Source organism: Balaenoptera borealis (genome assembly GCF_965194805.1).
Source record: "Balaenoptera borealis genome assembly, chromosome: 11".
Taxonomy (NCBI): Eukaryota; Metazoa; Chordata; class Mammalia; order Artiodactyla; family Balaenopteridae; genus Balaenoptera; species Balaenoptera borealis.
Genome location: NC_138868.1, coordinates 80220908 through 80292996, shown reverse-complemented (window position 1 = coordinate 80292996; position 72089 = coordinate 80220908). Strand labels below are relative to the sequence as shown.

Sequence of the window (72089 nt, the reverse complement as noted above, 5' to 3'; positions counted from 1 at the left end):
ATTTCTCTAGGAGGTGGGTCAAAAAGGATCTTGCTGTGATGTATGTCTTAGAATGTTCTGCCTATGTTTTCCTCTAAGAGTTTGATAGTGTCTGGCCTTACATTTAGGTCTTTAATCCATTTTGAGTTTATTTTTGGTGTATGGTGTTAAGGAGTGTTCTAATTTCATTCTTTTACATGCAGCTGTCCAGTTTTCCCAGCACCGCTTCTTGAAGAGGCTGTCTTTTCTCCATTGTATATTCTTGCCTCCTATATCAAAGATAAGTTGACCATAGGTGCGTGGGTTTATCTCTGGGCTTTCTATCCTGCTCCATTGATCTATATTTCTGTTTTTGTGCCAGTACCATACTGTCTTGATTACTGTAGCTTTGTAGTGCAGTCTGAAGTCAGGGAGCCTGATTCTTCTAGCTCCGTTTTTCTTTCTCAAGATTGCTTTGGCTATTCGGGGTATTTTGTGTTTCCATACAAATTGTGAAATTTTTTGTTCTTGTTCTGTGAAAAATGCCATTGGTAGTTTGATAGGGATTGCATTGAATCTGTAGATTGCTTTGGGTTGTATAGTCATTTTCACAATGTTGTTTCTTCCAATCTGTGAACATGGTATTTCTCTCCATCTGTTTGTATAATCTTTAATTTCTTTCATCAGTTTCTTATAGTTTTCTGCATACAGGTCTTTTGTCTCCTTAGGTAGGTTTATTCCTAGGTATTTTCTTGTTTTTGTTGCAGTGGTAAATGGGAATGTTTCCTTAATTTCTCTTTCAGATTTTTCTTCCTTAGTGTATAGGGATGCAAGAGATTTCTGTGCATTAATTTTGTATCCTGCTACTTTACCAGATTCATTGATTAGCTCTAGTAGTTTTCTGGTAGCATCTTTAGGATTTTCTATGTATAGTATCATATCATCTGCAAACAGTGACAATTTTACTTCTTTTTTTCTGATATGGATTCCTTTTATTTCTTTTTCTTCTCTGATTGCTGTGGCTAACACTTCCAAAACTATGCTGAATAATAGTGGTGAGAGTGGACAACCTTGTCTTGTTCCTGATCTTAGAGGAAATGGTTTCAGTTTTTCACCATTGAGAATGATGTTGGCTGTGAGTTTGTCATATATGACCTTTATTATGTTGAGGTTAAGTTCCCTCTATGCCTACTTTCTGGAGGATTTTTGTCATAACTGGGTGTTGAATTTTGTTGAAAGCTTTTTCTGCATCTATTGAGATGATCATATGGTTTTTATTCTTTAGTTTGTTAACATGGTGTATCACATTAATTGATATGTGTGTATTGAAGAATCCTTGCATTCCTGGGATAAAACCCACTTGTTCATGGTGTATGATTCTTTTAATGTGTTGCTGGATTCTGTTTGCTAGTATTTTGTTGAGGATTTTTGCATCTATATTCTTCAGTGATATTGGCCTGTAGTTTTCTTTCTTTGTGACATCTTTTTCTGGTTTTGGTATCAGGGTGATGGTGGCCTCATAGAATGAGTTTGGGAGTGTTCCTCCCTCTGCTATATTTTGGAAGAGTTTGAGAAGGATAGGTGTTAGCTCTTCTCTAAATGTTTGATAGGATTCACCTGTGAAGCCATCTGGTCCTGGACTTTTGTTTGTTGGAAGATTTTTAATCACAGTTTCAATTTAAGTGCTTTTGATTGGTCTGTTTATATTTTCTATTTCTTCCTGATTCAGTCTCGGAAGGTTGTGCTCTTCTAAGAATTTGTCCATTTCTTCCAGTTTGTCCATTTTATTGGCATGGAGTTGCTTGTAGTAATCTCTCATGATCTTTTGTATTTCTGCAGTGTCAGTTGTTACTTCTCTGTTTTCATTTCTAATTCTGTTGATTGGAGTCTTCTCCCTTTTTTTCTTGATGAGTCTGGCTAATGGTTTATCAGTTTTGTTTATCTTTCAAACAACCAGCTTTTAGTCTTATTGGTCTTTGCTATTGTTTCCTTCACTTCTTTTTCATATTTTTCTGATCTGATCTTTATGATTTCTTGCTTTCTTTCTGCTAACTTTTGGGTTTTTTTGTTCTTCTTTCTCTAATTGCTTTAGGTGTAAAGTTAGGTTGTTTATTTGAGTTGTTTCCTGTTTCTTGAGGGAGGATTGTACTGCTATAACCTTCCCTCTTAGAACTGCTTTTGCTGCATCCCATAGGTTTTGGGTCATTGTGTTTTCATTGTCATTTGTGTCTAGGTTTTTTTTTTATTTCCTCAGTGATATCTTGGTTATTAAGTAATGTATTGATTAGCTTCCATGTGTTTGTATTTTTTACAGATTTTTTCCTGTAATTGATATCTAGTCTCATAGCATTGTGGTCAGAAAAGATACTTGATACAATTTCAGTTTTCTTAAATTTACCAAGGCTTGATTTGTGATCCAAGATATCTCTCAGTCCTACTTTTCAATCAGGGATATACTGATGTAAACAAATACAAATTTATATCCATCAAAATGGCAGAAATTAGAAATTCTGATAATATTAAGTGCTAGGAAATAGATGGAGAAAATAAACATTCATTTACAGCTGATATGAATGTTCATTGGTACAACCATTGTGAAGCAATATCTGCTAGTATTGTAAGAATGCCTAAGCACTAACCCCAGCAATTCCACTCCTGGGTATAAATTCTGACCATGGTCCATAGGAGACTTATAGGTGGATGACTATTAAAGAACTATTTGACAGCAGGGAGGTAGTAGCAACCTGGGTGGCCTTTGTTTAGTGGCTGACAAATAGGATGTGAGCTATCTATATCTATCTATCTATCTATCTATCTATCTATCTATCTATCTATCTATCTATCTGTATTATTGGAATACTATGCAGCAGTGAGAAGCAGTACACTAAAGTAACTTTAGAACAGCAAGGACTGACCTCAAAGATGAAGTGTTTATCGAACATGTAAGAAACAGAATGAAATATAAAGAACAGTGCCACTTAAAAAAATAATAAGATCCACATACAAAACAACAGTATAGATGGAGGGGCAAGATGGCGGAAGAGTAAGACGCGGAGATCACCTTCCTTCCCACAGATACAGTAGAAATACATCTACACGTGGAACTGCTCCTACAGAACACCCACTGAACGCTGGCAGAAGACGTCAGACCTCCCAAAAGGCAAGAAAATCCCCACGTACTTGGGTAGGGTAAAAGAAAAAAGAAATAACAGAGACAAAAGAATAGGGACGGGACCTGCGCCAGTGGGAGGGAGCCGTGAAGGAGGAAAGGTTTCCAGGTACTAGGAAGCCCCTTTGCGGGCAGAGACTGCGGGTGGCAGAGGGGGGAAGCTTCGGAGCCGCGGAGGAGAGCGCAGCCACAGGGGTGCGGAGGGCAAAGCGGAGAGACTCCCGCACAGAGGCTCGGCACCAACCAGCACTCACCAGCCTGAGAGGCTTGTCTGCTCACCCGCCGGGGCGGGCGGGGGCTGGGAGCTGAGGCTCGGGCTTTGGTGCTAGCCGGGAGGGAGTCCGGGAAAAAGTCTGCAGCTGCCAAAGAGGCAAGAGACTTTTTCTTGCCTCTTTGTTTTGCGGCGCGCAAGGAGAGGGGATTCAGAGCGCTGCCTAAACGAAATCCAGAGACGGGTGCGAGCCGCGGCTATCAGTGCAGATCCCACAGCAACAGGGGCGCAGAGGGAAAAACGGAGAGATTCCCGCACAGAGGCTCAGCGTCGAGCAGCGCTCACCAGCCCGAGAGGCTTGTCTGCTCACCCGCCGGGGCGGGCGGGGCTGGGAGCTGAGGCGCGCGCGGGCTTCGGTCTGATCGCAGGGAGAGGACTGGGGTTGGCAGCGTGAACACAGCCTGAAGGGGTTGGCGTGCCGCAGCGAGCCGGGAGGGAGCCGGAGAGGAGGTCTGCAGCCGCTGAAGAAGCAAGAGACTTTTTCTTGCCTCTTTGTTTCGCGGCGCGCAAGGAGAGGGGATTCAGAGCGCCGCCTAGACGAACTCCAGAGGCGGGCGCGAGCCGCGGCTAACAGCGCGGACCCCAGAGACTGGTAGGAAACGCTAAGGCTGCTGCTGCCGCCACCAAGAAGCCAGTGTGCGAGCACAAGTCACTCTCCACACTGCCCCTCCCGGGAGCCGGTGCAGCTCGCCACTGCCAGGCTCCCGTGATCCGGGGACAACTTCCCCGGGAGAACACACGGCACGCCTCAGGCTGCTGCAACGTCACGACGCCTCTGACGCCACAGGCTCGCCCCACCTCCTCCGTACCGCTCCCTCCCCCGGCCTGAGTGAGCCAGAGCCCCCGAAGCAGCTGCTCCTTTAACCCCGTTCTGTCTGGGCGGGGAAAGGACGCCCTCAGGCAGAGGCGAGTCCAAATCCAAAGCTGAAAGCTGGGAGCTGTACGAACAAAGAAGAGAAAGGGAAATCTCCCCCAGCAGCCTCAGAAGCAGTGGATTAAAGCTCCACAAACAACTTGATGTGCCTGCATCTGTTGAATACCTGAATAGACAACGAATCATCCCAAATTCAAAAGGTGGACTTTAGGAGCAGGATATATTAATTTCCCCTATTCCTTTTTTTGTGAGTGTATATGTGTATGCTTCTGGGTGAGATTTTGTCTGTATAGCTTTGCTTTCACCATCAGTCCTAGGGTTAGGTCCGTCCATTTTTTTTTTTTTTACTTCAAAAAATTTTTTTTTCCTAATATATGTTTTCTTAATAATTTTTTCCGTATTTTCTATTTTTAGAAATTAAAACATTTTTTAATAAGTTTTTTTATATTTTTTATTTTAAAAAATTAAAATTTTTTTTCTTAATAAATTTTCTTAAAAATTTTTTTCTTATTTTTTACTATAAAAAATTAATAAATCTATTTTTAAAAATTAAAAAAAAATTTTTTCTGAATACATTTACTCTTAATAATTTTTTTTCTTATTTTTTATTATAATAGCTTTATTTTATTTTATTTTATCCTCTTTTTTTCTTTCTATTTTTTTCTCCCTTATATTCTGAGCTGTGTGGATGAAAGGCTCTTGGTACTCCAGCCAGGCATCAGGGCTGTGCCTCTGAGGTGGGAGAGCCAACTTCAGGACACTGGTCCACAAGAGACCTACCAGCTCCACGTAATACCAAACGGCAAAAATCTCTCAGAGATCTCCACCTCAACATCAAGACCCAGCTTCACTCAACGACCAGCAAGCTACAGGGCTGGACACCCTATGCCAAACAACTAGCAAGACAGGAACACAGTCCCATCCATTAGCAGGGAGGCTGCCTAAAATCATAAGGCCACAGACACCCCAAAACACACCACCAGACGTGGACGTGCCCACCAGAAAGACAAGATTCAACCTCATCCACCAGAACACAGGCAATAGTCCCCTCCACCAGGAAGCCTACACAACCAACTGAACCAACCTTACCCACTGGGGACAGATACCAAAAACAACGGGAACTACGAACCTGCAGCCTGTGAAAAGGAGACCCCAAACACAGTAAGATAAGCAAAATGAGACGACAGAAAAACACACAGCAGATGAAGGAGCAGGGTCAAAACACACCAGACCTAACAAATGAAGAGGAAATAGGTAGTCTACCTGAAAAAGAATTCAGAATAATGATAGTAAGGATGGTCCAAAATCTTGGAAATAGAATAGACAAAATGCAAGAAACATTTAACAAGGACGTAGAAGAACTAAAGAGGAACCAAGCAACGATGAAAAACACAATAAATGAAATTAAAAATACTCTAGATGGGATCAATAGCAGAATAACTGAGGCAGAAGAAAGGATAAGTGACCTGGAAGATAAAATGGTGGAAATAACTACTGCAGAGCAGGATAAAGAAAAAAGAATGAAAAGAACTGAGGACAGTCTCAGAGACCTCTGGGACAACATTAAACGCACCAACATTCGAATTATAGGGGTCCCAGAAGAAGAAGAGAAAAAGAAAGGGACTGAGAAAATATTTGAAGAGATTATAGTTGAAAACTTCCCTAATATGGGAAAGGAAATAGTTAATCAAGTCTAGGAAGCACAGAGAGTCCCATACAGGATAAACCCAAGGAGAAACACGCCAAGACACATATTAATCAAACTGTCAAAAATTAAATATAAAGAAAACATATTAAAAGCAGCAAGGGAAAAACAACAAATAACACACAAGGGAATCCCCATAAGGTTAACATCTGATCTTTCAGCAGAAACTCTGCAAGCCAGAAGGGAGTGGCAGGATATACTTAAAGTGATGAAGGAGAAAAACCTACAACCAAGATTACTCTACCCAGCAAGGATCTCATTCAGATGTGATGGAGAAAGTAAAACCTTTACAGACAAGCAAAAGCTGAGAGAGTTCAGCACCACCAAACCAGCTTTACAACAAATGCTAAAGGAACTTCTCTAGGCAAGAAACACAAGAGAAGGAAAACACCTACAATAACAAACCCAAAACATTTAAGAAAATGGGAATAGGAACATACATATCGATAATTACCTTGAATGTAAATGGATTAAATGCTCCCACCAAAAGACACAGACTGGCTGAATGGATACAAAAACAAGACCCATATATATGCTGTCTACAAGAGACCCACTTCAGACCTAGAGACACATACAGACTGAAAGTGAGGGGATGGAAAAAGATATTCCATGCAAATGGAAATCAAAAGAAAGCTGGAGTAGCAATTCTCATATCAGACAAAATAGACTTTAAAATAAAGAATATTATAAGAGACAAAGAAGGACACTATATAATGATCAAGGGATCGATCCAAGAGGAAGGTATAACAATTGTAAATATTTATGCACCCAACATAGGAGCACCTCAATACATAAGGCAAATACTAACAGCCATAAAAGGGGAAATCGACAGCAACACAATCATAGTAGGGGACTTTAACACCCCACTTTCACCAATGGACAGATCATCCAAAATGAAAATAAATAAGGAAACACAAGCTTTAAATGATACATTAAACAAGGTGGACTTAATTGATATTTATAGGACATTCCACCCAAAAACAACAGAATACACATTTTTCTCAAGTGCGCATGGAACATTCTCCAGGATAGATCATATCTTGGGTCACAAATCAAGCCTTGGTAAATTTAAGAAAATTGAAATCGTATCAAGTATCTTTTCCGACCACAATGCTATGAGACTAGATATCAATTACAGGAAAAGATGTGTAAAAAATACAAACACATGGAGGCTACACAATACACTACTTAATAACGAAGTGAGCACTGAAGAAATCAAAGGGGAAATCAAAAAATACCTAGAAACAAATGACAATGGAGATACGACGACCCAAAACCTATGGGACGCAGCAAAAGCAGTGTTAAGAGGGAAGTTTATAGCAATACAAGCCTACCTCAAGAAACAGGAAACATCTCGAATAAACAACCTAACCTTGCACCTAAAGCAATTAGAGAAAGAAGAACAAAAAAACCCCAAAGCTAGCAGAAGGAAAGAAATCATAAAGATCAGGTCAGAAATAAATGAAAAAGAAATGAAGGAAACAATAGCAAAAATCAATAAAACTAAAAGCTGGTTCTTTGAGAAGATAAACAAAATTGATAAACCATTAGCCAGACTCATCAAGAGAAAAAGGGAGAAGACTCAAATCAATAGAATTAGAAATGAAAAAGGAGAAGTAACCACTGACACTGCAGAAATACAAAAGATCATGAGAGATTACTACAAGCAACTCTACGCCAATAAAATGGACAACCTGGAAGAAATGGACAGATTCTTAGAAATGCACAAACTGCCGAGACTGAACCAGGAAGAAATAGAAAATATGAACAGACCAATCACAAGCACTGAAATTGAAACTGTGATTAAAAACCTTCCAACAAACAAAAGCCCAGGACCAGATGGCTTCACAGGTGAATTCTATCAAACATTTAGGGAAGAGCTAACACCTATCCTTCTCAAACTCTTCCAAAATATTGCAGAGGGAGGAACACTCCCAAACTCATTCTACGAGGCCACCATCACCCTGATACCAAAACCAGACAAAGATGTCACAAAGAAAGAAAACTACAGGCCAATATCACTGATGAACACTGATGCAAAAATCCTCAACAAAATACTAGCAAACAGAATCCAACAGCACATTAAAAGGATCATACACCATGATCAAGTGGGATTTATCCCAGGAATGCAAGGATTCTTCAACATACGCAAATCAATCAATGTGATACATCATATTAACAAATTGAAGGAGAAAAACCATATGATCATCTCAATAGATGCAGAGAAAGCTTTCGACAAAATTCAACACCCATTTATGATAAAAGCCCTGCAGAAAGTAGGCATAGAGGGAACTTTCCTCAACATAATAAAGGCCATATATGACAAACCCACAGCCAACATTGTCCTCAATGGTGAAAAACTGAAACCATTTCCACTAAGATCAGGAACAAGACAAGGTTGCCCACTCTCACCACTCTTATTCAACATAGTTTTGGAAGTGTTAGCCACAGCAATCAGAGAAGAAAAAGAAATAAAAGGAATCCAAATCAGAAAAGAAGAAGTAAAGCTGTCACTGTTTGCAGATGACATGATACTATACATAGAGAATCCTAAAGATGCTACCAGAAAACTCCTAGAGCTAATCAATGAATTTGGTAAAGTAGCAGGATACAAAATTAATGCACAGAAATCTCTTGCATTTCTATACACTAATGACGAAAAATCTGAAAGTGAAATTAAGAAAACACTCCCGTTTACCATTGCAACAAAAAGAATAAAATATCTAGGAATAAACCTACCTAAGGAGACAAAAGACCTGTATGCAGAAAATTATAAGACACTGATGAAAGAAATTAAAGATGATACAAATAGATGGAAAGATATACCATGTTCCTGGATTGGAAGAATCAACATTGTGAAAATGACTCTACTACCCAAAGCAATCTACAGATTCAATGCAATCCCTATCAAACTACCACTGGCAGTTTTCACAGAACTAGAACAAAAAATTTCACAATTTGTATGGAAACACAAAAGACCCCGAATAGCCAAAGCAATCTTGAGAACGAAAAATGGAGCTGGGGGAATCAGGCTCCCTGACTTCAGACTATATTACAAAGCTACAATAATCAAGACAGTTTGGTACTGGCACAAAAACAGAAATATTGATCAATGGAACAGGATAGAAAGCCCAGAGATAAACCCACGCACATATGGTCACCTTATCTTTGATAAAGGAGGCAAGCATATACAGTGGAGAAAAGACAGCCTCTTCAATAAGTGGTGCTGGGAAAATTGGACAGATACATGTAAAAGTATGAAATTAGAACACTCCCTGACACCATGCACAAAAATAAACTCAAAATGGATTAAAGACCTAAGTGTAAGACCAGACACTATCAAACTCTTAGAGGAAAACATAGGCAGAACACTCTATGACATACATCACAGCAAGATTCTTTTTGACCCAGCTCCCAGAGAAATGGAAATAAGAACACAAATAAACAAATGGGACCTAATGAAACTTAAAAGCTTTTGCACAGCAAAGGAAACCATAAACAAGACCAAAAGACAACCATCAGAATGGGAGAAAATATTTGCAAATGAAGCAACTGACAAAGGATCAATCTCCAAGATTTACAAGCAGCTCATGCAGCTCAATAACAAAAAAACGAACAACGCAATCCAAAAATGGGCAGAAGACCTAAATAGACATTTCTCCAAAGAAGATATACGGATGGCCTACAGACACATGAAAGAATGCTCAACATCATTAATCATTAGAGAAATGCAAATCAAAACTACAATGAGATATCATCTCACACTGGTCAGAATGGCCATCATCAAAAAATCTACAAACAATAAATGCTGGAGAGGCTGTGGAGGAAAGGGAACTCTCTTGCACTGTTGGTGGGAATGTAAATTGATACAGCCACTATGGAGAACAGTATGGAGGTTCCTTAAAAAACTACAAATAGAACTACCATACGACCCAGCAATCCCACTACTGGGCATATACCCTGAGAAAACCATAGTTCAAAAAGAGTCATGTACCAAAATGTTCATTGCAGTTCTATTTACAATAGCCAGGACATGGAAGCAACCTAAATGTCCATCGACAGATGAATGGATAAAGAAGATGTGGCACATATATACAATGGAATATTACTCAGCCATAAAAAGAAATGAAATGGAGGTATTTGTAATGAGGTGGATGGAGTTAGAGTCTGTCATACAGAGTGAAGTAAGTCAGAAAGAGAAAAACAAATACAGTATGCTAACAGATATATACGGAATCTAAGGGGAAAAAAAGCCATGAAGAACCTAGTGGCAAGACGGGAATAAAGACACAGACCTACTAGAGAATGGACTTGAGGATATGGGGAGGGGGTGGGGTGAGATGTGACAGGGTGAGAGAGTGTCATGGACATATATACAGTACCAAATGTAAAATAGATAGCTAGTGGGAAGCAGCCGCATAGCACAGGGAGATCAGCGCGGTGCTTTGTGACCACCTAGAGGGGTGGGATGGGGAGGGTGGGAGGGAGGGAGATGCAAGAGGGAAGAGATATGGGAACATATTGTATATGTATAATTGATTAACTTTGTTATAAAGCAGAAGCTAACACACCATTGTAAGGCAATTATACTTCAATAAAGATGTTTTAAAAAAAAAAAAAAAAGAAAAAAAAAAACCAACAGTATATATTTTTCAACAATATATGCAGAGTTAAATGAACATTTGGAAGGAAAACTAGAAGGAAATATATTAAATACTTTGAGGCAGCGGAGGGTATTTGAGCTGTGGATGGTAAAGGGAAGAACGGTGAGAAAAATAATAAAAGGAGTCTATATAGACTAATGAGGATAATGTGTCATGAACTGAGGGCTATGTGTAACAAAATTTGAGTTAAAAAAAAAGAAAGAAAAAAGAAGGGAAATGGAAAAGGGAGGAGAAGGGAAGAGAAAGAAAGGGAAGGAAAGGAAACGGGAGAAAGGAAAAGGAAAGAAAACTTGAAAAATACTAAATATTCCAAAAATAGAACACAAATCATCTGTAATCTTACCACCCAATGATAAGCACTGTTAATATTTTGGGCTATTAACTTCTGGTATTTTTAATGCTTATGTTTTTCTTTATAAATATGAAAATACCTTGTGCCTACTTTTTTATAGCCTGAATTCTTCACATAGTAAATATCATGATATTAAGTAGTCCCTATGTATGTATTAACTGAAAAAGTACTTACTCATCACCTACTATGTAGATGCTCTATTTTAGGCATTTTGGATACCTCAGTAAACAAAACAATGAGAGCTGTTTTCGTGGGGTTCAAGGAAAACAGATACTAAGCAGTCAATATAATTTTTTAAAGTATATAGGAAGATGACACATGTCATGGGGGAATAAGAAAAAGTTCACAGGAAGAGGAGAATGAAGAGTGCTGGGGAGGGGGAGTCAACTGAGTCGCTGATTAATTAGAATAGTCAGGTTAGGATTTATTGGCAAGTTATCCTTTAAGAGAAGACTTAAAGAAGAGCAGGACCTAGCCATGTGAAAACCTGAGGAAGAGTGTTCAAGTAGAGGGGACAGTCAAGGCAAGGGCCCTAAGATAGAACATGCATGATGGAATCAAGGAAAAGCAAATAGTTGATGAGGCTCCAGCAGAGCAAGGGAAGCCAAGAGTAGGAATTGAGGTAAGAGATGGGCCAGATCAGAAAGGTCCTTGTAATCCATTGAAGGACTTTCATTTTCACTCTGGGTAAAATCAAAATTGGGACCTCCTGCAGCATTTTGAGCAAAGCAATGTATGCTCACTGCTGTGTTGAGCGTACATTGTAGAGTAGCCAGAATAGAAACAAGAAGGCCTATTGTCCTGGCAAGAAATGATGGTGGTTCAGACCAAGGTAGCAGTGGAACAGAAACATGAAAGAAATCATTTCCATACTTCCTTCTCTTCTCTGCACGGATATCAATTTTCTTGCAGGTTCTTCTGTACCTCATTCCTGTTGATGGTAGGTAGTCATCAAGTCTTCAACCGTTATTTGACAGACTTAAAATATTTTCTTCTACCAGCAAATTGTGCAAATTGCCCAAAGCAAATTGTGACATGTATGACAGCCACTGTGTGACCATAGATGGCCCTATTAGTGACCTTCTAAAACTGCTACCCACAACATAACATTAAGATGTTCTTCTGTTAATGGAGTACAAAATTGTGTGCTTAGGGAGTGTGTGGCCACTCTGTGGAGTTTCTCATTCTGTATTCTCACCTACAGCCAACTATGCATTTTAATGAGCCTTGGCTGAGTCTCCAATGCTCAGTTCTCCAACTAACCTGCCTCGTTCAAACCCTTGCTAAATGAGATAACGGCCATCTGTGTTCACGTTTCTGTTTCAGACTACTGACCTGATCAAACAGCTCACTGCACAGATGGACTCTGGGCTCCCTCTAGTGGTTTTACATGGGCATGACCACCACTAGCTTGGCTAAGGGTGACAGGTCTCTTCCATGACTTGATTTAGGCCTTGTTTACTACTCTACACCAGCCTAGCCTTGGAGAATCAGACATTTTACACTCAGGACACACTGTAGTCCTGGAAAATTCTTCTATATCTAATAACAATCTTTAATCTTTAGCATTAAGGCATAGAAAAATGTCTGGATGTAGATATCAAAGCTTTAACAGTGGTCACCTCCAGAGGAGGGGAGTGGAGTCAGGTGGGGGATTTGGGGAACTTCACATTTACTTTTCATACTTCTGCGTGTTGGAAATTGTTTTCTTTTTTTTTAACAGCATATTCCTGTATTACTAGAATACTTTTAAAATAAAATAAATCTTTTGAATAGCCCTTTGTGGTTTATAGTCTGCTTTTCATCTATTACCTCCTTAGAACCCATGGCTGTCCTGTGAGATACTTTCCTATTCAGTTGTCAGAGAACTCTTATCTATTATTTTGCACTATGTGCAGACACTTTCCATGCAAATCTATATTTAATCGTCACAACATTCATACTGTGTAGGTGCTATTGCCACCATTTTACAGGAGGAAACTGAGGCTTACTGATGTGAAGTTGAGTTGTTCAAGGTTCCACAGCTGTAAGTGGCCAATCAGAGATGTGAAATTGAGGCACAGAGATAAAGGAACTTGTCCAAGGTCAAGTAGTGGTAGAAAGTGGTCAAACCCAGGTGTCCAGACTTCCACTCCACATACAAAAGATAAACTAGCTGCCTGTGAGGGCCCTGGGACTTCAGTTCAGGCTCCTCTGAAGTTCTGTCCTCATGTGCTAGGCAACCACACTTGCAGAATTTGGAGGAAGGAAGGGTCGGAATATTCCTATGGGGACCTTAGTGTAACATTTGAACTAAAGAAGCTACTAAGGTAAAAGGTGACCTCCGGGGTCTCACTTTGTTGAGCTTTAATGGAAAGAGTTTGGAGTCGAAATTATGAAACAAAAACTGAATTCCCAAATCCACTTACATTACACACCTGCTAGCCACGTGACCTTGGGTAATTCACTTAACCTCTCTGATCCTCGATTTTTGTATTGCTTTAAAAACCCATACTTAAGAGATTTACATTAAAGTGATCTTGCAAAGGCACTTACTACAGCCCCTGATTTATAATGGGTGTTTAGTAAGTATTCACATTGAAAGTCAAAATGGGGACCAGGGTGGTGTAGGTCATTCTGGGATTATAGGGCATGATCTCCTAAAGGATTTTCGAACCACATGCAGACCCACAGATTCTCAGGTGCCCTTCTCTGTGCAGTCACTCCACACATTTACTGGCCACCCCCATCTCTTCCCATTGAAAATTATTGCCTGTGGTAGGCACAGTGACAGCCTCAAAGATGTCCACACTCAAATCCCTGGACATCTGTGAATATGCTAATTTACATGGCAAATGAGACTTTACAAGGGTGACTAAGGTTAAAGACCTTGAACTGGGGAGAGTACCCATGTGGGCCCAATCTAATTACCAGAGAACCTTTCCCAGCTGTGGTCAGGGAAAGATGTGATGACAGAAGAAGGGTTAAAGAGACGCACTCATTCTGGCTTTGAAGACGGAGGAAGGAGGCCACAGCTGAGGCACCCAGGCAGCTTTTAGGGGCTGAAAGCAGCAAGGAATCCAGTTCTCCTCTGGAGCCTCCAGAAGAAAACAAAGCCATGCTGACACCTAGATTTTAGCCCAGTGAGACCCATATCAGACTTCAGACTATACAACTGTAAGAGAATACATTTGCCTTGTTTTAAGCCACTAAACTTATTGTAATTTGTTACAGCACCCATAGGAAACTAATACACAGCAGTATGTAGATAGCCAGTCACCAAAAGGCCTATGTGGTGTCTTTCTGATATTCTAGGTTTAAAAAGTTGAGAACCATTGATAAGACAAGGGAGAACAGTATCAAGTGGAGTCCCTAAAGATGTGAGACAGAGTTTATTCAGATGAGTTCTCCACTCCAGTGGTGCCAGGCAGGGGGGAGGCTGGGCCAGGAGGGGACAAGGAGCAGGGGTGCCATGTGAGGAAGCACTGGATGAGGCCTCCAAGAATCTGAGTGTGAAGGGAAGAGTGCGAGGACGGTGGTGATGAGAAGGCCATTGTTGTGTTTTGTTTTGTTTTGCCCTGACGGCATTTACAGAGGGGAAGGCGTCAATGAGGGAAAAGTAAAAGAGTGGGGAGAAGGTTTAAAGAGAACAGGCTCTGGTGTAGAAATACAAAGAGAGATCCATGGACACAAGGAAGGGCAGTTATCAGGAGTCTGGGATGAGGGAAATCAGATTTTTGTGAGAGAAACTGAGGTAATTTGCTTATGGTAGGAGGTAGTATCTCTTGGTATAGCAAGGCAGGCATGAGGCTAAATAACCGAGAGTGGAGAAGATTCAGGAAACACACACCTCAAGAGAAATGAAAAATGAGACATCTCAGCCACAGAGCAGGACTGCTTGAGGAGGGAAGAGAATTTGGGCAAATTCAGTCAGCAGTTTCCTCCCACCAGAAACAGAGCAGCTTGGAATGGAAATGCCTATCATGTCGTGGTCTGTTCTCATGGGTCTCTATCAAACAGGTATGTGTACAGTTATTGACTATCGCTGGATCACTTTTTTTCTCCTTTTTGTCTTATCCTCAACACCCTCCAATTGGGAGGGGAGTTGAAAAGGAGGGGGGAGGTAAATGGAAATGTTTGAAGCTAATAAACAAGGTAGGGATTGGATCCTTGTTGCCAATTGTAGCCACCCTCTCACAGGCCTGGGCCATCACTGCTGCTCAGCCAGGCTTTACTGGCCTCACCTGCCAGTTGAATGTACTACCACAGCTTTTGTAAGTCACATCCAATTCCTTCAGGCTCAAGCCCTGACCTGGCTCCCACCTGCCATCCTCAAGACAACAGCTCTTATATTATCCAGACAATAGATATTATCCAGGGCAGATTCCCCAGTGCATGTCTGTGATGTGAGTGGTTGCCCCAGAGATGAGGGGTGTGGTGACCCAGGTTCCCACCTGTCTTCCTCAACCTCATTTCTTCACCACCCATCCTTGAACAAAGAGAGATGTCTCTCCTCTTCTTGTAGGAAGACCTGTGGCCACTACCAGGGCCAGGTCCTTTCACTAAAACTTTTATCCCACCCTTTAATTGTTTTCCTCCCCACCCTAGTCTGTCCTAGGCACTGTGACCAGGTTAGCTTTATTAACTCAGTTCAGATCATCACTAGGCCCAGAAACCAACAATGACTGCTTTTTATTGACCTTTTTGATGTTCAGTCCCTGCCCTTCCAACATCTGGTTCCAGCCTACCTTTCCAACCTGCTTCTCTTTATGAATTCTATCCTTACAACCCCAGTACCTTGTTAGTCTCCACATATAAACCAAGGTTTCTGTGATATTGTGATTTATAAGAAATATATACTTGGTCATTCAGAGCCACAGTTTCTGAGTCACAGCTCACAGAACCCATGGGATTTCCTAAGTGTTGAGAGTGATAAAGGTGTCTTTTGTTAATGAGGTGACTTTTGGAAAACACCTAAGAATGGAGGCTGGTCACTAAAAGATACAACCATGTGATTAAATGTTGGAACTCTCAGCATGACCCACTGACCTCTGGGGAGAGGGGCGGGGGAGGAGGGTTGGAGGTTGAGTCAGTTGCCAATGGCCAATGATTTAATCAATCGTGCCTATGCAATGAAGCCTCCATAAAAACCCAAAAGGACAGAGTTTGGAGAGCTTCCAGGTTGGTGGCCATGTGGAAGTGAGTGCCCCTCCCCACATACCTTGCCCTATGCATCTCTTCCTTTGGGCTAATTGTGAGTTACATCCTTTTATAATAAATGAGTGGTTTACTAACTAAAATGTTTTTCTGAGTTCAGTGAGCTGTTCTAGAAAATTAATCAAACCCAAGGAGAAGGCCGTGGGAATGCCTGATTTATCACCAGTTGGTCAGAAGTACAGGTGATAACTTGGGCTTCTGACTGGCGTCTGAAATGGTGGGGTGGGGGAGAGTCTTGTAGAACTGAACCCATAACCTGTGGAATCAGATATTCTCTCCAGGTAGTGTCAGGACTGAGTTGAATTCTCAGAAACCCTGCTGGTGTCCAAGAATAGCTTGTCGGATTTGTGGCGACCCCCACCCCCACTCCGAACACACATACACACACATTGAAATTGCGTCTCAGAATACTAAGTCTCTCATGTCTCTGCCTTGGCTCTTTGTTTCTTCTAATTCCACCCTCATTACCTCAATATCAATGCCAAAATTCAGTCCATTGTTTGAAATTTATCTCAAGGCCACTCCCTCCATGAAGTCTCTGCTGATCTCTTCAATGAGTGTGATTGTGCCTTCTCTTGAACCCTTAAGGTGTGGATGTTCACGTTCTTGCGTATGTTCTCTATACTCTCTTACAACGGGGTTCTTAACTCATTCTCAGAATCACTTGGGATGCTCCCTAAAATTATGTATGCCTGTGCCCCACCCCAGAGATTCAGACTCAGGGGCTGGAGTGGAGCCCACTTATCTGTTGTTTTTTTTTAATACTTATTTATTTATTTGGCTGAGCCCAGTGTTAGTTGCAGCACACGGGTTCTTCCTTGCCGCATGCGGGATATTTAGTTGCAAGCATGCATGTGGGATCAAGTTCCCAAACCAGGGATTGAACCAAGGCTCCCTGCATTGGGAGCTTGGAGTCTTAGCCACTGGACCACCAGGGAAGTCCCACACTTATCTGTATTTTTAATACAGACTCTGATGTAGAGCCAAGACAGAACCATTGCCTTATTTTGAATTTTTCCTCACTGAGAGAACAAAGGGGAGATTATCAGGAAAGATAAATGGAAAGGTATGTTGGAATCAGATCTCTGGACCTCAGTTTCCTTATCTTTAAAATGGGGATAATAACCCCTTCTTCCTTGCATTATTATGAACCTTAAGGGAGATAATATATAGACAACATCTAAGGCTGAGTCCTAAGAGTAAAGACACTACACACATTCCCTCACTTGACAGGAAAGACTGCCAGCTTAGTGCAGTGTTTAGTACATGATGGCTTGTGTGATTTTTAACTTAACCATTTATACTCTGTGAAGGGTGTGTAACTTACACACATATGTTCCCTGGCTGCCCTGAGCTCTGGATGCTGAAGGAAGCTGTATGGAAGTTACTTCATCACTCAGTGGCTTAACCTTGAAGCACTTCTCTTTCTGGAAAAGAGGAGTTTTTCAACATTGCTAACTCCACTTATAGAATGGACATAAGAATGATCATGGCCATAACTTCATCACACTCACAATACAGAGAAGAGGGCAAAGGAGGGTTTACACGGAGCTCCCACATACACTGTCTCATCCAATCCTCCTGAGGCCATACGAGGGAGATGTTAAATGTCCCAGTTTTATAGATGTGGAAGTTGAGCCTCAGAAGAACTTAGATGATTTGCTAAAAGTTACATAAGTAGGAAGTGGCAGAACTACAATTCGAACCCAGTTAGTATAATTTCACATCTGATGCTCTTTACCTTCACCACAACTGACCCCAACAATTATCTGTTCATTTGATCAGGGGGTAGAGACGTCCATCCTGATCATCACAGTTCAAAACTGCTTGATGAAGAAGACATTTTGCCTGTGAATGAATCAAAGTTCCACCTGCATCACTGGGTAAACTTCTGTACTTAGCGTGTGCTGTTTCCTCTACCGCTCACATTCCCCATTGGCAAACTCCCACTCAGCTTTCAAGATTCAGGCACACAGGAGCACCTCCAGGTAGCTTTCCCTGCTGCCTATGCCCATCCCAGCTAGCTAGACACATTCTTCTCCTTTTTTCTTTTTTTTAAACTAAAGAGAAAACAAACTATATCTATGCAATCAATTCCTTCTTGTTGGGCCGAAAAAGCAAAACTAAGCTGTAAAATTACAAGTTGCTACCTCTGCTGTGGAACAGCACATTGGATGATCAGACAAGGTTGCTCTCTACAGGGGGTGGCATTATGGAGACAGAATGGTCCTCCATTGTCATTCATTGTCTCTGTCCAAAACTAAATTTCCACCGTCTTTTTTACTTGCTCTGAAATTCATATTATGGGGAACAAAGACTTCATTAAAAAAAAATGTTAGCTCGTTTGTCTTTTTTTTTTTTTTTTTTTCTAGTAAGAAATTGGCTTAAAAGGCAAATGGCCCCTAAGTGCACACTAAAGTGAAAATGACTAATAGCTGGTCTTTTCCCAGAAGCAGGTTTTCAGAGGAGAGAGAGCCTGAGAGAACTCTGGGTTCCAGGCACCAGAAGAAGGGAGGTGCAGACACTGTGGAGGTGAGGGGAGGTCAGGTGTAGAGAAAGAATTCAGAAAGCAGAAGGCGGAGGCCCTGAAAACAGGTGTGGCTTTCTCCATCACTGTACTGGAGCTGGACCTGTCATCGGGGATCCAAATCCAGGAATTCTGGTTTGTAACACAACATTTACACAAACACTAGAGAACTGAGTTTACCAAAGTTTGGGATTCTTGTCTAAATTGCTTCCCATTATGTTCAGGAGAAAGTACATTTATAAACTTTATAAACAAGGCAGTGAATCAAAATAACTCAACATAGGGTAGACCCATATTAAGGCATTCTCATTTAGGAAGAAAAGTTTTTTTCACTAAAGATCTAATGCAGAGGAAGCCACATCATGACAAAGTTGTGTACCCAGGGAGGGTTAAAATGATCATGACCTTGGAACTGCTTGAACCACTTGGAAAAAACTAGCACGTGAGGACAAGGAATAGATCCCCAAATCTCTGCACATCCACATTCTACTTTTCCTTTGAGGACAAGTTCAGATGCTACATCCCTCATGAAGCCTTCCCTGATTCTACCTAACCCAATCATTGCACTTTCCTCCAGACTCCCACAGTATTTCATCTGAACCACTATTAACTTATCTTCAATAATCTAGTACCCATCACAGCACTTGGCATACAACAGGTGTCAGGAAATGTTTCTTGAGTGAATGTAAGAATCTATATCATAAACATTCATCTGCTATCCAGATAGGTTCTAACCCAAGACATATTTCTTTGGATTGTTTAAAAAGCTCCTAGGAGACTTCAGGAGGGAACTGAACCACCTACCATAGCATCTCAAATAATATATTAACACATGTTATACATCATACATGTTGACATATACATTTATGCACAGGAATACCTGCCCTTACAGAATACACTTGGCCCTTGAACAACATAGGTTTGAACTGCATGGGTCTACTTATACCTGGATTTTTTTCAATAGTAAATACTACAGTACTACATAATCAGCATTGTTGAATCTGCCGATGTGGAATCATGGATACAGAGGAACTGAGTATACACAGGGCTGACTATAAACTACATGCAAATTTTCGATTGCACAGAGGGTCAGCACCCCTAACCCTCCCCCTTGTTAAGGGTCAACTGTATATATAAATATATGTAAATGAATATATACAAAGACTGTGTATGGTAGCAATCTACATGCACATAGAGTCAGAATAAGTGGGACCAGGTGACGTGATTTGAAAGCAGGCCCAAGGGCCTCTGATCAATACAGCCGCTACGTAGCCGCATTGCCTGAAAGTCCTCTCAGGGTCTTTTCCCTTGGGAGTGTACAAGGCATCTCATGCTCCCTCTCCCTGTCTTCTCCATGAACACAAGCCAAGGCCTCCCAGTTGTTACAGCCCTGGAGCTACTGCTCCATCGTGGGCCAGCCGGGTGCTGGAGTGGAAGACTAGAAAACAGGGCCTGATGTAGCAGCTGCCAGCTCAGCCTCTAAACATACCCCCTCCTATTGAATCCTGGCTCCTCCACAAGGTTAGCATGTGATTTATATAAGCCATCTCACTTGTCTGGATTTGCTTTTTATCTGCAAAATGCAGATAATAATAGCATCTACCTCCCAAGGTCTTGTGAGGATGGACTGAGGTCACATACATACAGCATGTAAGTCTGGGACATAATAAATATTTAGCAAATGATCATTATTATCATTACCATCAGTATTGCTTTCTTTGTCTTTCACATGGAAAATCCAGCTTGCAGAAAACACATTGACACCAAAACCACAACCTCCAGAAACTGCTGTAGGACCCCCATATACATCCAGCTTTGTCACGACGCACACAAGCACACATGTTCCTCACCTACAACAAGGGTGGGTAAGTGCAGAGATTCTCTAGTTAGGCTCCTTAGTCCCAAGATACCTACCACTAATCAAACAATATTCTACTGCATAAATTAATACAGCCTCAGCATCTGACATGCCCAGAAAATGTAACTGTTGTTCATTAACTTCAGAATTAGTCTCCTATTCCTTTCCCTTGACAAGACAATTTTGCAAAAGTAAATATCTAAAAACCCCCAAAACAGAGTAGCAAATTGTACTTTTGTTCCATTAAAAGACTCCCCTATTTGGGGGTACTAGATCACATTATAACATTGCAAAACTGTCAAGAGTGTAATTAACCCGTGTTGCTTCACATTCCTGATGTGGCAATTGTTTTAAGACAGGGCTTTATAAGGGACCAAATGAAAGCAGTGAGTGACATGTGATGCTCTGAACTTCAGGGTACCCATCAGAAGAAGGGGCAGAAGGAAGGCCAGGAGAGGTAATTTTTGAAGACAAGGCCATGTTCAGTCTGAAGATGCTTCCACTTCTGTTGTTACTCCACGTGCAGCTTTCCAAGGCCTTTCTAGTACATTCTGAATCCCTACAAGGGAAAACTACAAAAATTGTTCAGGTAACTCAACTATCAATTAGGTGGGCGGTTGATTTGCTGGTGATGAGGAAATTGTTTGGGGTCTCTTCTCTTTTTAGTTAAAGCAGCCTGAAAGGATTATGTGAATGATTTGTTTGAGGTTAAACGTCTGGTTTCAATGATTTGGAGAGTTCCAAGCTGGGCCCTCTGAAAGCCGGGCATGCAAACAAGCTGGGCTCTTCAAACCCTCAGAAAATACTGCTGCCGAGCTGCTGCAGCTGGGGAAAACTTTTAGAAGGAATGGTTTTAATTATAAAATGATTTTCTTTCTCACTTACCTAAGATTTTCCCTTCTAGTGTATCTGTAACACAGTTACTACATGACTGGTGCTTTCTATATGGACTTGTCTTTGCAGCCAAAAATCTCAGGTGTACATAGAGTGTGAGGATGGGAAACTATAAGGAACTAGAAATCAGTTCATAGCGTAATCATATTTCCTAAAACCAGGTTATGGGGCTGTTTATAAACTCTTGAAACCACTGTAAAAGCAAAACTGATAGCTTTTTTCCATTGTTTCACAGTATGAAAGTCAGGCCAAATTTGTAAAGAAACACAAGGGAATGCTGTCAGAAGTTTGTCGTGCACAATTTTCTTAGCATGACAGTTTTAGAAAAGCATTCCTTCTTGTTGATTTTTTTCTTTCACTTAAAAAAATATATTTCTTACAATGATAACAGTAACCCCTGGGCTAATAGAAGTGATTAAGTACTTACTCTGTACAAAGCGCCCTGCTCAGCATTTCACAAACATTGTCTCATTTCATCCTACAACAATCCTATGAGGGTGGATTATTATTTCCACTTTAGAGACAAATGTGAATCTGAAGTCATCTAAGTGATGTGTCCAAGGACACAAAATTAATCTGTGGCAGAGCTAAGATTTGAACCCAAATCTATCTGATCTCAAAGCCTGTGTGAGCACAAAATTGCTCTGTCCTGTGTCACTTGCAAAGTGCCACTTAAGGATGCTTAAGGTGAGAGAAAGAAGTTTCATAATTGGCTCGTTAACACCCCTCAGAAACTTCTTAATGAGTTTTGGCTCCTCCCAAAGAGTTACTGTGGTGGATAAAATGCTAATGACAGTGATGCTGCTGTTGTCCCAAAACATGCTTGGAATTCTTCTTGTGAAGCTGTTAATTCTCATTTGAGAAGCAACCTGGTGAATTGGGACCTGATTATCTTCTTGGCAAGTTCCTTATTTCTCTGCATCTTCATGTCTTAATGTGCATGATTAAACCTTCTCTACAGTAGTGAAAAGAGGATTAAAAAAGAGAATCTGCATTACTGCAACTAATATTTCAAGGAGTCAATAAATGCTGATGCTGTTTTATTTTTTTTTGTTTTTTTAATAAAAATAAGAAGGCAGTCTCCTGACTGTGTACTAGCATTTTGCTTGAGGATGTGGAACTCACCCCTTATGAAATACCTATTTTTATGCATAAATATTAACTGTAGCACTGAATGGATGGACTGTTCTTTCCAAAGGCAATGTTCTCTCCAAGTAGACCAGAAAATTTGTGCTTTTATCTTTGTGACTATCAGGCTATTCGTTTTGGTTTGACCTCTGCAATAACTTAAAAAGGAATGCAAAATGCACAGAGAACAGAAGGAAATTTCACAGCAAATCTCTTATATGTTTGGCTTTTTCCAGAATTACCTAGAAAAGTTCTACCAATTACCAAGGTACAACTATCAGTCTGAAAGGAAGAACAGCACTAGTGTGATTGTTGAGAAGCTTAAAGAAATGCAGCGATTCTTTGGGTTGAACATAACAGGGAAGCCAAATGAGGAAACCTTGGAGATGATGCGAAAGCCTCGCTGTGGAGTGCCGGATACTGGCAATTTTATGATAACCCCAGGAAACCCCAAGTGGAAACAAACTGACCTGACCTACAGGTAATATATCTAGAGTTTCAGAATTCACTCATTCAGCCCATGTTCACTGAACTCTTATGACGTGTCAGGCACTGTTCTAGGATTTGGAATACACTAGAGAGAAACAAATGAATAAATATCCCTGCTCTTATAGAGTTTAGATTCTAGTGAATGAGTATGAGGATGAAAGGGTAAAGATCCCATGGGTTCTTTTCAATCCAAAGCCTGCCATTTTTGTCTTCTTTCTCGATCAATCTAAAGAGGACTATGGCAATGTTAGGCTGTTTCTCTAAGAATTCACTTTAGGACCCAAAAAAGGCTTAATCATTGCTGGAGAGAATCTAGCCCCACCATTCATGCATCTTGATGATAATAACAATAATAATGATACCCAATGTTTGTTGAATACTACTATTTGCCAAGTAGTGAACTAAATGCTTTACATACATTTAATCTCACAACAACCTTATGAGAGGGGTACTATTCTATTATCCTCATTTTATGAATAACGAAACTGAGTTTAAAGACATGTAGTAACTGGTCCAGAACCTACGTCTGTCTTCAACCCTAAGTCCTGCACCCCCTCCTTGCACCCTCTTCAGTGGTAGCATATCACATATGCACAAACACCAAACTAGAGCAGTTCAATCTACTGATGGACTGCTGTTCTAAACAATAATGAACCCTTCACACACCTTCTCATTTTGAAGGATTATTAACTATACCCCAGACTTGTCAGAGGCTGAAGTGGAAACAGTTCTTGAGAAAGCCTTTAAACTCTGGAGTCTCGCTTCACCCCTGAACTTCACCAAGACCTCACAGGAAGAAGCAGATATCAAGATTGCCTTTCTCCAAGGAGGTAGGCTCCAAGCAGTCATGCTCGATTTTGCTTTCCCTGGCTAAACTGAGACTTGGCAAATACCTAATACAAATCGTTTTATTTCAGATCATGGGGACAATTCTCCATTTGATGGACCCAATGGAATCCTTGCTCATGCCTTTCAGCCAGGCCCAGGTATTGGAGGAGATGTTCACTTTGATGCAGAAGAAACATGGACCAATACCTCCAGAAGTAAGTTAACCAAGGTTATGTCCACATGCAGCTTCTAAATGAACTTTTCCACATTAGAATTTGCCCTCCTACACACACACACACACACACACAGCCAAGTTATTGTAACATTTCACACTCACACAAACTGATCATCTAAAATTCTTGCTACCTCAAGATACTAAGTTAATTTAGGTTTAGAAAAAATCCTGAAGCTAAATTCTGACCTTGTTTCCTAAGGCAGGAATCAGAAAACAACAGATCATGGCTAAGTCCTTCCTGGTCCTATTTGTATAAATAAAGTTTTATTGGAACAGGGCCACATACTCTTTTGTTTATGTATCATCTATGGCCGCTTTCATACCACAATAACAAAGCTGAGTGGTTGACACAGAGACCATACGGCTCATAAAAATCTAAAATATTTACTATCTGGACTCTTATAGAAAAAGTTTGCTTACCACTGCTTTAGGGTATATATTTTAATATTGTGAAATTTAATGATGTTTGAAAAAGATTCCTATTTTTGGAAATTCAGAAATAATTGGTTTATTTAGAAAACTGACCTATTTAGGAAGGAGCAACCATCTAGTTATTCTCGTTCATCTAGTGATTTCATCTTCGTGGAGCTCTTTTTCAATGATATGTTTCCATATAGCAAACTACCCCTTTCAGGAGAAGACTCAGAGTAAGAAGAAGACGACCTGAAGGGAAGAACTGAGAATAAGGAGAGATATATTCAGACCATTTGGTACTTTACAAGGCTACAGGGTAACAAGAGGCCACAGAACACTTTTTAGAAAATAATAAGAAAGAGCCTTTTACCATTGCTTGGGACCTGTTCCTCCCACCATTTTCTCAACATAAATGTTCTGAGTGTTTATTCTACCTAAGTCCCTGTGCTAGGAGCTGTGAGTACCCAAAAATAATAAACACTCCCCACGACTTTGCATTCTTATTGCCCTCCCCACTAGTTCAGATGGTCATTACCTCTTACTGGAATTAACTGGTCCAGATTCCCACATGGACTGTTCACCTCCGATCTCGGCTCCCTCTAATTTTCCCCAGCACTGTAAGAAGTTTTGTCCTTGGAAAGCCCATCTTTATATTTGGAAAGCCCAGGGTTTACATTTTCTAGGCCAAATATGTCCACATACCTTCACTTGACACTGAAAGCTCTTCGAGGTCTTCCAAACTCATCTTTCATGGCTTGTCTTCGTATTTCACACACAGCAGCCACATGGCACATTCACTGTTCCTAGATCACATCATGTGCTTTCCAACTGCCCTACATTTGCTCACATTGCTTCCTCTTCCTGAAACGCCTTTCCCCACACCCTAAGCCCCACCTTTCAAAATCACTCTTTCCATGCTACGTCAAATGCCACACCCATCCTGTCTTTCAGCTGGAAATGAAGCCTTCCTCTCAGAATAAAAACAGCCTTGATTTTTTCTTCTCTAACTGCCCTCCTCTTTATTCTGTTCATTCTATTTGTTTGCACACATCTCCCCTTTTACTCTATGCACCATGACAAATCTCCCAGAGCCCCTTGCCCAGTACTCCAGACACTCAAAGATGTTTTTTAAAGCATTTACAAATGCAAAATGGAAGGATGTGATGATCAAGAAAGAAAGTCTTGGCGCATGGGTAGAATATTACAAGGCTAATTATCATCAGGAAGTTGAACATGGTGGTAAGAACACAGGTCTTGCCATCATACCTGGGTTCAACCCCAGCTCTACCACTTATTAGTTGCAAGGCCAATATAACAAGGTATTCAAAAATCTCTGGGCTTCAGTTCCTTTATCGTAAAAGTAATCTAACAATTCTTCATAAAAATGTTGTTAAGATTAAATATTATTACAATTCCTAGCATATAAGAAAGTGCTGTACAACTATGATTGTTTTTTAAGTAGACATGTAAGAAAATGCACAGTGTGTTTGTGAAATGGCACATAGACTAGCTGGAGTGAAGGATTCACATCAGAAATCTAGTCTTCAAATGTCTGCTGGAGCCAAATGGAGTAGTCTTGGACTTGGCAAAGGAGCTCGGGCTTTATTTGACAGGAAGTGCAAGCCTTGAAAGTTTTTAAGCTCCCAGTAAAGAAAGGCACTATGCGCATGGAAGTTAAAAGATAAGAGTAGGAAGCAATAAGAAGCAGCGTTTGTCTCTTTCTGGTGGAAAATTCCTGAAGCTTCCTGGAGAGCTCAGAATCAAGGAAGAGCTGGTGCTGAGTGGTCAGGGAGCCAAAGTGAGTCAGCTCTGCATCTGAGGCCACTCTTGCTGCCTGGCAGACTGAGACTCTCCTCATGGGGCTCTGGGCCTGGGAGACTGGAGAGGGGTAGGTGTGAGTGCATGGGAGGAGAGGGCTTCTGAGAGTCATGAGACCTGTGATGACCCTGCCATCATTTCCCTGAGCCTCAGGCCCATGAAATATGGGAATTGGAATAAAGGCAGCAGTCTTTCTTGGTTCTAAGATTTGGTGAGGAGCTCATACTCACCTAATCTTAACCTATAACCCCTACCTTGATTCCTTCTAATCTCCGTTTCTTCGTGTGCCTGAAGAGAAAAGGAAAAAGGCAGGCATGGGAAAGGCTGTTTCTCCAGGCAGTTTTGGCTCAGAAGCTGCATTCCTTGAGATCCTATTTCCACCACCCTTCAATCTACTTGGAGCCATTCACCACACATGCTTGCATTTCAGATTACAACTTGTTTCTTGTTGCTGCCCATGAATTTGGCCATTCCTTGGGGCTGGCTCATTCCTCTGACCCTGGTGCCTTGATGTATCCCAACTACGCTTTCAGTGAGCCCAGCACCTACTCGCTCCCTCAAGATGACATCAGTGGCATTCAGGCCATCTATGGTAAGGTCATCTGAAGAGCAGCAGGACCTGGTGAGACCTGGCCATGTCAAGGATGTTCATTGCAGTCTTGGCTATGGTCATCGAAGTTAGAGGGCACCTGGGAGTCCATCAGGAGGAGAATATATGGGTAAAATGTGGTGGATGCCTGCCATAGAATAATGTACAGCACTGAGAAGCACTGAATCAGATGTACATAGATGAGTCTTTAAAACATTGTGCTTCCTGGAAAAGAAATAGAATGATACATATTACTCAGTGTATAAATTACACAATACATGAATCTACACAAATTAAATATGTACATAGACAAAACAAGGTATTTTCAAGAAACATGCTAACAAACATATAGATAGATAGATAGATAGATAGATAGATAGATAGATAGATAGATAGATAGAACGAACATATCCAGATTGTTGTCTGTGGGGGAAAGAGGGGAGTGGGGATGGAGTATGGAGAGAAAGAAACATTTTTTAAAGACAGGACTGATACTTTTCAGGGAGGGATATAGTGGCCTTTGCCTCTGTCTAAGTATTGTCTGATAAGACCATTGCATCTCTCCTTCCTCTTGCACTCCTGCCCCCTAGTGACTGTAAGAACAAGAAACCAGAGAAGAGGTTTGCAGCTCTCTAAAAAAAAAAAAAAAATGTTTTAAGTGTTGATTGGAAGGGAGTGTCGTGGAGTCGAATTGTGTAAAACATTCTCCCTCTCTGGTGGGACAGCAGTACAAAACCAAGCATGCCAGGGTCCCACAACTATGAATTTTATTCATGACAGTAGAATTTTCAGGAACGATGAGACCTAGTCTAACTGCCTCTACTCCCCAATTCCTTTTCCCCTGAAAACACCTCCCTTCCTCACTCACCCATATTTGAACTGTTAGCAGCCTTTCATTCTACAATGGGAAAATACATTAAAATTTAAATACTTATAGAAAAATATTTTGCTAAATTTTGACTTAGATTTATGCTGTGGGGACCTCTTTCCAGAAGGTGGATTTTAGTGAGAAAGGAGAAAGTAGATACTGAGTGACTAAAAATGCAGAAAGAGGAGACAAGAAGGGAAAGAAGCATGGGATTCTAATTTTAAACTGGCATAGGGCAGGGGGAAGAATTCAGATTTCTTTATTTCACAACTTAGCTTGGAACTGTCCCTAAAGCCACCATTACTCTTTTATTTTTGTTTTAATTTTTTTTTTAATTGGGGAATAGTTGTTTTGCAATGTTGTGTTAGTTTCTACTGTACAGTGAAATGGAGTTCCCTGTGCTATACCTCAGGTTCTTATGAGTTATCTATTTTATACATATTAGTGTATATATGTCAATCCCAATCTCCCAATTCATCTTACCCCCCTCTTTTATTTTTTAATTTAAAAAAATAAAACTTTTAAGAGGGACTAATGTGTGATTACTTTAACGCCTTATAGGATAGTCAGCTAGCATTTCTTTTCATATGAAACCCTTCACCAACCTGAGAAGTAACTGAAATACACCAAAATTCACCCTGGACTCATGCTTATAAAAAGCCTTTTTACTTTCAGGACCTTCGAGCAACCCTGTCCAACCTACTGGACCAACCACACCCACAGCCTGTGACCCCAGACTGACATTTGATGCTATCACTACACTCCGCGGAGAAATACTTTTCTTTAAAGACAAGTATAAGAATGAACTATTCCTTCCTTTGACTTCTTTCACTGGCATAACTTAAAACTGGATTCTAATTAAGTCACATATTACACATTACTCAGCTTTTCCTTTGAATTCTATGCATATGAATCTCGTTGGAATTGATAGTGCTTTCTGGGTAAATCAAAACGTCCAGGAAAAGAAAAAAAAAAGCTAAAACACTTGTAAGCATTTAGATGTTTGTGATGATGTAAACAGACATGGACTCTAGCTGTTGGGAACTCTATAGCTGGGTTTACCCAACACCAAAATAGCATTCAATTCCACCCAGTTCATTCAAGTGAATGGAAACTGTCACCTAATAAGCTGCAGGGAAAATCATCTGACTGAATTTTTCAATTTTCCATTGGCTATTCTGTGATTGTGTACTCACAGGCTGAGTGTACTTGTATTGCTTTTGCTAGAATATTCTAAATATTCTCATCATATTGTAGCAACAATAATGAAAGAGACTAACAAAATAAAACTTGTCAATGTGTGAGGAGGGGGGCAATGCAAAATGTAATCAAATAAGGTCACTCCTATCAGCTCCTCTGAAAACTGTAAAGTACTCACCAGATGGACAGTATCACCATAAAGCGCTGGCCATATGCTGGTCACTGTGCTGGAAGCATTGCCTTCATTGTATGTTATATCCTCCCAGCAATCTTATAGGATCAATACCAGCCCAAGACTCACAGAAGCTGCCTGCTTAGACTATTGTGTGTGGTTTTCTCCCTTGTGTTCCATAGGTACTTCTGGAGAAAGCATCCTCACCTACGAAGAGTTGAACTCAATTTCATTTCTCTCTTGTGGCCATCCCTGCCAAATGGTATACAGGCTGCTTATGAGGATTTTGACAGGGACCTAATTTTCGTATTCAAAGGTAACTGCCTAAGGTTTTCATCTTATTTTAGTTCCTCCTGAAGGGAAGGGCAGGACTTCTTTGTGGTCCCTTCCAGGTTCAAGGAGATGAGTCAAGGAGAATGTTAGGCTGGCTGGGCTTTTGTCACGAGACCTGGGTTGGGTCGCATCTCCACCACTAAATGCTGTATGAACTTGAGTATGTTGTACCTTCTTCAAGCATCAGTTTTCTCACCTACAAAATGAGAACACTTGATTAGACCACCTTTAGCCTTCCTCCACCCTCATCCCAGATATAATTTTCTAAGATTCCCCAAGGCTCTAGTTTAATCTCTGTATAGAAGTCACATGAGATAAGATGTTCAAGTGTGGGGCCCTGAGTGTCAGGCTAAGAAGTTGGAAATGTTTTAGAGGTGCTAGGAAATCCTAGAGTTATCATAGCCCAATGGTCTTGACTTTACCACCTCTATCTTTTCAAGACTATTTTTTCCATTTTCATTTCTATGATGAATTTATGCAAAGATTAAGAATTGGTATACATTTTATAGGAATGGTAAAACTTTATCTAACATATAACCTGAATCATTGGCAGGCAATCAATACTGGGCTGTAAGTGGCTATGATATTCAGCAAGGTTATCCCAAGAATATAGTAAACTATGGCTTCCCATGCAGTGTTCAAGCAATAGATGCAGCTGTTTCCTACGGGGGAAAGACATACTTCTTTGTAAACAACCAATTCTGGAGGTAAGATAAACTATTTTGTCCATTAGAGATTGAAATCTATGTTTCTTTACCCTCTCTACAAACCATCAATGATCAGGCATCTGAAGGTTTAAAATATCTAGGTGGTCTCTGATAAGCATTCTTTTTCACAAGATGATTGATGTCGCTATGGCTTTTGAAAATTTTATAAAGTTAAGATGCCTGCACAATGATATTGAGGATTCTATATCCTGAAACAGAGCAAACTTTAATAAAGCACTAAAATGGGATGCAAAGAAAGAGTTAGGCTAATTCTCATTTATTCATTAAATTCTAAGAGTTAAATTCTACTACACTCAAGCAAATGTTATACGGAGCTTGATTCCCAACTTGAAATTATTATTTATATTTATTCAGATAGAGAGAGACTATGAACCAATTAAGTAAAAGCCTTAGAACATATAAGTTCTCCTTTTTGAAAATAACACTGCCCCAACAATCAGAAGCCTGTTTTCATATTAGTGATACCCATATATTTTATAAATATGTATGTACCCTTAGGTAGAGAAGTTAACCACTGTTAGTTTCCCAGTAAATAGGACATTGTGAAGAACAAATGAGAAAATATGTGTGAAGGCATTATGTAAATTACATACAATTTAAAGAAAACTATTAATCACTGTACACTGTATTGGTCTTAAAATGTGGGACAATTTTTTTTTCTCATCAGATATGATGACCAAAGTCAATCCATGGAACCAGGTTATCCCAAAAGCATAGCAAGTAGCTTTCAAGAAATAGAAAGTAGAGTTGATGCAGTTTTCCAGAAGAATTGTAAGTAGAAAAAAAAAAAAAAAACTTAATAAATTAAAAAAAATTTTAAGTAGCTCATTTGCATTGCAAAGTTATATTAGGACAGGAGTGGGGTCTTTTTAATTGAAAACATCTAAGATCTGCTACAAGCTAATTCAATACATTATATCTTTTTTTTTTCTTCTTATAGCCTTCGTCTTTTTCTTCAGTGGACCAAGATATTATGCATTTGATCTTAGTACTCGTAGGATTACTAGAGTTGAAAGAAGCAATAGATGGCTTAACTGTAGATAAAGCCGAAGCAAAATCAAGTGCGTTTGTGTCCATTTTCTGAATATGGAAGGGAGCTCTAATCTGCATATCTATTACATTGTGTCCTATTTATACTTTTCTCAACAATAAGTAATATTGTTTCCTCTGACTGTATTCATTGGACCGATCCTCACTGAAAATATGTTTGGAGTATTCCACTGTTTGCAGAGGCTGATTTTGTCTTATATTCCACCTCAGTTTAGTGAATCCATCACAATGAGAAGGAAATTAAGCCTTCTTTGCCACCTCAATATTATTTCCTCACTTGCTTATTTGACTTCTAAAATGCCCATTTATTCTTGTCTTTTAAATATGTCTTAAGTGTAACTGCTACATGTAATTTAGCACTGGATTTTGGTTATAAGTAAGGATTATGAACAACATAAATAGTACACATTGTCTTTTGCCAAAAATGTGGTGCTGGTTTCCACTCTTGGAAAGAAATGTTGTTGATACTTGTTGTGGATTGAATTGTGTCCCCCAAAAAAGGTATGTTGAAGCCCTGACCCCAGGTACCTACAGATGTACCTAATTTGGAACTAGCATCTTTGAGGATGTAATTAGTTAACATGAGGTTATACTGGATCAGAGTAGGCCTAAAAACTGATGTTCTTATAAGAGGAGAGACATAGACACACAGTGAAGAAGGCCATGTAAAGATAGAGACAGGATTGGAATGACGCATCTACATGCCAAGGATTGCCGGCAACCACCAGAAGCTGGAAGAGGCAAGGAAGGATCCTCCCTAGAGCCTTCAGAGAGAAGAACATGGCCCTCTTGACACCTTGATTTTGAATTTGTAACTTCCAAATTGTGATTTTAAAAATTTCTGTTGTTTTAAGCTACGAAGTTTGTGATACTTTGTTAAAGCAGCTCTAGGAAGCTGATACAGTACACCGGACTTATGGAAATGAATCAGTACAGAAATACAGACTTGCAACCCCAGTAAAGATTACTGGCATCTTCCCAGCGGAGCAGCAAAAAGGAGGGGTACCACTTCCTCTCCCGCCTCCTGGCTTCTAGAGTTCAAGGAAATGGGCCAGTTCAATCTGTTGTTCCTTATTTCTGTTTTTCCCTGGGATCCTCAGGAGGACACCCTCTATAGATAACCAGGGCTTGCCACACAAACAGAATAGTGTTGGGCACAAAATTCAATAAATCTCATTTAATTGAATTAAACTGAGCTTAGATGCATAAATTTGCTAATGGCTCTTTTCTGTTAAGAACTTTAAGATTTGTGGTATCATAATGACTAGTCTAGACATTAAAATCATTATAATGTCATATCTGCAGTTGTTAGAATGTAATGTAGTGTAGCTTATTATACAATAAAGTATGTGAATTGTAAAATATATTTATCACTAGCACATCCTTTTTTCTTTTTCTGTTAAAGTTTGTAAACCCCACAGATGATTAATTTAGTATACTTTGATACTTTTTTCTGGTTCAAAATTTATGTATTAAATGATTTCAAAATAAATATTTTAAATGACCGACTTGTGATCTACTATCATTTCTTAAGATACTACCACATAGTTCATCTAAAGTATAAAAAGGAAATTTCAATATATTTTCAGCCATTTTACTTTATCAAAAATATTACAACATTGATATTAAACTTTTAGATATTACTTCACAGGTTTATGAAATATTTTATCAATATTCTATGTCCTCAAAGATTCCCTCAAGTATGTCAATACATTATTCTCAACTTATTTTACAAGATAAGAAAATAGAAACTAGTATATACTATAATTTCATTTATTCAACAATTAATCACCTACCTGTTCCAGGTGCTGTGCTAGGGAAAGTGAAAGAGGTGTATAAGCAATTCATTGTATCAATGTCAAAGGGCAAAAGGACCTGTAAGAACTGGATATTTCATTAAGAGTCAGTTCCAGACTATGGCATTTTCTAAAACTTCTTATGAAATCAGTTTTTAGAAGCACAAAGATGGGAGATTCATCTCAGAACACCTGCTAGTTGCACCAGTTAGTTATGACAGATTCTTGGCCCAAGCCTCATCCGTACATTTTCAAGATAAGAACTGAGTTTATGTTATTTCTTTAACCATATTTCACAGTCATAGGAAGTGAACAGCAATACAAAGTATAGTAAAGAATTTTTTAAATTAGCCCTTTTTTTGGTTTTCTTCTTGACAACATGTGGTATTTTTTGGATGTTACGTTGAAGTTTTATGTGAGGACAAGAGATTTAAAAATCCAAGCTTAAAACTTTAAGAATGATATTACTTTTATCTTAGGTTGAGTTTCCTAAAAAGCAAAGACTAAGACAAGACTTTGGTGCAGTTACTTTATTCGGGACATGGTCCCAGGAAGCAAGAGTGAGGTAGCAAGCAGAGTGAAACAGAAAGAGGGAAAGTCAATACAAGTATGTGTTATTGAGGTTTCTACTATGGGCAGCTGGGGCTCAATTCCGTCAGGACCTCCTGAGAAGCTTACAGAACACCTTTCAATTGTTCAAATCTCCAGTGGATCGGAGGCTGGATCCGATCCAACCTCCAATTCCCTCCTTCAATTCCCTCCCCCACTGGGTAGCTCTAAGGAATTGACCTGTAGGCTCCATGGCAGCTCAATGCCCTGGCTAGAAAGCAGAAAGACACCAAGTCTGTGGTTAAGGTTGGACTTTGTCAGAGTAAGGTGAGTTACACAAGCCTGTCCACCACCATACAACTAAAATCAGAGGTGTACTGAGGGGATTGTGACATGGGGCACCAGAGGCACCTCCTATAACTTTGTTGTTGGGAGATTAAAATGATGGGAAATTGGAGATGGCATCTTTGGAGAAACTTACTCACCCAAGAAAAAAGATTTACAGATACCAACACTACAGAAATCTCAATGGGACAGAGACTGCTAGTTACCTATATGTTAACACGATTCCCCCCTTCCTTTGTTGCAGTAAGACTCCAATTTCATTTGAGGTAGCAATGCATCCAGCTAAGAGACTACATTTTGTAGCCTTGCTTACAGCTAGGTGTGGCCATGTGTTTAATTTCTTGCCAAAAAGTGTAAGCAGAATACTCTATGGGCTTATGGAAAGAGACTGGGTACTTACTTTCTCTACGTTCCTCCTTCCTGCTGCCTGTAATGCAGATACAATTGCAGAAGCCACCTGGACCATAAGGCACTGGCACTGAGAAGGTGGTGTAGCAAGGCGTCTGCTGCCTACATCCCTGATGATGTGGTGTTGTCGTACAAGCCATGGACTGCCACATCTGGCCTTCTCTTACGTGAGGAAGAAATCAGTTTATTAATCATCTATTATTTGGGGGTTTTCTATTACATTTTGACCAAATCTCATTCCAGCTAATACATCACATGAAGTGTCTGGAACCCGCCCCACCTCCCTGCAGTAACAGTCATTAACTGGCAAGCCCTGCCAGTGCACACATAGTTTCCAGTCAGCTTTCCTGTCTCGATCTTAAACAGATTGCAGAGTACAACATATCCAAACATTTTTTTAAAAAGTTTCTAATGTCAAAAACAGACACCAAAAAAAGAAACTTTGAAGAAATAGAGACAGTCCTGGGAGCAAAAGAGAATGTCAAAATGAACAAACAAAAAACATACTTAACATTCTTTAAAAATAAGACATATTTTACATCCAAAAAACATTAAAGAAATACAAAAAAGTAAAAAAATAAAAGGATACTCAGATAACTAGAAAGAGCTCTTGGAAATTAAAAATATAACTGAAATAAGAAATTCAGTAGGTGAGCTGGAAATAAAGTTGATGGAAAATAGTAAAGGATATATTGAAAACACAGAGATTTAATCCAAGAGTTCCAGTAGATATGTATTCCAGAAAGAGAAAGAGGAAACTGGGTGGAAAGAAATTATCAAAGAAATAATAGAGGAAAGCTTCCTTGAATTGAAGTTTTCATAATGAAAGAGCTCTCTTACTGCCAAGCAATGTTAATGCAAAAAGACTCACATTAAGAGACCATTATAAAACTTCAGAATATCTTGTTAAAGAGATTTTCAAAATTTTTCAGACGAGAAAAGAAAAATATCAGGAATCAGAATAAAAGTCTTTTCAACAACAATACTAGATTCTAGAAAACAATGGAACAGTAACTTCAAAATTCTAAGGGAGATTTATTTCAGCCTGATATTCCATAACCAGAAACACTCTCAGTCAAGTGTGAGGATGGAATAAACGGCATTCTAGATACGAAAAGATTAGAAACATGCATTTTCCTTGCACACTTTCTTAGACCCTCCATCCCCATTTCCCATGGCTGTCTACACATATATTTGCTCCAGTCAGGACAGATTTCCTACAGCTCATTTCCGCCATGGTACCTGTCTCCTGTGGCCTCCCTCCACTCATATGCCTTCTCCTTTCTGCTGTGAAAACCAAATCACCTACACGTTCTTCAAGAGCCAGTGCAAGCTCCACTTCCTTGAAGCCTTTAGGCCACACACATCTGCAGTGATCTCTCTATCTTTTCACCCTTCTCAGTCTCAAGAATCTTCATATGCATTTTGCTACTTTTCTCATTTTATCTGGCATTAGTCTCTGTATATGTCTGAATTCACCAACAAGATTGGAACAGTATCTTAGTGTGACAGGCAAATAGAAAGTGCTTGGTAAACATCTGATGTTTACCCAGTTAATTAGGATAATCTGATTCCTGAATCAATTGTCTTTTCATGACACCATACTTTTTTTTTTTTTTTTTTTGAGAAACAGACATGGCTTGTTTATTAGAAGGCAGAAAGGATCTGTATCAAGAGCAAGACAACAGGTGAAATTGTATTCCTCAGAAGAAGCAAAAAATTACAATTTTGCAAACATAACAGGTGATTTCAAAAAAGATAAAAATTTTTTACTAAGAAAATTATCTTTTTATACAAATATTTTGGGCTTTCATTCAAAGGAAAATTATTTCATAAACTCTCAAGAATTTATGGATAGGAAAATCTTCAACTTTGCAAGGACAAAAGTAACTTGGAGGCTGACTTTATATTATTTTGAATTCAATAATGAACAATAACTGTGTTTACCAAACAATTGTAGATCATGATTGCAAAATCAAGTCAACCTAAGAAAAAAAAAAGCATATCATGACACACCCCATGGCAAATGTTCTTTTCTGTTTTTAATCAAAGGATGATACAAGTCAATTCATGCCACGTCTCACTATTATTTTCTAAATTCTATGCAAACAGGACGAGGCTTCAACTGCAGAGAGAGAGGAATGAAGAGCCTTCTTCTATTTTTGGTCTTTGTAACATTTTCTTCTGCGTTTCCCACAGGCCGAAAGATGGAAAATGAAGAAAATATGCAACTGACTCAGGTACTGTCTCAATAAATGTTATTAATGACTATCAATAAAAATTTTACTTTCTTGATTGTATTGGGACTTAAAAAGACAGCTAGTTCCTACCAAAGAGTCCTGAACTTTCTTGTGAGGAGCTGCTTTTCCTTTCCTTGGCTCTAAGGACATCAAGGAAATTTGAGGGGTGGAGAGTGGGGGTGGGGTGGAGGACAGGCAGGATTTGCTACAACTTTAAGCAATAGTTACAAGTGAAGAGATAGTGAGAGTAGAAAGGGTCAGCCCTGCAAGAATGGAGGTCTCCATAAAAGCATTTGAAGACCAACCAGGAGAACCCAACTACATTTTGGAGTCACTTATCCCTATATGTATGAAAAACACATTGTTTTGGAGATTCCCTCTAAAAATCAGTCCAGTTTGCCATATTTGGTGAAATTATTTACATTTGCAAAATGGATAATCACATCTCCTCTATAATTCATTTCAAGGAAACACCAGAATGAAAGTAACAGCAAAAATATGTAAGACACAAGATAATTTAACACACAGAAGAAGCTTGGTTCTCTTCTGTGGAAGTTTGGAGTCTCATGGCCTGTATGGGTTTAGACAGTTCTGGTCACACATAGCTCAATGAGTTCTTGAAAACTGAAAACACAGGGTGACTTTTCGCTTTCCTCTTTGTTTTCTTCCTCTCTTCTTTCTTCTCTCACTCCTTCCTTTCCCTTGTTACTTATTTCCTTTTTCCCCTCCTACTGCCAAAAAGGATTTCAGAAACTTTTGTTTCCTCCTGAGATGGAGATCTGCTCTCCTGTAGTCTGTGCCTTTTTTTGTCTTTTTGGTCAGGCATATCTCAACCAGTTCTACTCTCTTGAAATAGAAGGGAGTCATCTTGTTCAAAGCAAGAACAGAAGTCTCATAGCCAGCAAAATTCGTGAAATGCAAGCATTTTTCGGATTGACAGTGACTGGAAAACTGGACTCAAACACTCTTGAGATCATGAAGACACCCAGGTGTGGGGTGCCTGATGTGGGTCAGTATGGCTACACTCTCCCTGGGTGGAAGAAATACAATCTCACATACAGGTAATGCTTCTGCCCCTAATCTAAAGGAACATGAAAATAATCTCCAAGGAACAAAAATAATAATAGTTTATTTTACCGAGCACTTCCTGTGTGCACGGCACTTGATAGATTTTATTTATTCTGTCCTCCCAAGAAATTTGTGACATAGGCATCACTGCTATTATCACCTTAAACACAGAGAAACAAAAGCTTATTTACCATAGGCCGTTTTACACAGCTCTTCACAGCAGACTGGCTCTGGCAGATATGCTCTAATCTCTAGCCTCTGCCACCTCTATAAAAGCTCAGGACCAGGATCACTGCCTTCTGATTGCAGATGCTTAAAGGTACAAATGAAGTGTGCTCAAGGGAAAATGGGAAGACCCTGGAGCACAGCCAGTTCATGTCAGAGATGTGTGTGAGTCAGATTGTCAAATCTAAGGTGGACCCCAGAAATCTCAAGGAAAGGGAGCTGGCTTATTGGCAGAAAGAAGATGAAGTGCACTTGTGACCTGAGATAGAGTCAGTGACTTTGACCACTGCTCTAGATCTTTCCTGGCTGGCCCCTAAAGAGTCTTTCTGATAGTTCTTCCTTCATCTTGCTGAGCCTTAGGGATTGAGATAAAAATAGGTTCATCAAGATAGGGAATATATACAAAAGGAAGATCTTTTCCTGAGTAACAAACTCTTTGTGGCTCTCAAGTGAGACTCTTAATATATGACACATGCATAAGACTGATTTCTACAAGCCGTTTGAGAAAATAAATCTCAGTTCTTTTTAGAAGATATTTATAATACAGTCATATACATAGCAAACACATACATGAGATTAATGATCTCCCACTTAAGGTGTGATCTTAGGGAATTCATTTAACCTCTTTGAGCCTCATTTGTTAAAGTGTGATAATATTACCTGATGAATAGGACAAATGAAAGACTGAATTATATAGCGTACATAAAAGTACCTTATTTAAATAATAAAGTAGTGTACAAATGTAGCAATAGCACCATACCAAAAGTTACTGCTGCATATAATTGATGACATAGAAATTATTTTCTTTCCATAGTATGTGTTTACATGAATGTATAACCACCGATTGATATATTTTTATTAATTTCTAAGAATCGTAAACTACACTCCAGATATGGCACGAGCTGATGTGGATGAGGCTATCCAAAAAGGTTTAGAAGTGTGGAGCAAAGTTACTCCACTAATATTCACCAAGATTTCCAAAGGGATTGCAGACATCATGATTGCCTTTAGGACCCGAGGTAAGGTTTTCAGCAGAGAAAACAATACAGCTATTTTCATCCTAGGAGCTTTGAAGAGGCTGATCTTTTTTCCCCCCATGAATTGTATCTCAGTCCATGGTTGGTGTCCTCGTTATTTTGATGGCCCCTTGGGAGTCCTTGGCCATGCCTTTCCTCCTGGTCTGGGTTTGGGTGGAGACACTCACTTTGATGAGGATGAAAACTGGACCAAGGATGGAGCAGGTGAGCCCGATTTTCTTTATGAACAAAATTTTTTTATTCATACAAATTCCTAAAAGGAATAGCTTTGCAACTAGTTGCTTTTTACTTCCCAATTTCCCTATGATTTTTCGTATTCCAGATGACATTGATGAAAGTGTCCAATGTCTATTCAAACAATTGTGCTTGTCCAGTTTAGAGCTTTATCCACACAACATCTTCATAAAGTTGTTAATCCTGTTATGATCAGAACATTCTTCCCTTACTCAGATGTTCATTCATATACCCACAATGCCTGAAGGGCCACTATGTGCCTGGAACTGTGCAAGGTGTTGTACAGACCGCAAAGTTGTACTAGAAAAGTTCCAGCTCTTCAGAGGTTCATGATCTTGTGTGATGTATAAGGCCTAGACCCACTCACCACCATACAAGGCAGCCTGTGCTGCCTGTTATACCCATGGCAGAAGTCATCTCTGGCTTGAGGATTGAAAGAAGACCCTGGGGAGGTGGTGATTCTGAGTTGGTGATTGAAGGATGCTGTGTGGGTTCATGACCCATAGGAAGTCTGTTTATATGCATGAACCTCTTCTAACTCTTGCCTGTCTGCCAAGGTATTAGACCCTGGTCTTTATATTTGACTTATTTCTTCAGACTAAGTGCGTTGATTTTATTTCTCCTAATGGGCCTCCCTGGCACTAAAATAAGAGATATTTTATTGCTTTTCAAACAAAAAACAAAATTTACTATAGTAAAAATATGTGCCTCAAATGAAGGAGCAGGTTGAGTAGACTCTAGGGTTCTCCCACTCTTTTTTTTCTATCATTGACTACAGTCATCTTGGGTCTGGCATCTGGTTTCCCAGGTCCCAGGAAAGTGGAGGCTGTGTGTCTCTGGTAGATGGTACGCGAGGCCACAATTCAGTCCTGACCACGTAACTCTAGACAGTCTATGGGTCAGTTTTACAGTTTCTGCAAAACTGAAAGCCAGTGACTCAAAATGATGCGTGGCCACTCCTTGCTAAGTCTGATCATGTGATGTAATTGTTCTTCCAAGAGCTAGGAAACAAAGAGGGTAAAGAACTCAGTGCTGGCTGAACTTCAGGCACCAGAGGAAGTCTGGGATTGGTTGCTGCCACTGCCATGTGAGTTACATCAAAGACAAGAAAATGAAAGAGGTAGGGTGACACCATGACCCAAACAACAGAGTAGTTGAATGGACCACATCTGTATCTCCTGCTGAGACATGTCCCAATATTTCTCTGGATTTGGCCTAAAGGCAGTGTGGATATGTCCAATCAGGCAGTTATAGGAAATATGTTAGTGCTCACCAAAGTCAGAATGACTCCACTTTGTCAGCCAGGCTTTATTTTCATATCTAGAGGTAGATATGAAAGTTTCACTGTCATTTCATCCCTATTAATTCCAATACTTAGTAGTAAAATTACTATTAAGCATACTGCAACAGGCCCCTTGCCAAAGGGGATGTGTGGGGTCGATTATGAAAAAGTCCAAAGTGATCTGGGCCCCAAGTTGGCAAAACTTGCTTGAGCAAAGCAGAGGATAAATATAGCCCTCCACCAAGTTCTGGGTGGATAGCCAGGCAACAATACTAAAATGGGTTATCTTCTAACTACTTTACTACATTCCCTCAGCTTTGAAATTTTTGGCCCTGGGGGATGCCCAATCATATAACTCTTACCTCACTGACGTAGAAGGGAAAATGCCTTCCTGTTCTCTAATAAAAACGTAAAATCTCAAGCATACGTGACCTCCAATCAGATTTTTTAAATAGAAAATTTGACAATAATGTATAATATATGATTACCTTCTTTACATATATGTAAGCTGTCTCTATGGAAAGGGCACAAAAGTCTTAGTATAACTTCCTTAAAAGCAATAGACAACCGTCATCTGCTAATCCCACTGTGTCCTAAGGGGAGGACAGTCACTGCGTGGTGATGTCAGAGGAATTTGAGCACATAGAGGGGCTTTCCTGAGAATCTCCCAAAGTGAGGTCAGTGTCAAGCCTGTATGTGAATGTAAATGTTCTATGCACACATGTGCACTAAACAACTGAAACAGACCTCAGAGACCGCTACAGATGCAGTGTTGGGATGGAGAAGAGCAGTGGTCTGTGGCTTGGCAGACCTTACTTGCAGGAAGATGACACACGTTATCTGTAATAAAGGTGAAAACACCTTGCAAAGCACCTGCCTTTAGCAAACATTCGGAAAGTGTTTGACACTGATGATTATGTTGGTGATTATTAGTATTAATGATAATGATGATGATTAGATAGAGTGATTTCTAGGAGAAGGAAAAAATATTCACAAAGGTACTGATGTATTATGTACCAATTTATCTATTTAGTCACATCTCCAAGAAGGCAGCAATGTTGTCTTTTTTTTCTACAGTATCATACAGCCTATAATATTGTCAGCACATGAGAGATACTTACAAATATTTGATAAATGAAGTCACGCAACAATCCTTTACTCAACATCTACTCTGACCCATGCTCTGTGATAGAAATGGAATATACAATAGTGTACAAGACACAGATCCTGCCCTCCAGGGGTTTACAGTCTAGAGGATACACTCTTATCAAATGGCAATTAAAATTAGTATGATCAACAGTGGGATAAAAGTAACTATGGCAATGTAATAGGAGCACATAAGATAAACTCCAGCCCATATACAGAGGTCAGGGAGGAAGTGATGCCAAATCTGAGACCTGAAGGCTCTGCAGGAACTCTGAAGGCAAAGTGGAGTAAACAGCTCTAGACAGAATAACCCAATCAACCCAAGTATTAGAATTGTGGTGGAACAGAAGGCTAAAATGGTGAGTACGATTCAGATTAGAATCCTATATAGAAGGTCTTGAAAGCCACGATAAATGTTTGGACTTCATTTAGATGATCTGAGTTTGAATTATTTTTTTAAAGAGTCACTTGTCCCACCCCTGTCCAACAACATATGCAATGATATTGCCAGCCAGACAAGGGGCAGCAGCAAAAGCCAGAGCAGAAAAGCATGAAAGTCCATGAGATAATTTTTTGCCATTACATGTTTGTTTTGTGCAAACATCACTGGACAAAGCTCCATCACAAAAGGCTCAGCCTTTTCCTTAGTGTCCATAGGCTTAGTTGCAAGTCCAAAGACAGTCTTTTATATACTTAGAAACTTACAGACTGTGGGAGAGACAGAGAAATAAAAAGACAACTCCAACCATACATGGTACGACTTCTGGTGTGGTAAAGTACAGAGTACTATGGTCTTGTATAGGAGGCACAGCTAACCATTCTATCATCCACATAAAAACCTGGATATCCAGCAACCATCACTAAGCAGTTTCTCAGTCACCAGGAATAAAAGATGATTAAGACATGTTCCCTGTACTGAAAGGGTACACAGCTTGGTGAAAGAAATAGACAATGCAGTACTTATCTGCAAAGACAGAACTAAGCACTGAGTCTACAGAAGCTGAGAGAGGTGCAATTAAGTCAGCCTGGATAGGAGCTGGAGGATAAGAGAAGCCTCATGTGGGAGATGGCTCTAGGGGGATTCCTGAGGAATACATAGGATAGCGGGGAGAAAGGGGGGTGAGAAAGTAATACGCTGGGCAGAAGGGATGGAGATATGGAGACAAAGAGATTAGAAAGAACATGGCATAGATGAGAAATGCAAATGATTCAATATGGCTAGCTCACGGAATGTGAAAATAAAATATGAGGCTGGGAAAAAAAGCAGGGACTAGTTCATGGAAGGTCATGTTTAGGTATTTGAACTTGATCCTACAGCCAATGGAGAACCTCTGAATAATATAGGTAGGAGAAACATGATCACATTCAGCAGCCTAAAAACAACCAAAGACTGGCGGCTTCTCTCTCTCTCTCTCTCTCTCTCTCTCTTTTTTTTTAATACTATCCATTTCTGAGAAACCTGTTTCCTGCCATCTGTTAACTCTGGGTTATATTTCTCCATGATGTGACTAATACCAATTATCAGTCTTGAAATATTTCCCAGATAAATGATGGTGAATATGTTATAAGAATTATCTGCTGTTTGGCAAGCTTTTTCTTCATTCCCCTCAGTTACTTCCTAATCTCAGATGCAATCATTCTCCTTCTGAATGACTAATGTACTCATGTTTTCCCTGTTTTTGTTAAGGATTCAACTTATTTCTTGTGGCTGCTCATGAATTTGGTCATTCACTGGGGCTCTCTCACACCAATGATCAAACAGCTTTGATGTTCCCAAATTATGTCTCCCTGGATCCTAGCAAATACCCACTTTCTCAGGACGATATCAATGGAATACAATCTATCTATGGTGAGCAACAAATCTGAATATATGTGAACTGAATTGAAAGACTTCCAGGAAGGAAGTTGAGAAAATCACTTCTTGAAATATTATCATGAAGAAAATATTCTCTTGGGTAAGATCCTTCTGTAGGTATTTCCACATGCCTTCTTAACTCACTAAGGTATTTCTTTTCTCATCAAAGGAAGTCCACCTAAGACACCTGCTAAGCCAAAGAGACCCACTGTACCCCATGCCTGTGACCCCGATTTGACTTTTGATGCTATCACCACTTTCCGCAGAGAAGTAATGTTCTTTAAAGGCAGGTAAAACCATTCCCTTAAACACCTCAACTTCCTATGAAGATTTTTCTTTTTAAGAGATTTGGGGATAAGAGAGCTGTGGGGGTAGTGAGAATGTGTGCCTTTACTTTTCGTTTTATAACTGCCCATACTTTTTGATTGTTTTATTCTGTGCACATATCTCTTACTTGTTTGATAAATTAATTTTTAAATGTTTTTAAGCAAATTTTTAAATTGCCATTGAAACAGAGTCTACTTTCAGTGACTTCTTAGCTAAAATAATACACCACTCCTGATGGTGTGTTGCAGGTGGCTTATACCATTTCAGGATCCAATTGTTAAATTTTCAAGAATTTTGTAAACTAGTTCATATCACTTTGGTAGCTTGAAACTGGCCATGGTTGGAGTATTTACACACTGGAAATCATCAAATGATAAAAATTAGGTTTTTTTCCTACCTGGAGAGCCAATTGTTAAATACACATCGACAGACCATTCCTTGAAGCTGAATCAACAAAGTGTTAGCTGTGGTAGGAAATCTCTTCTCTCACTATGTATAATTTACTGCACTTAACTTGCAACATGGTGTGTCAGTTATGTATACCATGACCATATTTTCAGAACAAAGTATCAAGACATACACCATCTGACAAGGATATAGGGGCAAAAGGAAAGAATATCTGAAATCAGACTCCTGCCACCCCCAACTATGTAGCACTGTAATGACATGCTGTCACTACCATGCTCTTAATAGCCAAGGCTGAGAGACCACTTGTCAGGGATGGGTAGCCAGCATGGGAAGGAAAATGGACTATAAGGACTTTTCAAGCCCACCTTATAGGCTCAGAACTTTACAGCCAGAAGGGAAATCTGAGGAAATATTTAGCCATGCCAATAATAACATTTCTTTATTCTAGCAAATATCAGCACCAAAAAATTCTTCTTAGATTGCTTGGTATTGGCTTAGAATGTTGGGAATTGCTGCTTTGGCAAAAATGAGGTGATTGAGCACACTGAGAACTATTTATGAGATTTCCATGGGTATTTTGCTACTCTAAGTTCCCAAAAGAGTGGGCACAAAGTCATGTCCTGACCTTGGTAGTCCAAAAGGTAGAACTGAACTCATAACCACCTAAATTTGCTGAGGAAATTTGTATTAATGCTATAAATTGTTTGAGGAAAATATCAACCAATTAGATAAGGGAAAAGTGTCAGTTTGCAGTGTTTTCATTGAAATAGATATATATACACTGTGTATAAAGTATGGTTTTCTGTCTAACACAGGCATCTATGGAGGATGTACTATGATATCACTGATGTTGAATTTGAATTAATCTCTTCATTCTGGCCATCTCTGCCAGCTGATATTCAAGCTGCATATGAGAACCCCAAAGACAAGATTCTGGTTTTTAAAGGTAATTTTGCCCATCATTATTCCTCTTCTCCCTCTGGATGCCTGAACTGCTCAGTGGGTATTTTAGTGCAAGGAATATAATCTTCATGCATGAGCCAAATAGACAGGGTTTCTGCCCTGACCTTAGGTTCCTATCATAAAGAATAACTATCCAAGGATTCTCGGTGGTTGTGAAGATAAACACTATCCCAACAGCACAGGAGAAAAGACAACTGTATAACAAAAACTAAAAAGTCTTTTTTTCTGCCAAATAAAGGTAACCCATCTCTCTTCTATGTTCCCTTTTTACTAGGGTTGCTAGATGTGGCAAGTAAAAATACAAGATGCTTTGAATTTCGGACAAACAACAAAATAATTTTTTAGTATAAGTATGTCCTTTGCAATATTTTGGATATACTTATACCAAAAGTTAGTCATTGTTTATTTGAAATTCAGATTCAATTGGTATCTAATATTCGAATTAGCAACACTACTTTTTATATGGGTTTCACCAGATTACTTGCCTTTGAGAACACTAGGGTGCTGAAATTTAGGAGAACATGTCCAAATATACTTGACTATTTTATCAGAGTTGGAAAGAATTAATACAATGAATTCAATTGACATGGGTATGCACACTACTAACTATAGGTATATATAATTTGTGTAATGTTAATGATATAAGCAGCTAAAGAAACCGGTAAGAATAAATGGAGACATAAGATTACTAAATCTCTAAGCATTGAAGCTGAAAGGAACTAAGCATCTAATTATTTTCAAACTTCTTAAGACAGCTATTTCTCCCTTTAGGAAATAAATCAGAAGATAATCACTTTCTCTCTTCCTAGATGAAAACTTCTGGATGATCAGAGGATATGCTGTCTTGCCAGATTATCCCAAATCCATCCATATACTTGGCTTTCCAAGACGTGTGAAGAAAATTGATGCAGCTGTCTGTGATCGAAACACAAGAAAAACCTACTTCTTTGTGGGTATTTGGTGCTGGAGGCAAGTCTACAGACAATTGACCCTTTGTTTTACTCTGGAGGAAAATATCCAGATAACTTCACTTTAACATGGGAAAAAATAAAACTAACCTACAGTCTTCCTAAAGTGTTATCTTGAAGGCAATCTCAGATAGATGGCATTCGCCAAACAAAAGAATGTTTCAATCAGTTCAAAGATCTTTCTCCAAGTTAAAAAAATAAAGATAAAATCATAAAGCTGGTGATGCCAACCAAACCGCCAATGACACACATATCCAGTCAGAATCTTTGAAACTCCAGGATGATCTCTTATTTTGATTTAACAGTTCCACAGAGTAACATCAATCCAGCAAATTATGTGGCTTTTTCCCCTCATAATTCCTTGCTTTCAAGACATTATAAGTGATTTAACCAAACATAATCTTTGCCATTTTTATTGTATTATTGATCCAACTTGTTTTCTTCCAGTAGGACTACTTTTTATTTCTACATCCTTGCTTAACTCCAAGGAGGCAGTAAAAAATTAAGCCCTCCCCCTCCAAAACAAAGATCCCCTGAAAACCTTTCAAATCCATGTCTCCAGGTATGACGAAGTTACCCAAACCATGGACAAAGGGTATCCACACAGGGTGGTAAAATACTTTCCAGTAATTGGTCTCCAAGTGGATGCTGCTTTCCAACATAAAGGTAAGCATCAGTGCCTGACTATAAGGATACTTGGAAAACTTTGCTGACTGTGAAATAGGACAGCATGAAAACTTAAATGTTTCAATTTTAACGTCATTTTATTACTCTAGAGTACATGTAAATAATAATAAACTTTAATCTGAGAGCCTTATCAAAAACTGAATAGTAAGTTCTGAATTATATTCTCTGTCATACTATTTCAAAACTGCAAAAAGTACCAAAATTAACTATCACTGATCCAAGATACCTGATAAAGATACCCCCGAAGAGATTTAAGTGTGAAAAATGACTAAGCACGTGAAGTGAACAGTGATTCTCAATCTTAATGTACATAGTTTAATATACACAGCTTAGGGTTATGAAACTACAAGTTCCTTAGAGTTTCTGAGGCAGTAGGATTGTGGGTAAGATCCAGGAATCTATAGTTTTAAAAGAACCTCAAGCAATTTAATGCATCAGTTCAGCTACTATATCTTCAAAGACAACAAACCAGACCATGCAGTAAGCAGGAGTCTAAACATGTTTTTGAGTAACACCATCTGTTATTCTAGTGAAATCTAACACGGAACCTCAAAAACTAAAACAGATTAACCAGAAAATGAAGATGTAGGGACCAAGGCCATACTCACAGGTGCCTCTTTCTCCCCCTCGCTGAGACATTTTTTTGAAACCTAGTTTGAAAACCTCTGGCATAAACCACAGTCTGACTAGAAAGGTAGTAAGCCCTTGAAACTCATGTTTCATGCCTTGGCTTTTTTGTCAGGGAAATGAAAATAATATTTCTCATGTGACTGAGCAGAGTAAAATATCTATATAGTTACACATTTCTTTTCTTTCCATATAATGTTCAGTTATTTTATTCTATATTCATAAAATTAAAAAGTGTGGAATCATTGTATAGTGGTGCAAGATAACTAATCATGATTCTCTCTCTCTAGGATTCTTCTATTTCTTCCGAAGATCAAAGCAATTTGAATATGACCCTAAGGCAAAGAACGTTACCCGAATAATGAAAACCAATACTTGGTTTCAATGTAGAGAACCATTAAATTCATCATCTGATTTTACTATCAGCGAGGAAGAAGTACATTCAGAGGGAGTGGAGATGTTTTATCATAAGAATTTAAACTTGCTTATTTTCAGTATTGTTCATGTGCTGAAAAACTACAGTTATCAATAAATTCATAGACCTAAAATAAACCTCAAGGGGTCTTTTAATCTGAACTCTGCTTCAAAGGAGAATAGAACTATTCTTTAACGTCAAGTTGCCAGTCCTAGTTCTAAATATCTATCTAGTTAAGAGTCAAACAGCTTTTTGAGCTTCCTGATTCTTTTTACAGGAAGTTATGTATAAACAAAACTCTCACTGGACTTTAAACATATTTTATGCTTTGTAGACTTGAAGAAGTAAGCCGTGTCGTATAATAACAAAATACTGAAGACACTTATTAAACCAATCTTTAGCATTCTATTTTGTCTGGACCTTCGGAGTTGGAGAAGCTTGATAAACTGCATCTCTCATCCCTACCCATGTTCTGAACCCACTGAGAAATAACATACAGTTGGGAGAGTAAAATACCACCTTTATTACTGAAAAGTTTATATTGGAGAATGTATCTATGGACAAGCAAGCTTCCTAATATCAAATTCTAGAGTGAGCCATACTTACAAGTCATGGGAAGAACTGGAAAGCACTATGCCTCCCCAAGAAAAAGTGAGCTGCCTACAGACTATGTGGAGCCCAAAGAGAAAGAAACAAAGATGGAGCTACATGTACCTAGTTTCTGCTCCCTAATTCAGCATTCAAATAAGTTATTCTACCTCCCAAAGAGAGGAGTAAGAGCCTAGAGAGATGCAGGAAGTGTTACACTAAAGATGATTCCCCAACAATTAAGAAACTAGCAGGAGTAGGAAAGTAGTGTTCCTTCCAACCCTCCCAACCCTACCCCAAGCATAGACCAATACATTGAACCATTCCTTAGAAAGTTTAAAAGCAAGTTGTGTGCACACTGATCTCATATACAAGAAATGTAGAGATTTCTGTGTTTCCTGTGTATATGGGTCACCTGGGCTTAAACCTATTGGTAGAAATTTCCTGTCCCCTTTATATGTATCTGTTGTATGTTTAGAAACCCAACCATGTATCTGTTGGTTAAGTTTTACCTTTACACCCTCAAAGCTAAATGCTTAGCAAAGCTCTACATAAATTTTCTGACCCAAAAGATGGGAGGTTGTCAGTTGAACTTGATTCTGATTAGGTGATGGATTGAGTAGGTGTCAACTGATAGAAAATAAGCACAGAATATCTCAGGAATTCCTATAGCTAGTCCTCCAAATCACACATTTTTTTCCTTGGGTTAAGTATTACCAGATTCCTAAAAGAAAGGGATATAGGAGGAGCTTCAAGATGGAGGAAGAGTAAGAAGTGGACATCACCTTCCTCCCTACAAATACATCAGAAATACATCTACATGTGGAACAACTCCTACAGAACACCTACTGAATGCTGGCAGAAGAACTCAGACCTCCCAAAAGGCAAGAAACTTCCCACGTACCTGGGTAGGGCAAAAGAAAAAAGGAAAAACAGGGACAAAAGAATAGGGATGGGACCGGCACCAGTAGGAGGGAGCTGTGAAGGAGGAAAGGTTTCCACACACTAGGAAGCCCTTTCGCGGGTGGAGACGGGGGTGGTGGTGGGGAAGCTTCAGAGCCACAGAGGAGAGCACAGCAACAGGGGTGTGGAGGGCAAAGCAGAGAGATTCCCGCACAGAGGATCGGTGCCGACCGGCACTCACCAGCCCGAGAGGCTTCTCTGCTCACCCGCCATGGCAGGTGGGGGCTGGAAGCTGAGGCTCCAGCTTTGGAGGTCAGATCCCAGGGAGAGGACTGGGGTAGGCTGCGTAAACACAGCTTGAAAGGGGCTAGTGAGCCACAACTAGCCAGGAGGGAGTCCGGGAAAAAGTCTGGAACTGCCTGAGAGGCAAGAGACTTTTTCTTCCCTCTTTGTTTCATGGTGCTTGAGGAGAGGGGATTAAGAGTGCTGCCTAAACGAGCTCCAGAGACGGGCGCGAGCCGCGGCTATCAGCGCGGACCCCAGAGATGGGCATGAGACGCTAAGGCTGCTGCTGCACCACCAAGAAGCATGTGTGCAAGTACAGGTCACTATCCACACGTCCCCTCCTGGGAGCCTAGGCTGCCCACCATGGCCAGGGTCCCATAATCCAGGTACAACTTCCCCGGAAGAACACACAGCACACCTCAGGCTGTTGCAACTTCACACCCGCCTCTGCTGCCGCAGGCTCACCCCGCATTCTGTACCCCTCCTTCCCCCTGAGCCTGAGTGAGCCAGAGCCCCCGAATCAGCTGCTCCTTTAACCCCATCCGGTCTGAGCAGGAACAGATGCATTCAGGCGACCTACATGCAGAGGCAAGGCCAAATCCAAAGCTGAACACCAGGAGCTGTGCGAACAAAGAAGGGAAAGGGAAATTTCTCCCAGCAGCCTCAGGAGCAGTGGATTAAATCTCCACAAACAACTTGATGTACCTGCATCTGTGGAATACCTGAATAGACCATGAATCATCCCAAATTGAGGCAGTGGACTTTGGGAGCAACGATATATATGTATGTTTTCCTTTTTCTCTATCACTGAGTGTGTATGTGTATGCTCCTGTGTGTGATTTTGTCTGTATAGCTTAACTTTTACCATTTGTCCTAGGGTTCTGTCTGTCCGTTTTTTTGTTTTGTATTGGTTTTTGTTATTGTTGTTGTTTATGTTTGTTTATTTGCTCGTTTGTTTTAGTATAGTTTTTAGCACTTGTTATCATTGGTGGATTTGTTTTGGTTGCTCTCTTCCTTCCTTCTCTCTTTCTTTCTTTTTTTTATTATTTTTAAAAATTTTTTATTTTTAACAATTATATTTTATTTTTTTATTTTAATAACTTTATTTTATTCTTTCTTTCTTTCTTTTTCTTTCTTTCTCCCTTTTATTCTGAGCCATGTGGAAGACAGGATGGTGGTGCTTCAGCCAGGTGTCAGGCCTGAGCCTCTGAGGTGGGAGAGCCAAGTTCAGGACATTGCTGCACAAGAGACCTCCCAGCTCCATGTAATATCAAATGTCAAAAATCTCCCAGAGATCTCCATCTCAACATTAAGACCCAGCTCCGCTCAACGACCAGCAAGCTACAGTGCTGGACACCCTATGCCAAACAACTAGCAAGAGAGGAACACAACCCCATCCACTAGCAGAAAGGCTGCCTAAAATAAGGTAACAGACACCCCAAAACACACCACCAGATGCAGACCTGCCCACCAGAAAGACAAGATCCAGCCTCAACCACCAGAACACAGGCACTATTCCCCTCCACCAGGAAGCCTACACAACACACTGAAACAACCTTAGTCACTGGGGACAGACACCAAAAACAGCAGAAACTACGAACCTGCAGCCTGCAAAAAGGAGACCCCAAACACAGTAAGTTAAGCAAAATGAGAATGCAGAGAAACACACAGCAGATGAAGGAGCAAGGTAAAAACCCACCAGACCAAACGAATGAACAGGAAATAGGCTGTCTACCTGGAAAAGAATTCAGAGTAATAATGGTAAAGATTATAAAAAATCTTGGAAATAGAATGGAGAAAATACAAGAAACGTTTAACAAGGAACTAGAAGAGCTAAAGAGCAAACAAAAAATGATGAACAACACAATAAATGAGATTAAAAATTCTCTAGAAGGAACCAGTAGCAGAATAACTGAGATAGAAGAATGGATAAGTGACCTGGAAGATAAAATAGTGGAAATAACTACTGCAAGGCAGAACAAAGAAAAAGAATGAAAAGAATTGAGGACAGTCTCAGAGACCTCTGGGACAACACTAAACGCACCAACATTCGAATTATAGGGGTCCCAGAAGAAGAAGAGAAAAAGAAAGAGACTGAGAAAATATTTTAAGGGATTATAGTTAAAAACTTCCTTAATACGGGAAAGGAAATAGTCAATCAAGTCCAAAAAGTGCAGAGAGTCCCATATAGGATAAATCAAGGAGAAACACGCCAGAACACATATTAATCAAACTATCAGAAATAAAATACAAAGAAAAAATATTAAAAGCAGCAAGGGAAAAACAGAAAATAACATACAAGGGAATCCCCATAAGGTTAACAGCTGATCTTTCAGCAGAAACTCTGCAAGCCAGAAGGGACTGGCAGGACATATTTAAAGTGATGAAAGGGAAAAACCTACAACCAAGATTACGCTACCCAGCAAGGATCTCATTCAGATTTGATGGAGAAATTAAAACCTTTACAGACAAGCAAAAGCTAAGAGAATTCAGCACCACCAAACGAGTTTTACAACAAATGCTAAAGGAACTTCCTTAGGCAGGAAACACAAGAGAAGGAAAAGATCTACAATAACAAACCCAAAACAATTAAGAAAATGGTAATAGGAACATACATATCGACAATTACCTTAAATGTAAATGGATTAATTGCTCCAACCAAAAGACATAGAGTGGCTGAATGGACACAAAACAAGACCTGTATATATGCTATCTACAAAAGACACACTTCAGACCCAGGGACACATACAGACTGAAAGTGAGGGGATGGAAAAAAGATATTCCATGCAAATGGAAATCAAAAGAAAGCTGGAGCAGCAATTCTCACATCAGACAATATAGACTTTAAAACAAAGTCTATTACAAGAGAAAAAGAAGAACACTACATAATGATCAAGGGATCAATCCAAGCAGAAGATATAACAATTGTAAATATTTATGCATCCAGTATAGGAGCACCTCAATACATAAGGCCAATGCTAACAGCCTTCAAAGGGGAAATGGACAGTAACACAATCATAGTAGGGGACTTCAACACCCCATTTTCACCAATGAACACATCATCCAAAATGAAAATAAATAAGGAAACACAAGCTTTAAATGATACATTAAACAAGATGGACTTAATTGATAATTATAGGACATTCCATCCAAAAACAGCAGAATACACTTTCTTCTCAAATGCTCATGGAACATTCTCCAGGATAGATCATATCTTGGGTCACAAATCAAGCCTTGGTAAATTTAAGAAAATTGAAATCGTATCAAGTATCTTTCCGACCACAATGTTATGAGACTAGATATCAATTACAGGAAAAGATCTGTAAAAAATACAAACACATGGAGGCTAAACAACACACTACTTAATAACCAAGAGATCACTGAAGAAATCAAAGATGAAATCAAAAAATACCTAGAAACAAATGACAATGAAAACACGACAACCTAAAACCTATGGGATGCAGCAAAATCTGTTCTAAGAGGGAAGTTTATAGCAATACAATCCTACCTTAAGATACAAGAAATACCTCAAATAAACAACCTAACCTGACAACTAAAGCAATTAGAGAAAGAAGAACAAAAATACCCCAAAGTTAGCAGAAGGAAAGAAATCATAAATATCAGATCAGAAATAAATGAAAAAGAAATGAAGGAAATGATAGCAAAGATCAATAAAATTAAAAGTTGGTTCTTTGAGAGAATAAACAAAATTGATAAACCATTAGCCAGACTCATCAAGAAAAAAAGGGAGAAGACTCAAATCAACAGAATTAAAATGTGAAAGGAGAAGTAACAACTGACACTGCAGAAATACAAAGGATCATGAGAGATTACTACAAGTAACTCTATGCCAATAAAATGGACAATCTGGAAGAAATGGACAAATTCTTAGAAAAGCACAACCTTCTGAGACTGAACCAGGAAGAAATAGAAAATATAAACAGACAAATCACAAACACTGAAATTGAGACTGTGATTAAAAACCTTCCAACAAACAAAAGCCCAGGACCAGATGGCTTCACAGGCGAATTCTATCAAACATTTAGAGAAGAGCTAACACCTATCCTTCTCAAACTCTTCTAAAATGTAGCAGAGGGAGCAACACTCCCAAACTCATTCTATGAGGCCACCATCACCCTGATACCAAAACTAGACAAAGATGTCACAAGGAAAGAAAACTACAGGCCAATATCACTGATGAACATAGATGCAAAAATCATCAACACAATACTAGCAAACAGAATCCAACAGCACATTAAAAGGAGCATACACCATGATCAAGTGGGGTTTAGCCCAGGAATGCAAGGATTCTTCAATATACGCAAATCAATCAACGTGATACATCATATTAACAAATTGAAGGAGAAAAACCATATGATCATCTCAATAGATGCAGAGAAAGCTTTTGACAAAATTCAACACTCATTTATGATAAAAGCCCTGCAGAAAGTAGGCATAGAGGGAACTTTCCTCAACATAATAAAGGCTATATGTGACAAACCCACAGCCAACATTGTCCTCAATGGTGAAAAACTGAAACCATTTCCACTAAGATCAGGAACAAGACAAGGTTGCCCACTCTCACCACTCTTATTCAACATAGTTTTGGAAGTGTTAGCCACAGCAATCAGAGAAGAAAAAGAAATAAAAGGAATCCAAATCGGAAAAGAAGAAGTAAAGCTGTCACTCTTTGCAGATGACATGATACTATACATAGAGAATCCTAAAGATGCTACCAGAAAACTCCTCGAGCTAATCAATGAATTTGGTAAAGTAGCAGGATACAAAATTAATGCACAGAAAACCCTTGCATTCCTATACACTAATGATGAAAAATCTGAAAGTGAAATTAAGAAAACACTCCCGTTTACCATTGCAACAAAAAGAATAAAATATCTAGGAATAAACCTACCTAAGGAGACAAAAGACCTGTATGCAGAAAATTATAAGACACTGATGAAAGAAATCAAAGATGATACAAATAGATGGAGAGATATACCATGTTCTTGGATTGGAAGAATCAACATTGTGAAAATGACTCTACTACCCAAAGCAATCTACAGATTCAATGCAATCCCTATCAAACTACCACTGGCATTTTTCACAGAAGTAGAACAAAAAATTTCACAATTTGTATGGAAACACAAAAGACCCTGAATAGCCAAAGTAATCTTGAGAACGAAAAATGGAGCTGGAGGAATCAGGCTCCCTGACTTCAGACTATATTACAAAGCTACAGTAATCAAGACAGTTTGGTACTGGCACAAAAACAGAAACATAGATCAATGGAACAGGATAGAAAGCCCAGAGATAAACCCACACACATATGGTCACCTTATCTTTGATAAAGGAGGCAAGGATATACAGTGGAGAAAAGACAGCCTCTTCAATAAGTGGTGCTGGGAAAACTGGACAGGTACATGTAAAAGTATGAAATTAGAACACTCCCTGACACCATACACAAAAATAAACTCAAAATGGATTAAAGACCTAAGTGTAAGGCCAGACACTATCAAACTCTTAGAGGAAAACATAGGCAGAACACTCTATGACATAAATCACAGCAAGATCCTTTTTGACCCACCTCCTAGAGAAATGGAAATAAAAACAAAAATAAACAAATGGGACCTAATGAAACTTAAAAGCTTTTGCACAGCAAAGGAAACCATAAACAAGACCAAAAGACAACCCTCAGAATGGGAGAAAATATTTGCAAATGAAGCAACTGACAAAGGATTAATCTCCAAGATTTACAAGCAGCTCATGCAGCTCAATAACAAAAAAACAAACAACCCAATCCAAAAATGGGCAGAAGACTTAAATAGACATTTCTCCAAAGAAGATATACAGATTGCCAACAGACACATGAAAGAATGCTCAACATCATTAATCATTAGAGAAATGCAAATCAAAACTACAATGAGATATCATCTCACACCGGTCAGAATGGCCATCATCAAAAAATCTAGAAACAATAAATGCTGGAGAGGGTGTGGAGGAAAGGGAACCCTCTTGCACTGTTGGTGGGAATGTAAATTGATACAGCCACTATGGAGAACAGTATGGAGGTTCCTTAAAAAACTACAAATAGAACTACCATACGACCCAGCAATCCCACTACTGGGCATATACCCTGAGAAAACCATAATTCAAAAAGAGTCATGTACCACAATGTTCATTGCAGCTCTATTTACAGTAGCCAGGACATGGAAGCAACCTAAGTGTCCATCATCAGATGAATGGATAAATAAGATGTGGCACATATATACAATGGAATATTACTCAGCCATAAAAAGAAACGAAATGGAGGTATTTGTAGTGAGGTGGATGGAGTTAGAGTCTGTCATACAGAGTGAAGTAAGTCAGAAAGAGAAAAACAAATACCGTATGCTAACACATATATATGGAATTTAAGGAAAAAAAAAAGGTCATGAAGAACCTAGTGGCAAGACGGGAATAAAGACACAGACCTACTAGAGAATGGACTTGGGGATATGGGGAGGGGGAAGGGTAAGATGTGACAGGGTGAGAGAGTGGCATGGACATATATACACTACCAAATGTAAAATAGATAGCTAGTGGGAAGCAGCCGCATAGCACAGGGAGATCAGCTCGGTGCTTTGTGACCACCTAGAGGGGTGGGATAGGGAGTGTGGGAGGGAGACGCAAGAGGGAAGAGATATGGGAACATATGTATATGTATAACTGATTCACTTTGTTATAAAGCAGAAACTAACACACCATCGTAAAGCAATTATACTCCAATAAAGATGTTTAAAAAAAAAAAGAAATATCTTCAACATACTTAAATTGGTCATAATATCATAAAATTTGGGTCTTTATTCACTCACTACCCAATACCACTATCTATCTGAAGTTTCCACATGAAAATAAAAATCCACTTTGAATCACTTAGGTTTAGAATTTGATCTCTAGGAACCTCAAAAAAATACAAACAAGGCAGTCAACAATGAATTTAAGACCTCTTTACAGTGATAAGTTTCCAGAACAGAGAAGTGTTTCTGTCTGACTACTATTTATAGTTTCATGCAGTATTTATTGCTTAATTGACAATAAGGCCAATTTTAGGTTTAATCCTGAGATTTGACAAATTAATGATTTTTGTCCATTTTTTAATAAATTACAGTGCTCAATTTTACCAGTAACAATAGAAGCATTTAGTTTCAAAGTTTGTTTTATTGTTTTGATACACTGAAGTTAGAATTTCAGGTTTCCTGAACTATTTTTAAAACTTAGAAGCAAAAAGAATCAAATAGGAAGTATTTCAAATGACAAATTCATGAAGATGAAATGGAAACTAAATGAGTCTAAAAGCTTCAGGAAATATGATACTAGGGATTCGAAGGAACCACATATGAAAATGCCTCATAAATTATAAGGTTCTTCATATGAATGTGATCTTCTCAGGAGTCTTGCATTATAAAATCTGTTGAGATGGATTTCATCTAGCTTGGCACATTGTTATTTTTCACATAACAGTTACCTTGGTATTATAATTGTTAATCAGTCTCAATTATTCAATATGTGTTTAATGCCTGCTATAAATCAGATGCACTCTCTGTTGAGACATATTCTCTCATTCATCAAATATTTATTGACTGCCTACTATGTGCCAGGCACTGTTTTAGGAGCTGAGGGTATAACAGTGAACAAAACAGCAAAGCCCCTGCCTTCATGGACACCATATTCCAGTCAAAGTAGAGAAACTACAAATAAACAAAAAAGTGTACATATTTCAAGGATGATAAATGCTCTGAGGAAAAGCAGAGAGCAGATTGTGCCAGCGCTGGGCCTGTTTGTCTTGGAGTTGGTTCCTCTGCTCAGAAAAAGATGGTGGGTGCTGCCCCCTGCAGGCTCAGCACAGGCCTCAGTGAGTTCATCCAATGAGAGGTACTGAGAGCCCAGAGGGCAGGAGAAGGGAGAAGCCAGCATCGGTAGTGGTGGCTGTCTCCCTATTGTTCCAGCTCTGCCACAACCACTGTGTTGCCTGCCTCCGCCAGGTGATATGGGTGGCTTTCTCCCACCTCCGTGAGGGGACGGGGACTAGCGATTTCCTACTGTTTCTAACTCCTGGATTGTTTCTTTATCTCCTCTGGCTTCTCAGCCATCAGTCGTAGAACTAATTTCCTGCATTAAATTCCTCCTGTTTTAAACACTCAGAGTGATTTCTGTTTTCCGGTTGACACGTGACTTAATACCTTGAGAAAGGGGATAGAGAGCGTGGCAGACATGAGGTGTTTGGAGAATTACACAGAGCTCTTGGTGAAGACCTGAGACCTATATCTGAAGTAAGTGAGCAAGCAAACCAACCTGGGGAACACAGCACCCCAGGAGGAACAGTTCGAGGCAAAGGCCCTGAGGCTTAGCTGCAGAACTGTGAAGAGGCACCCGTGACCCAGGGAGAATTGAGGCAGGGTTGGAGGGAGGAGATGAAATTGGAGAAATGGTAGGGACACAGACAGTGTAGGGTGATACAGGTCTTTATAAAGACCTTAGATTCTAGAGAGATTTAAGAAGAGAAACAACATAATTATTCGATTTGTATTTTAAAAGAATCACTGGCTGCTCTGAGGACGATAAACTGTAGGGGCAAAAGAGCAGAAACAGGAGGTGTATATCTGCAACAGCAGATGATGGTGGTAGCAGTGAGAAGCCTGAGGATGTACTTTGAGGGTGGAAACCACAGAACTTGCTAATTGATTGGACGAGTGGCGTGATATGAAGAGAGGAGTCAAGTATAACCCAACTTTGTTTCTGAACAACTGGAAGAATGGAGTGTCCATTCACTGAGGTGACCAAGTCTGTGGAAGCAACAACTCTGAGGAGAAAATCAAGATGTCCAGTCAGCAGTAGGATACACAGGTCTGAAGTTGGGAGGAAAGGCTGAGCATAGCGGGATCCATCTGGGGGTGACTGTGTAGACACAGGATCAGATTAGGTCACTTAGGCAGTGGTCCAGACAAAGACAAGAAAAAACTGAGACCTGATCCCTAGTCACTGACAGATTAAAGATAAACTGTGTTGTGCATTTTGATCCCCACAGCAGTTCTATTTATGTATGTGGGCACGTTCTTCCTGTTGGGTATGCATTCATGTTCACGTCAACAATGTATGTCATAGTTTTATATGTATATTTTATAGATATCTCACACATTTTTATCAATGTGGAAAAATTTACAAAATGAGAAAGCTTCCATCATGCCATCTTGAGGAGAGACCTGCTGTCTGTGTTTGTAGGAGGACTCTGCCTCACCTCGTTGCCAAATGGTCTGCAAGCTGAGTTTCTGGCCTTGTGGGCTATTGTGACTTTATTTTAATAAGCATTATAAACATTGACATTTTTTCTTTTTCTATAAGAATGGAACCTGTTTTAAGAAACAACAAAAAGAATCAATGCAAGAATTTAAAATTAGAGGCAACATTTCTAAAACAACCTCACTTGATCATTTTCCACCTCAGTTATTGCATTCAAATTAGGAAAACATCCTGCTCTCAGACCTGACTCCTGGTGGCAAGAACAGCATGATATCAGAATGGAGTACCTACCCTGTTTGAAGCAGATAAAGAGTTTTCCAAGCGGAAAAAGAGTTGTCCATTTTTAAGCTCTTGTCTTCACTGTTAAAGATAGTTTATCTGCAGCTAGTTCTATAAGGACTCTTTAAATAATCATAGTGATATTGACCATTTAATAAACACAGTAACGATAGTTACTTTATGGTATCCCTTTTATCCTCATAACAATCCTATAAGGGTGGGTATTGCTGCATTTTATAAATGAAGAAATGGGATTTAGAGAGATTATTTTTCTTGCCCAAGGTCACATGATAAATGTCAGAATCCAGATCCTGTCTCATATAGTCACATTTTCAATGTTTTCATGGAATATGAATGTTCTAACACTCTTATGTCCTGTACTGACCACCACTCAAAACAAAACAAAACATTACTCCCTTGTACATATTTTCGATTTACCTATAAGAACCTGATTCTCCTGTTCACCTCACAAACAGCAGCAGCACCCAGCAGACTCCATTGCAACATGTTTCCTGGTTCTTCTGCAATATGTTTCACCAAAGTTCTGATTTCATGATTGCTGTGGTTTATTTTCTCAATGTGTGTAAAGGAAAAGGAAAGAACACAGTACCTTCCCTGTTAAGCAATGCTACAACACACCAAGTGACCAAACACAGTAACCCAGGCTATGCTGGACCTGATGGTGCCTGCATCCTTCCATGAAAACACTCGTGTTGAATGCGATTGTCAAAGAAGCTCTGGGGAACCCAAACATCTCAACTCTTCAGTCTCTTGACAAGGGACTCCCTTATTTTACAGTAATTCAAAAATAACTAAAAATGTTGGCTTGCAAGTTATTTGTACAGAACTGCATAAGGCAAGTATGACAATAATGATGATTAAATTTTGTATTTCACTAATTATTTTCACATCCATGATCTTATTTGGTTCTCAAGATGACCCTGGGAGGTAAGAAAGAAAATGTTGGTGGTAATAAATCCATTTTATGCAGAAAAAAATTAAGATACACAGTGAGCTGCTAACAAAGATGGAATTCATATTCAGCTACCCTGGCTAATGGTTCTGTGTTCTTTTTACTACAGCACTTTTTTGTATAACATTCTTCACCTGTCTAACTTTTTGTTGTTGTTGTTGATGTTGTTTTAGTCTTAACTGACTCCCTTCCTAAATGTAAGGACCATGCCCTAGGAATCTTAATATTTACTATAGTGTCTAATACCTAGAAGGCCTCAAGGAATATGTACTGGATTGAAAGATATGATCCTGCAGTCATACTTTTATGATCTTGTTTAGATCTTCATTTTCCCTGCATTTATTCCATAAGACACAAGCCTGGGGTCCCAGTGGTGGTTTGAGGAATATTAAAATCCAACTCACTTCCTTGCATCATCCAAAGAAGAGGAGCATTCCCAAATACTACCTTCTCCTCTCCCCAAGCTGGGCATCTCTACCAGCTAACCTTGGCCAGGCCTCGGGCAGAATCCAGGTGGACTCCCATCACCTCTCATGGTGAGACCTGCCCACCTTTCTCCTTGGTTGCAGCCTCTGGGCCGATGATCCTGGACTGGCTTGGAGTTGGATGTAGGCTGCCAGGCCCTCTTTTTCTTATTCCTCATTTTGTTTTTTCATGGCCTTCACCTCACTGGTAGTAGCTAGATCTTAGTTCTTTGCTTCATTCCCTTGTGGGAACCTGAAAGTTTCATTGACTGATGTTATGCCATTTATAACACCTGGCCTATATCCTCTGGGCCATCTTCTACAGCTGAAACTCTGAAACCTACCCCTCTTTGGATAAAGGTGTGATAACTGAGCTCTTCTAACTGAGCTCCAGTAAATCTGCAAAGGAAAATCATTTACATCCTTTAATATCTGTGTGGAAGGGGCCACATTTTCTCCCAGAAAACATAAAATGCATTTAACAATTTCTTCCTTAGAGCAGTAATTCTTAATCCTAGATGCATGCCTTAGTCAGTTTGGCTGCTGTAACAAAATACCATAGATTGGGTGGCCTAAACAACAAACATTTATTTCTCACAGTTCTGGAGGCTGGAAGATCAGGGTGCCAGCACGGTGGAGTTCTTGGTGAGGGCTCTCTTCCTGGTTATGTCCTCACATGGCCTGTTCTTGGTGTGTATATGCAAGGAGAGAGAGAGATCTCCTGTCTACTCTTCTTTTTACAAGGACACTGATTTCATCATCAGGCTCCCACCCTCATGACTTAATCTAACCCTGATTACCTCCCAAAGGCCCCACCTCCAAATACCATCACATTGGGTATTAGGATTTCAACATATGAATTTGGAGGGGACACAAACATTCAATCCATAACAATTCACAATTAGAATCATTTGAGGAGCTTTTAAAATTACCGATAATTAGGCTCCTTTATCCCAGACCAATTATATTAGAATCTCAGGAGAGTGGGGCCTGAGAGTCTGCATTTCTAAGAAGCTCCCAAAGACACTGGTCCATAGACTTCCTTTGAGTAGCACGGACTTTCTAAAACAGTGGTTCTCAAATGTTAGTGTGCATCAAAATTACCTAGAGGGCTTGTTAAAATACAGATCGTTGGGCCCCACTTTAGACTTTGGGATTCGGTAGGTGATCTTGATATGGCTGGTCTGGAGACCACACTCTGAAAATCACTACAGTCTGCACTGCTCCCACCACCACACTTCCTGCCTTTTTTGTCCTCCTAACTGCATTGTGGCTACAATGGTGAAGGCCTGAGAGCAGAGAAAGCAAAACCAAGGAAGATAGGTAGAGAGCCCACATCCCTTGACTGTGCTTCGGTCTGTCTCTATAGAGTCAACTACAGGACTTGGATCAAGGAAGCTGGCAGTCACCTCTGTCCACAGTCCCCATTTGTGTGCCACACTTTTACCAAACAGAAACCAGCCTCATGTTCACTTGGGCTTCCTGATAAGCAGCCACTCAATTCCCAAAGAAAATAGGCTACTCCCCTGGCTGGCCCTAAGTGTTTGGAAAACTATAGTGAGTGATTAAAGGCAGTTGTGAAATATCTGTCCCCAAAAAAGACCAGCATCCTGAACCCTGAGGGTTCAGGAATCTGTTGACTCATCAAGACCCTCATTAAATCAATTGTACATACTTTGAAAGGGTACTTGCTCACAAAAATAGTCTGAGGACAAAGACAACATTTTCCCTCTATAGTGATATGTGACTAGCTGATGAGGGGAAAGGGAAGTGCCTGATTGGGAGATAATTCCTGATTTATTCTTCTTGCTGGAGGAGGGCTGCCACTAATCACTTCCCCTATTTTTTCCCCTTAGGCTCTGACTGAGAAAAGGAGGGGGCAAAGTAAATACAAGGGTAGTGTTTGTGACAGTCCAGGGTAGTCCAGGCAGCATGAGCCAACCGCCAGTGCTAGGTGGGTTTTGGATTGGCCATTACTAAGGAGGGTGATTCCATCATGGAAAGTCAAAAACCCCACTTCTGGAAGTTGATAGCAACCAGTCAGGTTCCACAAACCTCTGTAGAGTTATTAGGAAGAAACTATCAGGTTCAGCCAGTGAGAGAACATTCAAACCAATGACCAGAAGAGAATAAAACCAGATCACAGAACAAAGCACAGACCTGGATTAGCTCTCTCTTAACTTCTGTCTTAACCTCTTTCAACACTCTGAGTGGTCCCAATAGGTCAAGTCTGCTTTTCACAATTTGCTGAATACACAATCTTTGAATCTTAACTATTATTTAAAATTCTCCATGCGCCACCTAGTGAAAACTTTTTGAGCTGAAAAAGTGCTCTTTCATCTATTCTGCAGGGTCTGACCACTGTTTAATAAAGGGAAAAATGCAAACATATACAACCTACACCAGTGCTTCTCTAATGTTAAAGTGCATATGAACCATCAAGGGGTCTTGGTAAAGTGCAGATGCAAGGTGGCCTTAAGTAGGGCCTGAGATTCTTCGAAAAACACTTGGACTATAAAGGATTTATTCCACCTAAACTGGTGTTATAGATTACATCATATGTTTTAAAACATTTTTTCCTTTCTACATAAGTTACAAATCCAGAAATTACAGTAGAAAAACTGAAGAATTTGACCAAAAAGATTTTAAATTTCTCTATGGCAAAAATACTATAAACAGGGCAAAACAGGAAATATATTTGCATATGGAAAGGGATTGTTTCCTTTTTTAATGTTGAAAGCTCTTCACTAAGAAATAATTACCAACTCAACAGAAAAACTGTCAAATGACAGGAACAGTTCATGGCCAATAGAAGGAAGGCTTACATATGAATCTATGCTCAATATCACTCATAATTGAAGAAATAAGATAAAAAGTCATGGATATATATATATATATATATACATATATATATATATTTTTTTACCTCTCAGATCATCAAAGTTATTTGTCTGATTTTTAATGTGAAACATATAATGTTAATGAGAGTATAGGATAAAAAGCATTCTCACACCCTGCTAGTGAAGATGTAAACTGTTGCATTGTAGTTGATGGGAAATTAAAATACACACACCTTATGATCCAGTCAATACCACATCCAGGAATTTATCCTAAGTATATATTTGCACACTTACACAAAGTTGAGTATCCCCAGAAAATCATTGTAGCACTGTTTTTAATTGTAAATTATTGGAAATAACTATATATGCATAGATAAAGGACCAATCAAATAAATTATTATATATCATTACAACTGAATACAATGCAACCACTAAAAGAAAAATATAACATATTATTTATATTAAAAAATCTAAGAACTTCAACAAAATTAAAAACTTTTGCTCCATGAAATGCCCTATGAAGATGATAAAGAAACAAGCCACATTCAGGATGCCCCCGACCGCAGAGCCAGCCATAAAAAGAACCAGCCCCCACCCACCATCAGGTGTGACATCAATTCCAGGATTCCCAGGGCCCTGCAGCCAGAGACCCAGCCCTGCCCACTAATGGGCCATCACTAGCCCTGGAAACCCCAGGGTTCCACAGCCAGCTGCCTCATGACCTGACCCCACTCACCACCAGCCAGCAGCTTCCACAGACCAGCAGCCAGCCATGCCTACCAGACTTCCCATAGTAGTCAGCCCACTACTACAGAAGGACTCACACAGCTTTCATAGGGGGCACCACTAGAGCATATAGCTCTGGTGACCAGAGAGTAGTACACTGCTGGGACACACAGGATGTCTCATACAAAAGACTACTTCTCCAAGGTCAGGAAATGTAACCACAAAGACATAGAAATAAAAATAGCAAATTAGACAAAATGAGGCGACAGAGGAACATGTTCCAAATGAAGGAATAAGATAAAACCCCAGAAGAACTAAGTGAAGTGAAGATAAGCAATCTACCCAATAAAGAGCTCAAGGTAATGATCATAAAGATGATGAAAGAACTTGGGAGAAGGGTGGATGAACAGAACAGAGTGAGAAGTTATAAGAAGAACCAAAGGGAGATGCAAAATACAATAACTGAAATAAAAATTACACTAACAGAATGAACAGTAAACTAAATTATACAGAGGAGTGAATTAGTGAGCTGGAAGACAGAATAGTGGAAATCACTGATGCTGAACAGAAAAAAAAAAGATAAAAAGAAATGAGGATAATTTAAAAGATCTGTGAGACAACAAGGAGTGTACTAACATTTGCATTATAGGGGTCCCAGAAGAGAAAGAGTGAGAAAGGGGCATAAAACATATTTGAAGACATAATGGCTGAAAACTTGCCTGACCTGGAAAAGGAAACAGATATCAAGGTCCAGGAAGAACAGAGTCTCAAAGAGGATCAACCCAAAGAGGAGCACCAAGACACACTGTAACTAAAATAGCAAAAATTGGGACTTCCCTGGTGATGCAGTTGTTAAGACTCCATGCTCCCAATACAGGGGGCCTGGGTTTGACCCCTGGTCAGGGAACTAGATCCCACACGCATGCCACAACTAAGAGTTCACATGCCACAACTAAGGAGCAGGTGAACTGCAACTAAGGAGTTGGTGAGCCACAACTAAGAAGCCCTCCTGCCGCAACTAAGACCCAGTGCAACCAAATAAAAATAATAAATAAATAAATAAACAATATTAAAAAATATAAAATAGCAAAAATTACAGATAGAGAATATTAAAGCAGTAAGGGAAAAGCAACAAGTTATCAACAAGGGAACTTTCACAATGATAGGAGCTGAGTTTTCAGCAGAAATCCCACAGGGCAGAAAAAAGTGGCACAATATATTTAAAGTGATGAAAGGGAAAAACCTACAACCAAGAATATTGTCTCCAGCAAGGCTTTCATTCAGGTTTGATGGAGAGATCAAAAGTTTTACAAATAAGCAGTAGCTAAAAGAGTTCAGCAACATGAGACCGGCTTTAACAGGAATGTTAAACAAACTTCTCCAAGTGAAAAAGAAAAGGTCACAACTATAAATATGAAAATAGCAAAAGGAAAAAGCTCATTGGTATAGGCAAATATACAGTAAAGATAGTAAATCAACCATGAACAAAAGCTAGTACGAACATGAAAAGACAAAAGCAGTAAAATTGGGGGACTTTCAAGATGGCAGAGCAGTAAGATGTGGAGATCAACTTCCTCCTCACAGATACATCAAAAATACATTGACATGTGGGACAACTCCTATAGAACACCTACTGAACACTGGCAGAAGACCTCAGACTTCCCAAAAGGCAAGAAACTCCCCACATACCTGGGTAGAGCAAAAGGAAAAAGAATAAACAGAGATAAAAAATAGGGATGGGACCTGCACCTCTGGCAGGGAGCTGTGAAGGAGGAAAAGTTTCCACACACTAGGAAGCCCCTTCACTGGTGGAGACAGGGGGTGGGCAGAGGGGAAGTTTGAAGCATGGAGGAGAGCACAGCAACAGGTGTGCAGAGGGCAAAGTGGAGAGATTCCCACACAGAGGAAAAGTGCCAACCAGCACTCACCAGCCTGAGGGACTTGTCTGCTCATCTGCCAGGGTGGTTGGGGGCTGGGAGCTGAGGCTAGGGCTTCAGAGGTCAGATCCCAGGGAGAGGACTTGGGTTGGCTGCATGAAGGCAGCCTGAGGGGTCTAGTGCACCACAGCTAGCCAGGAGGGAGTCTGGGGAAAAGTCTGGACGCCTAAGAGGCAAGAGACCATTGTTTCGGGGTGTGTGAGGAAAGGAGATTCCCACCCTATGTGCCCACAGAAGGCAGAGCACCACTAAAGGGAGCTCCAGAGACGGGTGCGAGCCACGGCTGTCAGCTCAGACCCCAGAGACGGGCAAGAAACACTAACGCTGCTGTCGCCACCACCAAGAAGCCTATGTGCAAGCACAGGTCACTACCCACACCCCACCCCAGGAGCCTGTGCAGCCCGCCACTGCCAGGGTCCCATGATCCAGGGACAACTTCTCCAGGAGAACACACGGGGCGCCTTAGGCTGTTGCAGCGTCACAATGGCCTCTGCCACCACAGGCTCGCCCCGCATTCCGTACCCTCCCTCTCCCGAACCAGTGAGCCAGAGCCCCCTAAGCAGCTGCTACTTTAACCCCGTCCTGTCTGGGCAGGGAACAGACGCCCTCAGGCGAGCATGCAGAGGTGGGGCCAAATCCAAAGCTGAACCCCAGGAGCTGTGCGAACAAAGAAGAGAAAGGAAAATCTCTCCCAGCAGCCTCAGAAGCAGTGGATTAAATCTCCACAATCAACTTGATGTGCCCTGTATCTCTGGAATACCTGAATAGACAAAAAATCATCCAAAAATTGAGGTGGTGTACTTTGGGAGCAACTGTAGACTTGGGGTTTGCTTTCTGCATCTAATTTCTTTCTGCTTTTATGTTTATTGTAGTTTACTATTTAGAGCTTATTGTCATTGGTAGATTTGGTTATGGATTTGGATGCTCTCTTCCTTTATATATATACATATATATATATATATTTTTTTTTTACTTTTTCTCTTCTTGGGAGTGTGTATGTGTATGCTTCTTTGTGTGATTTTTTCTGTAAAGCTTTGCTTTTACCATTTGTCCTAGGATTCTGTCTGTCCATTTATTATTATTATTATTATTATTATTATTATTATTATTATTATTATTATTATTATTTTGGTTGTTTTGGTTGGTTTGTTTGTTTTAGTATAGCTTTTAGCCCCTGTTTTAATTGGTGGATTTGTTTTTGGTTTGGTTTCTCCCTTGATTCTTTCTTTTTTTTTATTATTTTATATATATTTTAATATTAATATTTTTTTATTTTAATAACTTTATTTTATGTTATTTATCATTCTTTCTTTATTTCTTTTTCTAAATTTTGTTCTGAGCCATGTGGCTGACAGGGTCTTAGTGCTCTGGCAGGTGTCAGGCCTGAGCCTCCGAGGTGGGAGAGCGGAGTTCAGGACATTGGAACACCAGAGACCTCCCGGCCACATGTAATATCAAACTGAAGGAGCTCTCCCATAGATCTCCATCTCAATGCTAAGACCCAGCTCCACTCAACGACCAGCAAGCTACAGTGCTGGACACCCTATGCCAAAAAAATAGCAAAACAGGAAAACAACCACACCCATCAGCAGAGAGGCTACCTAAAATCATAATAAGTTAACAGACACCCCAAAACACACCACTGGACGTGGTCCTGTACACCAGAAAGACAAGACACAGCCTCATCCACCAGAATACATGCACCAGTCCCCTCCACCAGGAAGCCCACACACCCACTGAAGCAACCTTACCCACTGGGGACAGACACCAAAAACAACAGGAACTACAAACCTGCAGCCTGTGAAAAGGAGACCTCAAACACAGTGAGCTAAGCAAAATGAGAAGACACAGAAATACACAGCAGATGAAGGAGCAAGGTAAAAACCCACCAGACAAAACAAATGAAGAGGAATAGGCAGTCTACCTGAAAAAGAATTCAGAGTAATGATACTAAAGATGATCCAAAATCTTAGAAATAGAATGGAGAAAATACAAGAAAAGTTTAACAAGGACCTACAAGAACTAAAGAGCAAACAAACAATGATGAACCACAAAATAATTGAAATTAAAAATTCTCTGGAAGGAATCAATACCATAATAACTGAGGCAGAAGAACGGATAACTGACCTGGAAGGTTAAATAATGGAAATAACTATCGCAGAGAAGAATAAAGGAAAAAAAGTGAAAAGAATTGAGGACAGTCTCAGAGATTTCTGGGACAACATTAAATGCACCAATGTTTGAATTATATGGGTCCCAGAAGAAGAAGAGAAAATGAAAGGGACTGAGAAAATATTTGAAGAGATTATAGTTGAAAAATTCCCTATTATGGGACAGAAGATAGTCAATCAAGTCCAGGAGTGCAGAGAGTCCCATAAAGGATAAATCCAAGGAGAAACGTGCCAAGACACATATCAATCAAACTATCAAAAATAAAATACAAACAAAAAATATTAAAAGCAGCAAGGGAAAAACAACAAATAACATACAAGGGAATCCCCATAAGGTTAAGAGCTGATCTTTCAGCAGAAACTCTGCAAGCCAGAAGGGAGTGGCAGGACATACTTAATGTGACGAAAGGGAAAAACCTACAACCAAGATTACTCTACCCAGCAAGGATCTCATTCAGATTCGACAGAGAAATTAAAAACTCTACAAACAAGCAAAAGCTAAGAGAATTCAGCACCACCAAACGAGTTTTACAACAAATGTTAAAGGAACTTCCCTAGGCAGGACACACAAGACAAGGAAAAGAACTACAATAACAAAACCAAAACAATTAAGAAAATGGTAATAGGAACATACATATTGATAATTACCTTAAATGTAAATGGATTAAGTGCTCCAACCAAAATACATAGACTGGCTGAATGGATACAAAAACAACACCCATAAATATGCTGTCTACAAGAGACCCACTTCAGACCTAGGGACACATACAGACTGCAAGTGAGGGGATGGAAAAAGATATTCCATGCAAATGGAAATGAAAAGAAAGCTGGAGTAACAATTCTCATATCCGACAAATAGACTTTAAAATAAAGACTATTACAAGAGAGAAAGAAAGACACTACATAATGATCAACGGATCAATCTGAGAAGAAGATAAAACAATTGTAAATATTTAGGCACCCAACATAGGAGCACCTTAATACATAAGGCAAAGGCTAACAGCCATGAAAGAGGCATTTGACAGTAACACAATCATAGTAGGGGACTTTAACAACTCACTTACACCAATGGACAGATCATCCAAAGTGAAAATAAATACAGAAACACACGCTTTAAATGATACATCAAACAAGATGGACTTAATTGATATTAATAGGACATTCCATCCAAAAACAACAGAATACATTTTCTTCTCAAGTGCTCATGGAACATTCTGCAGAATAGATTGTATCTTGAATCACAAATCAAGCCTTGATAAATTTAACAAAATTGAAATCATATCAAGTGTCTTTTCTGACCACAAAGCTATGAGACTAGATATGAATTACAGGGAAAAAATGTGTAAAAAATATAAACACATGGAGGATAAACAATACACTAATAAATAACCAAGAGATCACTGAAGAAATCAAAGAGGAAATCAAAAACTGCCTAGAAACAAATGACAGTGAAAACATGATGACCCAAAAGCTATGAGATGCAGCAAAAAGTGGTTCTAAGAGGGAAGTTTATAGCGATACAATCCAACCTCAAGAAAGAAGAAACATCACAAATAAACAACCTAACCTTAAACCTAAAGCAATTAGAGAAAGAAGAACAAAAGAACCCCAAAGTTAGCAGAAAGAAAGAAATCATAAAGATCAGATCAGAAATAAATGAGAAATAAATGAAGGAAATGATAGCAAAGATCAATAAAACTAAAAGCTGGTTCTTTGAGAAGATAAACAAAATTGATAAACCACTACCCAGACTCATCAAGAAAAAAAGGAAGAAGACTCAAATCAATAGAATTAGTAAGAAAAAGAAGTAACAACTGACACTGCAGAAGTACAAAGGATCATGAGAGATCACTACAAGTAACTCTATGCCAATAAAATGGACAACCTGGAAAATATGGACTGTTTGCAGAAAAGCATAACCTTCCAAGACTGAACTGGGAAGAAATAGAAAATATAAATAGGTCATTCACAAGCACTGAAATTGAGACTATGATTAAAAATCTTCCAACAAACAAAAGCCCAGGACCAGATGGCTTCACAGGAGAATTCTATCAAACATTTAGAGAAGAGCTAACACCTATCCTTCTCAAACTCTTCTAAAATATACCAGAGGGAGGAACACTCCCCAACTCATTCTATGAGGAAAACATCACCCTGATAACAAAACCAGACAAAGAAGTCCCCCAAAAAGAAAACTACAGCCCAATATCACTGATGAACATAGATGCCGAAATTCTCAACAAAATAGTAGCAAACAGAAACCAATAGCACATTAAAAGGATCATACACCAGGATGAAGTGGGGTTTATCACAGGAATGCATGGATTCTTCAATAAATGCAAATCAATAAATGTGATACACCATATTAACAAATTGAAGGAGAAAAACCATATGATCATCTCAATAGATGCAGAAAAAGCTTTCAACAAAATTCAACTCCCATTTAAGATAAAAACTCCCCAGAAAGTAAGCATAGAGGGAACTTGCCTCAACATAATAAAGGCCATATATGACAAACCCACAGCCAACATCGTTCTCAAAGGTGAAAAACTGAAATCATCTCCACTAAGATAAGGAACAAGACAAGGTTACCACTCTCACCACTATAATCCAACATAGTTTTGGAAGTTTTAGCCACAGCAGTCAGAGAAGAAAAAGAAATAAAAGGAATCGAAATCAGGAAAGAAGAAGTAAAACTGTCAATGTTTGCAGATGACATGATACAATACATAAAGAATCCTTAACATGCTACCAGAAAACTACTAGAGCTAATCAATGAATTTGGTAGAGTAGAAGTATACAAATTAATGCACAGAAATCTCTTGCATTCCTATACACAAAGGATGAAAAATCTGAAAGTGAAATGAAGGAAACACTCCCATTTACCTTGCAATAAAAAGGATAAAATACCTAGGAATAAACCTACCTAAGGAGACAAAAGACCTGTATGCAGAAAACTATAAGACACTGATGAAAGAAATTAAAGATGATACAAACAGATGGAGAGATATACCATGTTCACCAATTGGAAGAATCAACATTGTGAAAATGACTATACTGCCCAAAGCAATCTACAGATTCAATGCAATCCCTATCAAACTACCAATGGCGTTTTTCACAGAACTAGAACAAAAGTTTCACAATTTGTATGGAAACAGAAAAGACCCCGAATAGCCAAAGCAATCTTGAGAAAGAAAGACAGAGCTGGAGGAATCAAGCTCCCTATCATCGGACTATACTACAAAGCTACAGTAAACAAGACAGTATGGTACTGGCACAAAAACAGAAATATAGATCAATGGAACAGGATAGAAAGCCCAGAGATAAACCCAGGCACTTATGGTCACCTTATCTTTGATAAAGGAGCAAGTACATATAATGGAGAAAGACAGCCTCTTCAATAACTGGTGCTGGGAAAACTAGACAGCTACATGTACAAGAATGAAATTAGAACACTCCTTAACACCTTAAAAAAAAACTCAAAATGGATTAAAGACCTAAATATAAGGCCAGACAGTATAAAACTCTTAGAGGTAAACATAGGCTGAACACTCTATCACATAAATCACAGCAAGATCCTGTTTGACCCACCTCCTAGAGAAATGGAAATAAAAACAAAATTAAACAAATGTAACCTAATGAAACTTAAAAGCTTTTGCACAGCAAAGGAAACCATAAACCAGATGAAAAGACAACCCTCAGAATGGGAGAAAATATTTGCAAATGAAGCAACTGACAATTGATTAA

The 72089-nt window shown here is 39.5% G+C and overlaps 2 protein-coding genes across 2 annotated transcripts; both read left to right on the top strand.

The window, feature by feature from the left end:
* The first annotated feature begins 20985 nt into the window (after nt 1-20985).
* MMP8 (matrix metallopeptidase 8) lies at nt 20986-36039 on the top strand. The gene is made up of 10 exons (XM_082340067.1): nt 20986-21163; nt 22833-23077; nt 23767-23915; nt 24003-24128; nt 26811-26972; nt 28513-28630; nt 29392-29525; nt 30096-30249; nt 30938-31041; nt 31211-36039. The coding sequence occupies exons 1-10, from the start codon at nt 21053-21055 to the stop codon at nt 31312-31314; spliced, it is 1407 nt and encodes a 468-aa protein (XP_082196193.1). The 5' UTR covers nt 20986-21052; the 3' UTR covers nt 31315-36039.
* A 79-nt stretch (nt 36040-36118) lies between these two features.
* MMP27 (matrix metallopeptidase 27) lies at nt 36119-55206 on the top strand. The gene is made up of 9 exons (XM_082340066.1): nt 36119-36658; nt 37481-37719; nt 38822-39192; nt 43338-43499; nt 43675-43795; nt 45056-45186; nt 46013-46172; nt 46734-46837; nt 47776-55206. The coding sequence occupies exons 1-9, from the start codon at nt 36521-36523 to the stop codon at nt 48015-48017; spliced, it is 1668 nt and encodes a 555-aa protein (XP_082196192.1). The 5' UTR covers nt 36119-36520; the 3' UTR covers nt 48018-55206.
* Nucleotides 55207-72089: the final 16883 nt, after the last annotated feature.

Bases quoted from the DNA above. Each gene is read 5' to 3' on its own strand.
- MMP8 (XM_082340067.1), top strand. From the start codon at position 21,053: ATGTTCAGTCTGAAGATGCTTCCACTTCTGTTGTTACTCCACGTGCAG. The intron at 23,916-24,002 runs GTAGGCTCCAAG...GTTTTATTTCAG, and splicing joins GATTGCCTTTCTCCAAGGAG to ATCATGGGGACAATTCTCCA. The intron at 29,526-30,095 runs GTAACTGCCTAA...AATCATTGGCAG, and splicing joins CCTAATTTTCGTATTCAAAG to GCAATCAATACTGGGCTGTA.
- MMP27 (XM_082340066.1), top strand. From the start codon at position 36,521: ATGCAAACAGGACGAGGCTTCAACTGCAGAGAGAGAGGAATGAAGAGC. The intron at 43,796-45,055 runs GTAAAACCATTC...TGTCTAACACAG, and splicing joins GTAATGTTCTTTAAAGGCAG to GCATCTATGGAGGATGTACT. The intron at 46,838-47,775 runs GTAAGCATCAGT...CTCTCTCTCTAG, and splicing joins TGCTGCTTTCCAACATAAAG to GATTCTTCTATTTCTTCCGA.